The following is a 68906-nucleotide window of genomic DNA, read 5'->3' on the forward strand; positions in this document are numbered from 1 at the left end:
CAACAGAAGCTTGGTGAGAGAGGCAAGATTTGAACCCAGGTTGGCCTTTGGAAGAATAAAGGAGCTGCTTAGAGGTGAAGGGTAAATCTGTAAGGCAAGAATGCCAGGGTGGAGCAAGAATCCTGGTACTGATATTCACTACCCAAGTGACCTTGGGCAAGCGTCTCTATCAATTTCCTCAAACATTTCAAAAGAAAATGAGGATTGTCATTGTAAGGTTTGAATATGATATGACATGTGAAAAGTGTTTATCACAGAGCCTAGTAGAGTAGGTGCTCAGCCCTGGACGGTTGTGCTCAGCCCTGGACAGTTGTGCTCAGTGGTTAGAGAGTTGGCCTGAGGACCAAAGAATCTCAGGCTCAATTCCAGTCAAGGGCCTGTACCTTGGTTGCGGCTCAGTCCCGGCCCTGGTCAGGGTCCTGTGGGAAGTAACCAGTCAATGTGTCTCTCACATATATATTTCTCTCTCTTTCTTTCTCTCTCTCTCTAAAAAAAACAAATAGTGCTCAGTAAATTTTGGCAATGGGTGTTGTTGCTATCCCACCCTTCCTCCTCACATGAAACTGCCACTTCCTACCAGAAGCATCACCTGGCCTTGTTTTCGGTTGCTGAGGGCAGGAACTCCTCCCATCCCCCCCAACACCTTTGTTTGGAGGGCAGTTGAGGGGGTGGGATCATTAGAGAGAGACCCACTCAGTCGGTATTCCCTAAACTGATTGCTGGGATCCTTCCTCAACCCAGGACCCCTACTCAACATCCTGGAGTAACCCTCCTAGACCCTCAGTGGCCTCAAGATGGGCCTGTCCCCCCTGCCTGCCAGAGCAGTCAGTCACCAGTATTGAGTATCATTCATTCAATCAGTTGAGTGACCCTCCAGAAACTGGCTGTGGTTGGGACAAAGAAAAACACACCCAGGCCCTGCCCTCAGGCAGATGCTTGGACAACACAATTGCTGTTGGTTCTCTAGGAGCTCAGAGCTAATAAACAGAAGCTTCCAGAGGTGAAGTGCCTTGCCCCAGATCACACAGCTGGGAATCAAATCCAGGTCTGGCTGAGGCTAAAACAAGAGAATTTAACCATTCTGCTACCTGGCCTCACATCACCCAGAGTCCTGTGGAAGTGGATTTTGCCATCACTTCCCTGTGTGCCTGAGGCTTCATCTGAATCCTCAGGAGCCCAACTTGGTGCCAGGTATGCTTGGTGCCAAGTACTGCTTGAACAGGTAGCATCCTTCTGGAAAGCAATGATGAGGCCTGCTCTCACCTCCACATCTCCTCTTGGGCTCTGGGTCCTCCATAGCCCATTTCAGAGCCTGTCAGAGTTGTTGACTAGAAAAAGAAAAGTTCTAGTTTGCATAATATTTGCATCTGTTTTGCATGCTGTTCATATAACATCAAAATGCAGAGACCAGGTCCTTGTACCCTATTCCCTCTCTTGGCATCTCCCCTACCTGATGACCCAAAACAGGGGGTGGGAGTTTGGGGGGAGTATCCATTTAGGGTCCCCCTAAGCTTGTCTACTTCCAATGTATGGGGACAGAGATGGGAAGTTTTCTGCCTACTCGTGTTCCTCCCTCCCTTCCATTCCTTACTGGGGGAAGTGTGGTGGGTCAGAGCAGGGAAGCTAGTGGCAGGCCAATGTGCTCACATGTGTGCAGGTACACACACACACACACACACACACACACACAGCAGTGCAGCAGGAAACATCTGGGGTCTGGGTTGCCTGCCACCCCATGGCAGAGGTTGAGCAAAAGGGAAAGGAGGAGGTGATGCTATAATGTTGCTGCTGCTGCTGGTGATGATGGCTGATGGTTGGGCTGCCCCCTTCACATCCTCGTACCCCAGCCTCTCCCCATACCAGGGCAGTCTGCCTCCCCCACAGCCAACTGCACACTTACACACCCTCTGATATGGCTGCTTGGACTGGAGGGAACGGAAGGAAGGGACAGGAAGAAATAAAGACGTCAGTAATGGGATGGAAAGAAGGAAGCTATGGCTTTGTAATCCTGGAAGAAGAGGGGAGAGTCTGTACACAGCCTAGATTCAACCTGGACCTTTAACCAGGTCCAGAACCAGCTAGAGACCCTGACATGGGGATGAAGGAGGAGGGAGCTGCTGTGATTGGCTGATGAGGTGTGACCCACATAAGTTAACAGAGGCCAATAACCTATCCTAATTGGACTGAGACACCATTGTAATGAGTGTCTTGGGATCTGATTGGCCATGAGGTGTCAGCAGTTGAGGACTGATTTACAGAGGCATCTTGCAGTCTGCACATAACCCTTCCTCCACTCTAGGTTGAGATTTCAGGCTTGGAGGTACCCAGAAGCTGAAGAGAAACTAGAGACCCAGGAACTCAGAATGGTGATCTTACATAGGGTCCTTTGCTGGATGGGAGACAGCAGGATGTTTACTGAATGGCTTTGTGCCAGCCATGTGATGGGCACTGAGTGTAATATGGGGTGCTGACAGCCTGGCAGCGATCTTCAGACCTACAGACAATTGCTGCACACACACTGCCCATGGAGGAGGCCTTCCTAGAGGGGGCCTCACAGGGGCTGGTCTCCAAAGGATGGATAAAGAAAGTGACGACATTAACTGAAGGCACAGTGGGCAGGAACTGCTTCAGAGTGTCTGGGGACAGCAGGGACTAGGAGAAAGGAAAGTTAGGAGGTGTATTGTGCCAGGCCTTGAATGCCAAGCCTAGGAGCCAGCACTTTGACAGGAAGAAAGAGGCATGAAACGTAGATTCAGACTGGCAGAAGGGGCTTTGAGACTCTGGCCTGCCACCCTCGCTCACAGCTCACACCTTACCCCTTCCCTGGAGCATGGAAAGTGTCAGGCCTGTGTGCAGGTCCCTAGTTCACCATCAACTCCCTGTGCCCACCACCCTGTACAGTATGTTGGGTTCTGCCTCTTCAAAGGACTGAATATTTGTGTGTCCCCAAATTTGCATGTTGAAACCTACCCCCTAAAGTGATGGTGTTAGAAGGTTGTTTAGGTCATGAGGGTGGAGCCTTCATGAATGGGATTAGTGCCTTTATGACAGGAATCCCAGAAAGCTCCCTCATCCCTTTCATCATGCTAAATGTGAACTAGGAAACGGGTCTTCACTAGACACCAAATGTGCTAGCACCTTGATCTTGGACTTCTCAGTCTCCAGTACTGCGAGAAATAGATGTTTGTTGTTTAAGCCACACAGTCTATGGTATTTTTTTTTTTATCCTCACCCGAGGACATTTTTCCATTTTTTGTACAGTTTGAGTGGGAGGGAGAGAGAAAGAGAGAGAAACATCGACGTGAAAGGGACACATCGAGTGGCTGCCACCCGCACGACCAACCAGGGCCGAGGACAAACTGCAACCGAGGTACATGCCCTTAGCGGGAACTGAACCCGGGTCTCTCTGGACCGCAGGCCGATGCTCTAACCGCTGAGCCAAACTGGCCAGGGCTATGGCATTTTTTTTTTAATAGTTCAAATGGACAAAGCCCCCGTACCCAGGAGAGGCTCCCTAGTGTGCCCTCAGCTGAGCTCCCAGAGGAACCTTCCATCCTGGTGTAGCCACTCCTGGCCCCTTGCCTCTTCTTGTCTATGCCCCCATCACCAGCCTATGCCAGGCTGGCAGAAACCTTCACCATCATCTCAGCCCTTATACCTCTAGGGGCACAGAGTCCTGGGGAATTTCAGTTACCATAACTTACAGTCACAGAATCTCCTGAGCCTCAGTTTCCTCACCTCGGATGCAAATAACATCAACTTTCTAAGATTCTTGTAAAAATTAAGTTGGATGAAGTCCTTAACGAATGCCTGAATTTCATTTATTTAATATCTATTTATTGAGTGACTTCATTGTGCCAGGTATTGTTTTAAGCACTGGGGTTTCAGCAGTAAGTCACAGGGACAAGGTCCCCTGCTCTCCGGTGTTTTCATTCTAGAGAGAGAGAATGAATATAAACCACAAATATGTAAATGAATAAATTTTACATTATGACAATGCTGTGAAAATATAAATAGGGTAATGTAATAAGTTGATATAATAACATAACTGGAGGTAGAGGACAGATGTTTTGGGTAAGGTTGTGAAGGACCTTATTTCTGAGGTGTCATTTGAGTTGAGATCTGAATAATGAGGAGGAGTCAATAATAGTAAGAGGCAGAGGAAGGGTGTTCCAAGGAGCAGAAACAGCAAGTGCAAAGGCCCTGAGGCAGGAAGAGCTTGCCCTGTGGGGAGGGTGGTGTGACTAGAGCCTGGAGTACAGGGAGGGCAGAGGCATGGGTACTGGGGGTCTTCAAGGACCTTGGAAAGAGTTTAGTTTTAATTATTTTAATTACAAGGACCATAGAAAACCATTGGAGGTTTTCAGCAGGCATGCTGGGAACTGATTTACACAGTAATTGTTCAATAAAGGCTTGCCTGTTGTCATTATGAATAATAATAATATGAAGCCCAGAGAGGAATAGCAATATGCACAAGGTCACAGAGTCCCCATCCCACAGCCCCTTCCTCCTTTGATTGGCCTTCCCCCTCCCCTAAGGAGTCCAGTGGATCAGCCCCAAGCCTGGCGGGAAGGAGGTGAGGGCAGCCTCCCTTCCCTCATTCCCGCTCCTTCCCTCCGGCCATTTCCCGTGCTCCCGGCGCCTGCGTCCCAATTAGCCAGCGAGGCTGACGGCCTCGGCTTCGAATGACAGACACCTCCTGTCACCCCCTGACGGGCGAGGAGATTAACTCTGAGCAGCACCAGCTCCAAGGGACTACAGGGAGAAGAGGGGAAGGGGGAGGGGATGACCAGGCTACCCCCCACCAAGGGCCCCAGTGCCTTGGAAGAAAGGGGGGCAAGAGAAGGCCCTAATTCTCAGAGAAGAGCACTAGCAGGATGGGAAAGACTGCCCCCACTCTCCTGATTGGCCACTCCAGCTGGGACCACTGCCTCAAATTCCACCCTTAGCAGCTGTGAAGGGAGGGACTGTGCCTCACCTATGGGTGTTTCAGAGCTGAACCCTAGGTTCTGGGCGTTACAGAGGTATCACGGGCACAGAGTGGAGTGCCCAGTAAACATTTGTGGACTAATCTACTAAGTACTTTTTTTCATGTAGATTCTTTCAACACACACACACACACACACACACACACACACACACACACGCGCGCGCGCGCGCGCACTTTACAGAACAGGAAACTAAGGCACAGAGGTGGAGGGACTGGTTCAAAGATCACACAGATGGGCTGGACTCTGAACTGAGACTGCCTGATGCCAAAGCCAGGTGTCTAACCACTCCTCTCCCTAGGAGGAGACACAGTTCATGGTATTTAAATATTTTCAATCCACTTGGGAGCAATGAGATACAAGCCCTGGAAAATGGAATTAACATAGCAATTCTGGGCATAGACACTGAGCACCAGTCTGGGGGTCAAAAGTTTCAGGTAACACTCCCAGGTGAGTGGAGCCAGGAGGGATGGGGCACAGAATGAAAGTGAGTTTCCTAGAGAAGAGGTGAGTTGGACCTCTAAACACAGGTATGACTGGTCTGGTGTTCCAGGAAGAGAACTGCATGGGCAAAGTCTTGAAGGCAAAAATGAGAAAGACAGAACTTCAGGTTGCAAGTCATAGAAACCCAACACACATTGGCTTAAGCAAAACTGGAACATATTGGTTCATTCTGAGACTCAAAGGGAAGAGTGTTTGACTTCAAGCACAAAGATCAGTTTTCCTTTGCTGGCTTTATTCATGGATAGCTCTCCCCAAGTGATGGTGGCTTCAAATTTCCACACTACCATACCAGACAATCACCCTCCCCATAATCCAACAAAAGCCCAGGGATTCAACCTGATTGGCCAGGGCCAGGTAACATGTCCATCTCTGAACTAATCACTGTGTTCAAGGAGGAGGAGTCTGCTGATTGGCCAGGTCCTTCAACACCAGCAATCCCTCTAGAGTCTTAAGGGTGGTAGGGGAGGGGAAGGGGCAGTCAATACCAAGGCTCCCCAGTTGCAGTGCTGGATTGTGGGCCCTAGATGACTCCTCCATGGGCAGCCTGAAGACCCCTACTGTCCCCAAATCCAAGAGTTCCCACCTGTGTAAATGACATCCACCAGACTAGCTCTGGCCAGGTGACAAAGGGCTCCAAGAAGGCTCCTGACCCAGGACAGGAGGGCCTTGAGCGTTCCCCCTGCCCTAGCTTGCTCCATAGGCCTTCCTGACCCCTCTACCCATCCCTCACCCTTAGCCCAGCTATAAGTTTCCTCTAGAGGTTGTTTCATTACCAGGGTCCTTAATTGCCTTTTACAAAGTCACCAGCTCTGACTGCCAAGAAGGGCAGTCTTGCAATAGAAAAGACTGTGGCCAGGGGCCAGGAAAGACTTCTACAGAGAGAGTGTTCCATCCTGTAGCTAGGGATGGGCATGGCTGTCAGTGTTAGGAAGCAAGAGAACACCCAGGCCAGGCTCCAGGTAAGGGTGAATGTTGCAGTAGCTCCTCCTAGAGCTAATGACCCTGGAGATAATGAGCTCACTTCACTAGGAGGAGGAGGAAGGCACTGTACTTTTGACAGTCATGCTCAGAGTTTGGAGCATGGACTTGGAAGTCACACTGACAAAGATTTGAATTTTGGGTCAGCTCAGTGACCTCTCCAGCCTTGGTTTCATCATCTGTAAAATGGGGATAATACAAGGCCTGACCTCAAGATATAGCAAAGTTCAAATGAGATACTGCATCCAGGTGCTAGCATCACTCTTGACCCAGTGACTCTTCCATAAAGGGGTAGCTCTTACTACTAATATTCTTCTTCTAGGTCTGTCCAAGACTAGCCTTTAACCTGGAGCTCCCCAAAGCTCTTTCTGGACCTACCTCAGTTTCTCCATTTGTACTTCCAGCCCTCTCACTCCTAGGGTGGGTGACTTGGATGATCTCACTGAGGAGAGGACCCCTCCCATATCAGTCAATCCATGGGGGGTAGCGAAGGCAGCAGGCAATGCCCAACCAATGTTTTCACCAGGCTGGGCAGGCAGCGCCAGGCAGGCGGGAGCTGGTCAGGTTTTTAATTGAACGCGATGCAAATGAAATGTAAATACCATGCAAATAAGCTCCTGCCAGGAGGCGTTGGGCTGGGAGCAGAGGGAGCAGGGAGGAGACTGCTGAGCAGGGGCCCTCCCCTGTCCCCTTTTTTCTCCCTCCTGTGGCTGCCCACGCCCACCCCCTGGTGCTGCCCACCCAGACAGTCCGTTACATTCTGGGAACTGCAGGCACTGCATCCCCCCACAGCTCCCTTCCAGGGTTACTGTGGCTCCTGGTGGTGGTGGTGATAGGGTGCTCAAGGAGGAGCCAGGGACCCTGTGGATGAGACTAGACTGACACACTTGTAGTCACACAGAAAGACCCACTCAGGGACACAGAGGAGACACACAGATATACACATGCAGAGACCCACTTTCCCTCTCAAGCCCCACCCCAACACAGACCCACATGGACAGCTCATCACACAAATACACACACTGCACAGTGTCACACACATAGTGGGGAAAATGGACCTAGTCATAGGGGCACACACATGTACGCACACACGCACACATGCACACACACAGAGTCTGCCCTCCCATGAGAACTGCAGACTGAAGTCCCTGTGCTGGCCTGAGGTTAGGGCTTCGGGGTAGAAGGGACAGGCACCCTGTGTGGTCAGAGCCTGGTGGTCTAAGCTAGGCCAGATGGGCAGTAGGGGGTGAGAGGATCCTTCCGGGTGGCCTGGGCTCTTTGCCCACCCCACCCCCCATCCCAAGACACATCACCATACCCCAGGACTCACAGCCACTAGACAATGACAGGTGTTGGTCCATCCCCCAAGTCCTGGGGTACTGGGTCCCATCCTGGGATCTGGAATCCCCCTCTGATTCCATATCCCCCACCCCACTCCTAGGCAGCCAGACCTTTGAGTGAGGTTGGCCTCACTCAGGTGACAGGTAGGTCAGGAATCCATGCCCCACTCTGCAGAGGGGTAGTAGGGGATGAAGCACAGGGGAGTGGGGGAAGACTGAGCAGTATGGACAAACCTCCATTCCACCCAGGATCCACATCTGGGGGTGGTTCCAGCCCCCACTCTGAGGTGACTCACATCCCACATTTAACTCTCATTAGCGCCTCAGAGCCCAGCTGGGAGGGACAACCGCCAACTTCCCCCAGCAGACAGGGAGATCTGGGTGGGCCGCCCTCACAGCCTCAGTTTCCCCCCAGGGGCCTGGCCCGGTGTCAGGGGCTGCGTGGGAGAGCAGTGGCTCATAGTCCCCTCATCTGAGCTAGGGCTGTCCTCCGCCCCACGGAATGAGGGACTGGGTGTGGCCTCTTCCAGGAACCCCCGCCCCAGTCCCCCACCGGATGCCCCGCAGCCTCAGATAGTCCCCCACCCTAACCAGTGCCCAAGGGTCAGGAAGGAGGGGCGGGGGCAGATGGCGTCGGATCTGAGGCTGCCGAAATTTCGGACGACCCGCCGCCAATCCAGCCGCTGCGCCCTCCAACCACACTGCCCCCTCGGCCTTACACAGGGCGGGGGCGGATGAATGGGGGCCAGAGAAGCAGGGACGTGGCCAAGGATCCATGGCCGTTCTGGCCTCCCTCCTTCCCCAGCTCCACGGGCCGACTCTGCTCTTATTTTCACTAAAACTGCCCTGTTCCGTAGTCTCTCAGGGTGCGCAGGACGCCCTAGGCGCAGGCCCCCACCGCGCCCCAGGAGAGGCCAGTTCCGCAGCCTCCACCACACTCCCTCCCCCTTTCCCCTCTCTGTGGGAAGGAGGCAGCTGGGGCGGGGGTGGCCGCGGGAGTGTCTTGCCCGTGTGATCGTGCCGAGCCGGGAATTCGGGGCCATGTGGGAAAGACATTAGTGCCGGCCGCCCTGCCAGCCAGGAATGCGCCCCCCGCTCCGCAGCCGCCGCCTGCCTGGCCCAGAAATGGTGACTCACCCGCTCCGTGTTCCCACCCCCTCATCTTGCACCCTCCACAGCCCACCACAGGCCTGGCCACCGGCTTTCCAGCCTCCCTGCCTTTGCTCGGGCTGGTCCTGCTACCTACCTTGCCCATCCTCCAGTCTCTACCAACCTTGTATAGTACTGAACTAGATCGCTCCTCCAGGGGAGTCCTAAGAGGCCCCTCCCCAGGTCTGTCTATTCTCCGGTCTCTTGCTCTGGTTAGAACACTCCTTTGGGACTTAGCCCCTCTGGCTGTCTCCCTCACTCCAGAATGACTCACCTCTGGGTCCCCACACCCAGCACAGGGCCTGGAGTACAGGGCAGGTGCAGAAAAAAGAAAGGAGTCAATGTAACCTGTTCTGTTTGGGAAGCTGTGGGGGGTACTGTTCCTCTGGCTCCTCCTCTGTGACCTTAGAATAATAAACAATGCCACCTACTTCATAGGATGGGTGGCCTTGGATCCCTTATTCCCCTTGTCTGAGCCTTGCTTTCTTCATTTGATACAGTGGGAATAACAGTACCTGCCCCATGTGCTAACAGGGTGGCTTGATGCAGAAGCTTTTGTCTGTAAAATTCTCAGTTCAGGCAGGGCCTGCCACTGAGAGGGATTCAATCACAACAATGGTGGTGATGATATTACTAGTAATCACAACTATTTAATGAACACCTACTATGTACCAGGATTCAGGCTGGGTACTTTCTAGACATTACCTCATATCATCCCTGCCTCAGCCCTATGAAGTAAGTTCTGTTATTCTTCTACAGATGAGGAAACATTGAGGCTCGGTGAGGGGAAATCACAGACCCAGGAACCTACAAGTGGCAGAACCTCTGCCCACATCCAGGGCTCTGCTCCCAGCACCCAGAGCTCTTCAGAGTTCATGTGGAACATCCTCTTCAACTGACTCTTCCAAAGACCAAACTTGACCCTGGCTGGGTAGCTCAGTTGGTTGGAGCATTGTCCCTATTCACCAAGGTTTGAGGTTTGATCTCTGATCAGGGCACATACAAGAGTCAACCAATGAATGCATAAATAGTTGGAACAACAAATCTCTCTCTCAATAAATAAAATTAAAAAAAAAAAGACCAAACTGGGTTCCAGCAGGTGATTTCTTGCAGCTCCCACTTTCATTGGAACCCCACTACCAGCCTCCCACCTCACCCAGGTTCACCTCTCATAACTTTTAATAAAAGGTAATAGCACCAAGCAGCGGGCATCAGCTTCATTTTTAATTATCTAATTTACATTTAATTTTCCCCACCAACGTGATGCAGTTTATTAATGTTTTACCTAAGAGCATCCATTTATAGGCTGAAAATATGTTCATAGAACTAATGGGCAATGCCTCTTTGGAGGCCTTGGTTCAGAGTGGGGGACCAGCTGGGGCCTCAGGCCCTGAGACCCAGCAGCCCACATAGTTCAGGACATTGAAATAATTAATGGACAAATGTCCCAGAACTCTTTCAGAGCATGCTCCTTCTCTGCCAGCCTCCATAAAGAATGATTATTGAGTGCTTGCTTTGCCAGACACTCTATGGGAGCATCTCATTTAATTCTTGCACCAATCCTTATAGACAGGTACTATTAAGTACCTATTCTGAAGATGGACAAACAGACCTAGAAAGATAAAGTGTCTGCCCGGGGTCACATAGTAACTGAAGGGAAGAATTGGCATTGCAAACTTAGGGTGCATAACTCCAAGCCCACTCTGGGATTGGGAACCCCCTCAGAATATCTATACCCTGATCCTGCAGACACTAGTTCTAAATTTTGAGACCTTGGATCAGTGGGGAAGTATGTGCCCTGTGGTTCTCAGGATGTTAGCCAAATTGGGTGACAGGGCCAGTGGGGAGGAGTGGGACTCAATTACTTGGATCTCACAGCATTTGACCCCCTAAGGATCCCTGAGATCTGGGTCTGGTTTTCCAGGCCTCTCAGTGCCCAGTGGCTATGATTTCCATGGTGGATTCCATGGGCCCCAGGAGGGTCCTGGAAATAGCAGGGCGCCCATCTTTCCTCCCCTCATTGGCCCCCAGATGAGACAGGGCCTCCTCTAAAGCAGAACAGATGAGCAAACATTCTGGTTTCCAGGAGGGAAGAGAGAGTAAGAAACCCAAAATAAAGTCTGAGCTCAGAGCTGCTACAAAGAAGACACAGGCCCAAGGCGGTGTGGATACTCACCTTGACCTCAGCTGCTTTTTTTTTTTTTAATCCTCACCCAAGGGCATTTTTGCACGTGTCTTCAGATAGAGCGGGAGGGAGAGAGGGAGGAAGAGAGAGCGAAACATCCTTTTGAGAGAGACACATCGACTGGTTGCCACCCACAGGACCCCAACAAGGGCCGGGGACAAACTGCAACCAAGGTACCTGTCCTTAGCGGGAACCAAACTGGGTCTCTCTGGTCCACCGGCCAATGCTCTAACTGCTGAGCCAAACTGGTCAGGGCCTTGACCTCAGCTTTTGTGGACAGTGTGGACCCTCAACTCAGCCTCAGCCAGGACTGGGCAGACAGGCCACCTCAGCCTTGGTCAGGCCCAGGTGGATGAGTGGTACAAACAGTGACTCCACACCTTGGCCAGGCCTTGGGCAAATGGACACAGGGCACTCACCTGAACTTCAACCACACCCTGGGTGAGCAGGGTGGACCCTCACCTCAAGCCTCAGCCAGACCCCAGGTGGAGGCAGTGTGGACTGCCTCAAGTCTCAGTCATGATCTCAAACAGGAACTCTTTGAGATTTGAGGGTACTAACCCCTGCCCTACTGTGGGGGCACAGACTTATTTTTCAACAAATGCCTGGGGAGGTCCCAGAAACTCAACTTGCCATTGCTGGACAAGGGAGGGCCATCCTGGAACCAAAGGCCTGATTAGCCCCTTTCAAGGTATCCTTACCTCTCCAGCGTCAGTGTGCTTATCCAGAAAAGCAGGTTATGACCCAGCGCATTCTTCAGGGCGCTGCCAGGACTGCTGCAGTAGTTCACCGAGATGGGGTGACCAGCGCTTGACCATCTACTCCATTCCCGAGCCTCTTCTCTTCCTTATAGCTCCCTTATTACACAAGAATAGAAACCAAGCCATGGCTGGTTTTTCTCAGTGGTTAGAGCATTGGCCCATGGACCAGAGAGTCCCGGGTTTGATTCCAGCCAGCCACATACCTCACTTGCAGTTTGTCCCCGGCTCTCTGGTTAGGGTCATGCAAGTGGCAACAAATCGATGTGTCTCTCTCACATCAATATGTTTCTCTCTCTCTCTCTCTCTCTCTCTCTTTCTTCTTCTTCTTCTTCTTCTTCTTCTTCTTCTTCTTCTTCTTCTTCTTCTTCTTCTTCTTCTTCTTCTTCCTCTCTCTCTCCCTCCCGCTCTATCTGGAGATAAATGTAAAAATATCCTCTGGTGCGGATAAAAAAAAGAATGGAAACCAAGACCCAGAGAGGACAAATAACTACCCCAAGATCACACAGCAAATTGGGGTCAGAGGTGGAAGTAGCACCCAGATCTGGATTTCACACAGGGGTAGGACTTCAGGAGACTCCATGGACCATAGCACTGTGTGGAATAAGCTGCACCTTAGCACCTGGCCCAGGCTGTGTGTGTGTGTGTGTGTGTGTGTGTGTGTGTGTGTGTGTGTGTTGTTGGGGGGTGAAGGGGTTTGCGGTGGACAGGGTGTCAGGGGAGCTGCTGCTGCTGCCTCTCTGGTATTTTTAGCCTTGAGAATGAGCTGAGCTCAGGACTCTGAGCAACCATCCACAGTGAGGGAAACGGGAAGGTCCCCACTGCCCCTCCCTACCACCACCAGCCTGGAGCTGATTTGGGGGGGGTGGGGGCTGCCTGGAAAATGGTAGAGACCTCAGGGACTGGGAGTAGTAAGGCCCTGAGACCCTGCACCCCAGCCCACCCCCATCCAGGTCATCTTTCCAATGCCCCCTCCGGGAGGTGCATCAGCACCAAGCCAAACTGGCAGGGACAAGCACCTCCATCTCACCTTCTGCTACCCTCTGCTTCCCCTGCTAGAAGCTCCAGGCCAGCTCTCCCCTACACCACCAGGTCAAAGCTGTGAGGTTCCCATGACAACCGATGACAGCAGCAGAGGCTGCTGGCCACAGGGTCAGGGGTGAGGGAGGTGAGGGTAGCGACGCAGGAGAAGGGAAGGGTCCCAGTGCAAGGGTGGTGGAGGGAACTGGAGTGAAGGACCCCCAAATTACTGCTCCCTCTTGAGGCCTGACTGCCCAGGAAAGGCCTGGAACTTTGGCTGATTGATGCTGGAAGGGACTCCATAACAATGATTGGGAAAGCTAGGCACATGAAGGACTGGCTATGCCTTTGGTCAGGTGATCATGAAGCCAGCTAGGGTACAGGGCTTGGATGGTAACCCTTGCTCCCCAGCCCAGGACTCTGCAGCTTCTGGCCATGGTGTTGGAGAGGTAAGAGGTGGGGCCCATCTCTAGGAAGTGAATGGGTCTAGAAGCCCTTCAACAAACCGGGCCTTTTTGTAACTTGGATTCCCCATCCTGTAATGAGTGATGAAGGCCCCAAAACTGACAGGTCACTTCTTAAGCCTCGTCCCCACTTTGTAACACAGAATATAGTGTGGTTTCTCTGGAAGGGGACATGGCAGGCCTCCTGCTGACTCCCCACCCCAGTCCCAGGGGCCCAGAGTGGGACTGGGAATTTGCCCCACATACCCAGCTTGACTGAAGGCTTCACTCCAGACTTGAGTCCCTCCCAAAGCTATCCAGGTTCCAGAACCATCACTGGTTCCCACTGTCCCCAAGACAAAATATATCACTTATCCTGGAGCTTGAGGTTGACTCCACAATCCTCTGAGGTCCCTCCAGTGTGGTCTCCTCACTGTCCCAGAAGTACCAGTCTGCAGGCCTCCGAGGTAAACAGCATAGTCCTTCGAGGCTGAGCCCCACTCACATCTTCAAGAAGCCCTCTTGGTTCTTCCCGTCCACCCGGATCTCTTCCTTACCAGAGAGTACAAGGTTCAAGAGTTTACAAGGACCTTTTCATACAAGACTCCCATTTGACCCTCATAGTATCTCTGGGAAGTGATGTTACTTGCTGGTGAGTAAACGAAGGCCCAGAGAGGAGAGCCTCTTGTATAAAGTCACACAGCCTGTGAGTGTCAACTTGGTACCCAGCTGCAGTCCCCCTTTTCTCTGGGGGCCCCCTCTTGGCAGTCACTGGTCTGTGGCACTGCAGTTGGGATCCTCAAGTTCACAACCAACAATTTCTTTCTCTAGCTCCTTCTAGGTAGGGGGCCAACCCATGTCCTTTACCTTTAATTTATCCATTCATTTAACATTTCTGAGCACCTAACTTACCAGGTGGACAATCTCCTCCCCCTTGGAGCTCACTTTCTAGCTGGGAAGAACAGCAAGTGAACAGGAGAATTCGTCCAGTATGGTCCCAGCAGGGCTGTAATGGGGGCACCTGAGGCAGTGGGTGCCCTGGAGAGGGTTCTTCGACCAGATTTGCAGACTCTCTTAGGTCCTGCCTAAGTGGGGAATTTTACTCCCATGTCTAACCTCAATCCCCCTAAAAGAGTTTGTAAGTAAGAGACTGGCTGAGAAAGGTCAACACGCAAGTCTTTGACCCCAGTGCTTTATCAACCAGCAGCCTTACTCTATATCTACGCAGGATCCCCTCTCTCCACCGTCTCCACACGCTCCCTGAAGATGGTTAGAGAGGGCGGGCTGGACAGCAGACCCATCAGGCCCAGAGCCAACAGATCCACTGCATTCCTTTTTGAGAGCCCCAAGCCCAGCTCTGCTTTGGAGCACTGGGCCAGTGGGACCAGTGGGGCCAGTGGAACCAGTGGGACCAGCAGGAGGTAGGTAGGCAGACAAGAGTAGCTGCTGAGCCAACCTGGGAACAGGGGAGGGAAAGAGGACACAGGATTGCTTCTTGGTCCTCAGGGTCCCCAAGAGCCCAGGAACCAGAGAGAAAATGAAAAAGTAACTCAGTCTCAGTTCCCAAAATCTTCCCACCAGTTGGACTGGGGGCCATGGGGGCTGCAGGAGGCAGGGCAGGCTCCTTCTCAGGGCGGGGGTTAGGGGGGAGGGGTGGCAGCAAGCACCGGGCACCCTCGTGATGAGGCTGGCTGCAGGGTGATTAATCTTGTGAGGCCTGTGCGTCAGCCCCCCACTCCTCAGCCTCCCATGGTCAACCCCACCCGCACTGCCCCAGGAGTTAATCTCCGCTCGGGGACTTCTCATAGCCGCTGTCACGGCTGCATTAATTCTCAGGCAAAGGGAGGCAGGAAGGAGGAAACACAGTTTGTGGGGGTAGCCTCCTTGGGAAGGTTTTGTGGTCAGCTGCTGGATAGGCAGGGTCCCAAAGGACAGGGCCTGGGTTCCCTTCAAGGCCCAGCCCTAGATGAAGGGTATGGGGGGGTCATCCATAGTATCCCCCTCAGGCGATCAGAGCCCTTGTACCCCTGGCCTCAAGCCCTTACCACCAGCTGAGCCCCAAATGCAGTTTGCAGTTTTGACAGCAGATGTCTCTGCTATTATGATTTATCAAAATGCTTAAGGTAAATAATGTACACATATTTATACAGAAGGAGGGGATGGTAGAAGGTGGGATGAACTGAACTGGGTCAGGGAGCTTTGGGGCCTAGGACTTAGAACATCCTCGCCTCTGTCCTCGGCCCTCCCCTTTCAGACCTGAGGCTTGACCCTAGCCTGGCCCTGGGGAAAGTGAGCTGGGGTGATATCAAGCCTGCCCAAGCCTGGCAGAAGGTCAGGGAGTGGGTGGACCTGTCTTGCTGGGCCCCAGCCAGGGCTGGGAAGCAGCCACCTGGGGGAAGCAGCTGAGCCAGCCTCACACCTTGGCCGTGTTTCCATGGCTTCACTGCGTCCTGGCTCCCCAAGGCTCTGTCAAGGCTCTGTCGCCTCATCAACAGTGGGCAGTGCCCTTGCCCTCACTCTCAAAGCCACTCCCCCGGACCTCAGCAGCTGCCTGTGGATCCCGCTGGGGCAGAGCCAAAACTCAGCCACAGGCCGTGCCCACTCCTGGGCAGGCCTGAGCTGGCGAGGGGCTGGGAGCATGGTAGGAAGACCCCGGGGAGGTGGAGGGAGGAGGCCTTTGTAGAGTCAGGTTGCACCCACTTTGGGTCCCCCAAATACCCAAACCCTGTCATTTCATCCCCCACACCTTCACTCCATACAGTCAAATACTTTCTGGGCTTAAAAACATTTGGTTAACTAACTTTATTGGGTTTTCTGATTTGTAAAGCAATATATGTTTACTGCAAAAGAAAAAAAGGTAAAAACAAAGTTAGAAAGTGCAGAAAAGTTTAAGGAAGTCATTCTTGACCCTAATCCCATGTCTGGGCAGAATCACAGGCAGTATGTGGGGTGGGGGTGGGGGTTCCTTCCAGTCAAACCCTGAAGCATAAGCAGGTGTTTAAAGGCCCGCTTCTGAAATTAGAGGAACCCAGCTGTGTGAACTTGGGTATGTCTACATCTACCTCTATGAACCTCAACTTTCTCATCTAGCCCTGGCCAGTTTGGCTCAGCAGTTAGAGCCTCGGCCTGCGGTCTAGAGAGACCTGGGTTCGGTTCCCGCTAAGGGCAGCATGTACCTCGGTTGCAGTTTGTCCCCGGCCCTGGTTGGTCGTGCAGGTGGCAGCCACTCGATGTGTCCCTTTCCCATCGATGTTTCTCTCGCTCTCTCTTCCTCTCTCTCCCTCCCACTCTATCTGAGCAAAAAAATGGAAAAATGTCCTTGAGTGAGGATAAAAAACAAAAACAAAAAAAACCCTTTCTCATCTATAAAATGGGGTAACTGATCAGTGCCCCCTCCACATGGCATTGTGAGGATTAAGCGCACTAGTATGTGCAATGAACTGGCCCAGTGCCTGGCACACTGGCCTTATGCCTTGTGAGGCGGGGGAATATCCTTAGTACCTCTAACTAAGGGCAGAGATGCAAAGCATGGCCGCTCCAGGGGCTGAGGAAAGGGGCTCTTTCCTGTAGGGCTCCCTCACCAGTGAATAGCACTCCAATTAGAGTTGGATATGCATGAGGAAAAAAATGCCCAGAAAGAGGAGATAAGGGGTTTATTCGGCCCACAGAAGTATGTTTTCTGGTGCCAGTGTTGCAGCCCACTGCCCTGAAGCCAGGTAATGTCACCCAGAGTGGTCAGCTCAGTGATGGGTGTGGCACAGGGACACTAGACCTGGCCCGCAGGGGTTAAGAAGCCTCCTGAGGAGAGGTAGCACCATCAGCCAGAAGAAAGCAACAGGAAACAGACTGCATCTGAACAGGGTAGTCCACCACCAGAACCCACAGACCAAGTCCCCTGCCCCCAGCTCAGGAGCTCTACACCCAGGCCTGGAACCTGGAGGGCCCGCTCCCTCCCCTGGGCCCGCCCCATCTTCACGCCCTGCTGCCTGAAATCTGAGGCAGCCCTTGTTCTCTGGCAGGAGGGGAATTTAATGCCGCTGAGGGATGGCAGGTCGACAGGTGAAGAGATGAAAGTGTCCGCTCTGGCAGCTGGGTCGGTGGCCTCAGGGGACCCTCCCGCACTCCCTCCATCCTCCCCAGCCATCTCCACTCAGTGGCAGGAAGAGCCTTTAAGGGGCCTTCAGGGGGTTGTGGACCTCTGGGACAATACTCCTTGGAGGGCTGTGTGACCTTGGGGGGCAGATGGACCTTTCTGTGCTGATTACCTGCCTGCAGGGTACCTGGGCCAAGGTCTGTATTATTAACATGCTGGTGCCTGCCTGACCCTCCCCCACCTTGGCTGTCCTCCCCCACCTTGGCTGTTGTCAGCAGTGCCTGTCGCAAAGGGCTGCGGGTGGGCAGTCGGGGGCTGGGGCGGGCTGTGCGGTGACCTCCATCCATCCATCCATCTCTGGCACCTGGGAGGGAGTGGGAGCTGATGCTGCAATCAGGTCAGGCTGAAACGGCCTTGACTACAACAGACTCATGTGGCCATTACCACCTCCTTCTTTGTGACAGCAGAGCTAGGCTTAGTCTGGGAATAAAGGCTGGAGCCCCAAGCCAGAATCTCCCCACTGGGCCACCAACCCCATGTCTCTACTGGAGATGCTGTGCGTCTTGGCACTGTGAGGTGACCTTGTTTTTCTGCGAAGCACCCTGCCAAGTGCCCCACCCCATAACCTCTGGTTATGCTGCCCTTCTTTCTTGGGAACAGAGAAGCAAGGGCATTTGGCCAAGGTTATCCAGCAAGGCCACAGGACTGCGCGCGCACGCGCACACACACACACACACACACACTCACACAATGTGACTTTGACACATTGTGACCAAGAAGTGAAGAGAACCAATATGTCCAGACTCCCAGACCCCCTTTCCCTTCCATTGAAGCTGATTCTTCCAAGGCAGCCTGCTGCAAGGGTCTGGTAGCCAAGATCCAAGTTCTAATCAAGACTCTGCTACCCTCTTGCTCTGTGACCTGGGCATGTCACGTACTCTCTATGGGTTTGTTTCTCACCTGTAAAATAGGCAATAATCCCTATCCTGATGACTTTCTGGAGCCAAAGAAGCCAACTTACTTGACAAATTAAAACTATCCCAGACTGAAGACAGCCTCCAACTAGCCTTGAGCCAAGGAGAAGTACCCATACAGAGAGCTTAGCTCCTGGCCCATAATCACCCAGAATACTACAGGAGCTTTCCTGCTTCCTGCTTCCTATACAACATGACCGACCACAGCAAGCTCATAGCAGAGGGTCAAAGGCCCAGTCTAGAGTGTTGAGTCAGGCTCAGGGCATGAGGCAGGGGCCCCAGTCCAGGATAAGGGCAGCAAGGGACTAGGTCAGGCCGATCCCTGATCCCTGCTGCTGTGGGGAGGAGGGGGCGCCTGGCAAGCACTGGGCAGGCTGGGGTGGGGGAGGCCTTTGGCGGCCACAGAGAACAAAGAGGCTGAGGTTGCCAGGATATTCTGTGGAGCTGAAGCCCTGTGGTGGGGCTGGGAGAGGGGCCGTGGTGGCCGTGGGAACTGTGCCTGCTGCCCCCACGCCAGCTCTCCCACCCAGACTGGGCCTCAGAGCCAGGCTGGGGGTAACAGGGCTGCCAGGTTCCCCTACTCTGTCCCCAGAGTTGCATGGCTGTCAGGGAAGAGAGCCAGGAAATGCTGTAGACAAAGACACGAAAGGCACATAGTATCAGTGTCACTGAGGGTCACAGGTGCACACTGACACACAGTGTCATGAGCACACACTCAGAGCAGTATCACAGGGTCACAGGCCAACATCACACAATCACATAGACTCCCTGATGTCCCAGGGCCACATCCATGATGGTCTCTCAGACACAATGTCACAAACCATATAGAATGATCCAGTATCTGTCATAGGGTCATGCATGCCATACTTTATCAATGTTGCATATCCAATGTCACACATATAAAATCACTCAATGTCACACATTCAGTCTGTCACAGAATTGTATAATGTGACAGGATTACACATGCAATGTCACAGAATATCCCAGTGTGGCTGCTGACATCATATACTAAACCATAGCCACAAGAGGTCTCACATCATAGTCTACCACACACTGTCACAGACCCATTTTCATGTCACACACAGCCACATTGTTGCACAAGGCCTCACATGGTTGTCAGGACCTTGAAGCATCTCTCTCTCTCTCTCTCTCTCTCACACACACACACACACGCACGCGCACACACACACTTAGCTGCATGGAGGCTGGGTTTGTCTCCAGCTCCGTGTGCACCTCCAACCTCACACACATTCCCTGCCACCCAGGTGAAGGCTCCTGGGTCACCAGGAGGTCAGGCTCCCAAGTGTAGCAGAGTGGAGCTGCGGGCACCTCCCCAGGAGGGGAATTGGGCATACTTCACAGGGGAGCCGCCTCAAAGTACTTTTGTCAGACAGAACAGCAAGGGTGAGCCTGCAACAGAAAGAGAGAGGTGCAAGATACAGAGACGCAGAGACATGGACACGTAGAGACACAGAAGAGTCAGAGACTATCAGGAGTAAGCCAGAGAAATAGGCAGAGACAGAGAGGGCTGGGGCTTGCTGGGGGAAGTGGTGGCAGGTGGGAGGTGGGGGGGCTCGGTGTTTAGGGAAGCCACACACCCTGAGTGGAATGTGGGGGACACCTTGGTGAGATTTAAGTGAATAGTTTTAAAATAGTACCACCAGCCCTGGCCAATGTGGCCTAGTTGGTTGAGCATCATTCCGTGCACCAAAAGGTGGCCAGTCAGGGCACATGCCCATATTGCAGGTTCGGTCCCTGGTCGGGGTACACACAGGAGGCAACTGATAGATGTTTCTCCTTCTCCCCTCTTCTCTCTCTAAAACCATTAAAAACATATCTCTAAAAAATAAAATAAAAATAAAATAGCAACGCCAGCTGCCATTGACCAAGTGCTTAAGGTGAGCCAGGCCCTTCCCTAGAGTAATCTCATTTCATCCGCAAGCAACTTTATGGGAGAGAGACTATTACTGTCCCCGTTTCCCAGATGAGGTAGCTGAGGTTTCATCATGTGTTCAGCCTCACAGCTATTCCCACCCCCTGCCTGGGCCTCCTTCAGAGGGGCTGGCTTACCATTTTCACAAAGGAGAGCCCAAGAGGCTGAAGTTGGAAGAGGTAAGGGTCTTCAAGGTTAGGGCTTCTCTGTAGTGAGGGGTGGGGGGCTGCCCAGGAGCTATGGCTGGGCTTTAAGTTGGCACACTACAAGGTACAGACTGGCTGAGTCACGGCACACCCCCCTTGGGGCTGGCACCAGAGCCCGTCCACCCCACACCTAAGGGCTGGCCCCGGCCATCTGCGGCTTTTGTGTTGCCAGCAGCTAGGTGGGGGCAGGCAGGGGCCTCCTGCCTGGGTGCCCCCTGCTGGCCAGGCTTCCCACCCCCACAACTCCAAGGAGGATCCTCTCTACCCCCTTGAGATTCTGAGGTGCTGCAGTTTGCCTTGTGTAGGGGGTGAGGGTGCCCTGCTGCAACACCTCCTCCTTCTCTCCGCTGGACGCCCCCTTCGGCAGAGCCGCCTGGAGAGATCACAGGCAGCCACATGAAAGGGAATTTTTCCCAGGCAGAGATGGAGTTGAAAGCTGCCTCCCACCTCCCCCGCCTGCCCCCGCTGTGCCAGGCCAGGCTGCTGAGCTTCTGGTGCTGGAAAGGAGCTTGTGACACAAGGGAAGGGGTTGAGGGTCAGAACCCCCATCCGACATGGCTACTTTTCCCCCTCCCTGAAACAATGACAGAGACGTCCTATCCCCCCCACCTCTCTGACCACTCAGATTCAGAAGTTGCCGCTTCCATCATCCCAAAAGCCCTCACCCACCTGAAGCCAGGTCCAACACCTTCAAGTCCTTCCTCAAGTCTAGCCTGTCTCTGGCAGGCTCAAAGCAGTGGAGTGGGAAGAATGCCTCCTTGTCAAGTGGATGATAGGCCTTGCCCTACAGGCTAGCCTCTGATGTGCAGGGAGCTGGGGGTATGCAGCAGCTACCCCCTTCTTGTGCAGGCTGCCCTGGTCTAGACCATGTGGCTCTGTGGATGATTTCCCCAGTCATCGGGCCTCTTGAGGTCCCAAACTTGTGCCAACAAACTTTCTGGGGGTGGGGACAGTCAAGAGACAAAGCAAAGGAGCCCCTAGGCTCCAGTCCAATTGCCCTCAGGCCTAAGGAGGGGTATGTGGGGGGTCTGTGTGTGTGTGCTGGTTACAGCCAGGTCCTCATGAACCTGGGCTAAAACTGCTCCCTGGGCACTCACTTCAGTGGTTGGGGAGCACTAGATCCCTGCATGTAAGACATAAGAACCTGAACAGGCAGCTCAGGCCCCACCCCCAGGACTGCTGGCTGCTTTGCACTGATCAGGTGCTGTTGGCTGTAGGTGAACAGAGAAAGTGGCCCCAAGAGGTTCACGTTCTGGGGCAGGGGTACAATCAGGCAGCTGAGGTGCTCTAGTACCAGCCACTGCCAGATAACAGCACTTCCATCCTGTCATCTAGGCTGGCTGCTCCTGCTTATCCCCCTTGTGGATCCAGAGGGCCTCACTTCCCAAAAGACCCCCACTCCAAATGTCCCTGGGTGATTCTTCTTCCTTCCCAAGGTGGTCCCAGACAGCCCCTGCCCAGCAACAGCCCCCAAACCAGAGAGCAAGAAGCCAGCGGTGCTTCGTGACACAAACATGCATTCGTTTTATTCACAAAACAGCCTGGTTTCCTAAAACAATACAAACAGCATGTTCATCAGCAGGAAGCTGGCCATGGGCAAGGGGGCCCAGGCCAAGGGGGACCCCCTGGGCACCCACCCCCACTGGCAGGGGACCACGCGAAGAAGCCCTTTCTTCTGTCGCCATCAGCCAGGCTGGAAAAAAAGGACTTATTTTCTCTAAGGGAAGTAGCCATGATCATGATCATAACTATCGAGGCATGGGCTCCCCAGGTCTCAATGAATAAACAAACAGAACTTTCATTTTTGCAAAATCATTGTTGGGGTGGGGATCCCATTGTGGGGACTGTGGGTGTAGCACGCCTTGGCTTGGGCCCAGGGGTGGGGGAGGCTGCTCCCTCCACCTCTGTGAGCTCCTCAAGGCAGCTCTGCCCACGTGGATGGATACAGAGGGGCTTCAACACGGCGCCATCAACATTCTCTTTATAAACGTGAGTGGGTTCTCCAGGCAAACTATGCACTATTTCATGGTCAGAAAGAATCAAAGGAAGTTTAAATGAGGGTGGAGTTAAACTGTGCTAAATTACAGTAGTGCTTATTAGTAACTAGATTTCAAAAGGTTACAGAAAATTTACATTCTCTACACAAAACTGCATCTCCTGCACAGACAACATCGACATCGACACAGGAAGGAAACTGATTGTCCATTCTTTGCCCAGGAATTCTTGGTACTTTATAGATTTGTCTTTACCTCTTTTTTTTGTTGTTGTTGTTCTTCCGAAAAAGCCATTAATTTTTTTTTTCCTTTTCTTTTTCTTTTTATACTAGGGACGTGGAGATGTTAAAACGACAACAAAAAATATATATATAAAAACAGGAATGAAATCTGTGAGAGAATATTTTTGGTTCTAAAGATGGGTGCATCCGTTTGTCTTCGCCCGAATCCCTTGCCGGAGACCACGCGAGCAGTGACATTGCACGGAGAGGGCAGCTTTGGGTTCCCGCCGCCGTCACTGAAACCACCGGAAGGCGGCTCCCGTCGGAAGCATCACCTTCTGGCGGGGGCGGGAGACAAAAACAAGGAGAGAGTTCAGTCAGGGTCCAGCTGGGTCTGATGCAAAGATGTTCCCCGTGGACGGCCTCATGGTGGAGGGATGGGCATGAGTAAAGGCAGCCACCCAGTGGAGTTCCTGCCATCCTGGCCGGGCCAGAGAAGGAGCCTTGACCCACTGGGTCATTGAAGGGCCTGGAGCACCCTGAGGCCTCCTGAGCCACTGTGCCCAGGAATCCTCCTTCCAGACAGAAACACCCCTTCCCCTGGTCCAAAGGCCACAAGCGCCAGGCGGCTGTGGTACGTCTGGGAGCTGTGTGCACGTTTCTGTCGAGAGAACATGTAAGCGTGTGCACTAGGCACCTACATGGATGTACACACACCTTGAGCTCTGCTACAGCGCGTGTTTAGAGCTGTGGTGGGGAGGAAGGATACTTGCTGTGTTTATTAAGAGGCTACGTCTATGTGCACTGGGCAGGGGTGTGTGTGTGTGTACAATAGAGTGGGTGCCTTTGTGTGTATATAGGTATGTTCTCTAGGCAGGAGAGCAGATATATGAGGTTTGGGGCTCGGGGTGGGTAACCACAGCTGAGATGCCATTATTGTTCTCCAACCATTCTGGACATCTGCATCAAGCCCACTCATAGAGGGGTGGAGACGGGGCAGGGACAAAGGCAGAAAAGATGCTTTTGTACCCAGGCCTGGCACCAAAGCTAGGCTGCCACAGCTGGGAGCACAGGGACAGCCCAGCCACTAGGTGGCTAGAAAGAAATATGGGAACTGTTTGGCCTTCTTTAAGCCAATCCCATAGTGCACAGGCCTTATCCGCACCCTAATTCTAGGGCCATAGGATCCCTGGTCATTAGCTGTGCAACCAGACTGATCTTGGGGACTCAAGGCACCCCAAATCTGTCAACGAGGTGCCTAGACCCAGGGTTTTTCAACATTGACAGCAGGGCTGTCAACATTGGAGCTGCTCTGTCCTTGAGTGGCCTGGGGGGAAGACTGCGCTCTGAAGGGACAAGTGAAAGGGTGACCTTTCGAAGCCATAGGGTCCACAGGACAGAATGTCAAATGGGACAAGGGAGAGTCCCAGAATCTTAGGTCACAGACAGGAAGCTTTAGGTCACGTCTAAAATTTTGAAACTTAAGGTGTGTATGGGAATCTCAATACCTGACCCAGAACTCCAGGAGGATGTTCAGGGTGGGGGTGGGGGTGGGGGGGCGCTGGCTGGCTGGGAATGCTAGGCCCCTGCCTGGAGTGTTATGCTTGCCTTGCAAACTACAACCAAAAAGGATGTCAGGACGTGGCTCTGATTTCTGGGGCAGTGAACTAGTGTCAAAGGATGGCCTAGAACCCCAAAGCTGGGGTTCACCCAGACCCTCACCCAGGCAGGAAAGGTGGGGTTGGAGTGAGTTTGGACTGCCAAACAGACGCAAGAGCCCACACACCTCCCTCTAAGGCGCCGTTACCTCCAGAGCAGCGGAAGGCTTCTTTTTGAGTTCCTCACATTTTCTGAATTTGCAAATCTGATGGCCAGTCTTTCGGTTCCTACAACTGCTACACTGCTCGCAGTTGATGCGCCGCCGGCAGGGCGGGCACATGCCGCAGCGTTTCCGCTTCTTCTTGCCCGAGCTGATGGCTGAGGCCAGCTCGCCCTGCATGGGGTACTCAGCCAGGCCCGCCATGTGCAGTGCGCTCTCAGCTAGGAACACACCCGCTGGGGTCATGATGAAGAGGCCTGGGTTGATGGGGAAGGCGCCCAGGTAGGGGAAGTCGGACTGGCCATTGAGGGCTTCGGCGCCTGCCACTGCCTCCATGTCAGGCAGGCCCGCACCCGCCTCGCTCATCAGCGGTAGGTGCTCCTGCACCACGCGCTTCAGCATCTCCGTGGACTGCGCGAATTGCTGCAGCGTCAGCTGTCCTTCAGCTGCCAGCTCCGTGGCCCGCTCAGCCTTGCTCAGCAGGCTGGCCACAGCACCACTTTTGTGCTTTGAGGTAGGGTTGCTTTTGTCCACAGCCATGGCTGCTGCCAGGTCGTGCCCATTGGCCAACAGGGAGGCAGCGGCTGCAGCTGCAGCAGCCTTTTCAGCAGACTCCCCACCCATCATGCTGCCGCCGCCACTGCCGCCACTGCCCCCAAAGGAAGAGTAGTGGGAGAGAGGGCGGGAGCGGCGCAGGCTCTTGTTGAGGGGTTCGCTGATGATGCCGCTTTTGTTCCGACGTTCGGGGGGTGGTGCATCATCTGCCACTGAGGCTGGTGCAGCAGTGGCCACCGCTGCACTCTTGTCAGCCACTCCCGCCTTTGGGCCACTGCCACTGCTGCCATTGGTGTTGTTACTACTGCCGCTGGTGTCCTGGGAGCCACTGCTGAGGCTCGACATGGTGGGGCCGAGGCCCAGAACCCGACGCTGGGGGAGCCTGCCAACTACGGGGGTTCCTCAGACAAGTGCCGGGCCCTGCTGCCCACAACAGTGATGCCTGGTGGGCCTCGATGCTCAGGGCAGGCACATGGTCAGGTGTCCACGTGGAAGTGTCTTCACTCTGTTAGGAAAAGAGGATACGGGGTCAGGGCAGTGGTAAACATCTCCTCTACCACCAATAACTGTACTGCCATTATAACCACCACAAGCTGACTAGGTATTTAGTAAGTGCCAGCCTCCTAGCCCCTCAACCCCAGTTAGGATTTTTTTTTTAAATCCTCACTTCGAGGACATTTTTTCATTTTTTTGTTCAGATAGAGCAGGAGGGAGAGAGAGGAAGAGAGAGAGAGAGAAACATCGACATGAAAGGGACACATCGAGTGGCTGCCACCCGCACAGCCCAACAAGGGCCGGGGACAAACTGCCCAGTTAGGATTTTTTTATTTGTACTATCTCGGTTAAGACTCACAAGAACCCTACAAAGTAGTGACTAGTAATACTCTATTTTATAGATGAGGAAGAAAATGTTTAAGAGAACTGACTAGCTCATGGATATGTCAAGTGGTTCAGCCCGCTCTCCACAGCCAGAACTGCCTTGCTAGGGTCTGGGAGACCTGATGGAGGTAGGCAGTCCTTCCTGGGCTGAGAGTAGGAGAGAGCTGGAGATGTTTATTAACCTTGGGGAGGGTTATAAAGTCATCTTCTGCTTCCTAATCGTCCTTCCCTGACCCAACTATGGAGAAGAGAAGTTGGAAGAGTTCTGAAAGGTAGACCAACAGAAGGTGTAGAACAAAAAGTGTGGGAAGCCCCTGGATTCTCATTGGATATTCCTATCTCAAGGTTCTGGCAAGTCCTGCAGATAAAGGAAACAGTTTGCTATGGTTTAACAGAGTTTGCCAACTAGAGCTCAGAAACGTTATTTCAAGGAGCATGTATCCTCCCGCCACAGGGCAGGCAGGATACTATGCCAGAGGACAAGCCTTCACTTGCAAGAAAGGGGGACATACTTGTGCACACATCAGCATACAATCCCTTCTCACTCTCAAACCTCAGACCCCATTCGTCTCTACTCAGGCCTCACTGCTGTGTTCCGGCCTGGCTCCCGGATGACCTGGGCTGTGGGCAGGCGGGACCTCTGGCTGGTGCAAGTTGGAACTGAGTAGGTGTGACCCTTCCCAGGGCAGAGCCTGTTCTGCTCAGGCCCTAAGACTACGGCACATGAGCAGCCAGGCTCGTTGGCCAGGAGCTCTGGGAGGAACTGTTCCAGATGGAGTGGAGTGGCAGTTTCCTCATCAGCCCTGGCTCTCTAGCATTCTTTCCCTGTCTGCTTGCCTTGGCCCAGCAACTCCCAGGAAAGAGGCGGGAGGACAGGGCTCAGCCTGAGCAGCTGGAAGTTCAAGGGGGAGGCATACATCTGGCTGGGCTTGTCCCGCCCTGGGCTTGGGGGCGGCACACACTGCATCTTTGTCCCCAAGCAACCCCACCACCCCCCAATCATAGGACTCAGCCTGTCCCAGGAGGTCATCTAGTCCAACCCTCTGCACTTACAGGGAGGGGGGTGGAAATAGAGGCCCCAAGCAGGCAGGGCCCCTGCCCCAAGACTGCTAAGAAATAGTAACACAGAGCAAGTGTAGGAGAGGGAAACTGTCTCCAGGGTGAGGCAAATGGCAGACGTCAGCAGAAAGCCAGACACTCCTTGCCCTGCCCCAATGGGCACCAGCCCACCTAGGTTCCTTCCTAGTGAGAGTAGATGAATGGTGGGGAAGAGCTGGGCAAGCTGGCAGATTCCACGAGGACAAACCCAGGAGGGCCTGTCCAGGCTGGGCTTCAGATATCACAGACGTCAGAGTTGTAGTAAGAGGAAGAGGGTCATATATCTCCAAGGATAGCTTTGCTCCACCCTACCTCCTAAGGGCCAAGCCCAGGCTAGCTCTTCGGCCTCTCTCTTCAGAGATCAGTATCCCTCCAGGCACCCGTGATCCTGGCTAGGTGTTAGGGACTAGGGCCAGTGAGATCAAGCCCAGAGACCATCACCCCAAGTCAACTCACCCAGCCCCTGCCCATCTGAGCTCAACTACCCAGCCCTGGACTACATTCCTAGCAGCCCCAGACAGGAGAAGGCAGGCGCCCGAGGGTTGGAGAGCTGGGGAGGGGAGCAGTCTGCGCCCTAGCCCCTGTGCGCATCCCCCGCCTCTGAGGCCTGCTGGCTGGTGGCAGAAATCGATAGCGGCATTAACTCTGCTCTTGCTCTACTCCCCCCTCCCTCCTCCCAGCTCCAGGATCTGGCTCTGTGTGCGGGGCTGGCAGGTCAATTAGAAGTCAGCTCCCTCCGACACAGCCCAGCCTGCGTTCAGGGCTGGCGCTCTGGCTGAACCTCCCTGCTTTGTCTCCATTCTGAGTCTCTCGTGGTGGGGACCAAACCTCATGTTCTGTTCACTCCTGGCCCTCTCTTTGAATCTTCCATTTTTCTGTCCTTCCTTGGAGATTACCCTCTCCCAGCCCCCCAGGTCCTGGGACATGCTGAGCTCAGGACCAGAGGACGTGATATGTCACCGAACAGGTGCTGCAGGCAGAACACTGTGGTTTCTTAGCCACAGAAATTGAGGGTAGGGGGCACACAAGGGAGACTGGTATGCAGGGTAACTGTCCTCAAACCCTAGAGTGGGCAGATACCAACATTCAGTCCCCAAATCCAGGTCCCTTAGATGTTCCAAATCTGCCCCTACACCTGGCACATCTTCTCCTTCAGATTCTGGAAAAAGCTGATGCCCTGGTCCCAGTGGACCCCTGACCACAAGACCCGTTCACCCTACTCATAGAACAGGAGGACATAAGAGAAGACCATCTCCTAGGCCCCAGCCTTCTACTGCAGGGCACACAGCAACCCTTCCCAGGCCAGGAAGGGCCTGGCAGTGCCAAGGCAGCAGGGGAGGAGCTGGGGCTGCGTTGAAGCGGAGCGGGAATGAGCGGGAGGGAAAGCTGGCGGGCAGGCGGGCGGCGGCGGGCGCATCCATCATCGGCCCTGCCAGGAACGCATCCAGCCCCCAAAAAGAAATACTGCGCCTGAGGAGGGACAACAAAGGGCTCCGTTTCATCAGCAATGTGGAGCCAGCGCCCCGCCGCCCCGCCAGGCGCGGTCAGCCCACAAAGGACCCCTTTGTCCATGCAGGAGCCGGGCCGGCCGGGAGCTGGGACCAGGGGCTGCCGGGCGGGACAGAGCCCAGGGGGTGGGGGTGAGTGGGTGAGGGGGAAACTGGTCTTAGAGAGCTGGGGGGCAAAGGGGGATACGGGGGCAGAAGAACACAGACAGGTGGTGGGAACAGAGGATCATGAGACAGAGAACCAAGGGGTGAGTCAGAGAAAGGGGGACTCGGAAAGGAAAGGGAAAAGGGTCAAGGCTAGAGGACAGCATCATGGGAAGTAGAGTCTGAGGGACCAGGTTCAAAGAGACCCAGGGTACCAACTGGGTCCGAGAGACATGGAAACAGAGCCCTGGGGAGAGAATCCCAGACTCAGAGACCTGGGGACCAAGAGGAAGCAGTTGAACACACACGTAGGAGAGGAAGGCAGAGGGGGAGGTTTGGGGGAGACCAGATGAAACCCACCTCCTTAGAGCCCCAGCCCACTCCACTCTGGCCAGAGGCCCTAGGGCCCAACTTCTTATGGGTTCATATTCACTGGCTAGATTGGGAAGAGAGGGAAAGTCAAAGCTGTGGCCACTCTCCTGTCAGTGGGGCCACCCCTGTCTCTACCCAGACCCTGGTCAGCCCCAGAAGGTGTAGACCCTGCCCTTCTCTAACCAGATCTCACCACCAAGTGATGCTCAGGCTTTCTTAACTAACTAACCCTACCAGAGAGTGCTGAGCACCACTGTGTTCCACGCCCCATGCTCTTATGCTTTACATTCTTCTCTCCCTCCTTGACTCCTCCCCAGAACCTGGGAAATAGGAACTATTAACCAATTTTAGAGATGAGGAAATGAAGGCTGAGAGAGGTTGGAGCTGTCAGGACAAAGTCAAACAGTTGATGCTGTTTGGGGTAGAACTTGAACCCAGAGCTCAGGTGTTAGTTGCCACCCTAATCTGGTGACTGCCTTTACTCACCTGGGCAACTGACAGACTAGCCCAGAGCAAGGTGACCCAGCTACCCTGAGACTGCCGCCACCTCCCAGAGTTGTTACCGTGCCTGTCACCTATACATGGCTGGGTGCCAGCTGTCACAGACCCCAGGGGAGTACCCCCACCTGGGGAGCTTAGAAATACCCAGGCAGGAACCCAGAATGCTGGGCCAGTGACATCATAATGCCAGCTGACAATGAGGTCACCAGAGGTGGTAGCCATGCCTTCACTCTACCCTCAGCCCCAGAGGAGCCAGGATTCACCCCCAGTAGGGCTGTCTTGAGCCTCACCAGCGAGAGTGCAGGGGCACTGTGGGGTGAAATGGTACTGTGTGCATGTAGACATGCACACAGGTGGCCCACAGTGAGATGTTCTAGATGTTGTTACACATAACATAGCCTCACAACCCACCCAACAGCAGCCTGATGCCCTGTGCTACTGAGACAGCGCAGGATACACCTCTTGGAGGAGCGCACAGGGGCTGGGCCACCCAGTGTGAGACTAGAGCAGGAAGGGAACCGGGCAGGGCATGGAATGAAGGGCCTTCTTGGAGAAAGGGACCACTAGCCTGTGAGTTAAGGATCAGGAGAGGTTACCAGGGGTGACACAAGCCTGAAAGGGTTCCTAAGAAATGGAGAAGTGAGTGCAAGTGTGGCTCTAAGGTTGGCAATGTCTTAACAGGGCAGGGCCTTGAAACCAAGGGCAGAATTTTTTTTTACTGCTTTACTAAGATATAGTTAACATACTATAAAATTCAGTCATTTATAAGTGGCTAAATAATTCAATAATTTTTAGTAAGTTTAGAGTTGTACGATGACCACTACCAAGGGCAGAGTGTGAACAAGGGGCCAACCCTCCCAGTTGTCCCTCCTGCTGAGGCAAGGCCTCCTGGGGGAGGCTGCATTTCAGAAGGGCCTCCAGGACCCTGAGGCACTAGTGCAGGGGAGCCAGAGCTGCCATAGCCTGGGCAGGCCAGCTTTGGCTCATGGTACCCCTCCCTCACAGTTCCACGCTCACTCCTGACATCCCTGCTCCACCTCCTTACACTTCTCCACCCACCTCGGTGGGCTGGTCTCCTTGGCCTCCAAGGGAGGCAAGAGAGACAGACAGACTGATGGAAGGCTGGCCAGTGGTGGCAAGCAGTACAGACCAAAGGCTACTGTAGTTGAACTGAACTGAATGATTGGGTGTGGGGGGCAAGGGGGGTTCATCTCTAACTTCCATGATTCAACCTGGGGAGTTTCCAGAAGGAATAAAAGCACCACTCAGGCCCAAGGAGATGCACATGGGACATTGGTCTTGGAGGTTGGGAGAAGTGCAGACCTGGCCAAGAGCACAGAGCACATATACAGATATGGATGGACACACATATAAGGACACAGTGACCACTGCTAGAACCAAGCAGATGGTCTGGGGTGGAACATGTCCTCAATACCACTAGGGTCTCCCTAGGACTACTACCCCAAAATTGACTGCCAAGGACAGAATGAGGGGCGGCGATCATGTTTCCTGGACTCCATACCCCCTGACCCTCTTATACCCTTCCTCCCAGGGTCAGGCACAACCCCTTTGCCTCGGGACTAAAACATGCTGCTGAAAAAACCCCAGGAGTACATGGGGCTGTTCTCCCTCGCAGAACTCCCAGAAACAGCTAGAAAAGGGGATCAGCCCATTTCATGGATAGGAAAAATGAGGCCCAGCCAAGAGGTATGCCCTGACCTGAGGTTCTAGGGAGTGAGATAGAGCCTGAGACACCCCTGATAAAGACAAGGCCTTCCTTGCCCCGGCCGGTTTAGCTCAGCGGTTGGAGCGTCGGCCTGTGGTCCAGAGAGACCTGGGTTCGGTTCCCGTTAAGGGCACGTACCTTGGTTGCAGTTTGTCCCCGGCCCTGGTTGGTCGTGTGGGTGGCAGCCACTCGATGTGTCCCTTTCACATCGATGTTTCTCTCTCTCTCTCTGTTCCTCTCTCTCCCTCCCACTCTACCTGAATAAAAAATGGAAAAGTGTCCTCGGGTGAGGATAAAAAAAAAGAAGACAAGGCCTTCCTCAACAGCCAGGTTCCTTCTCTGGAAGAATCAAAGAACAAGGAGGGCCCTTCCTTGCAGTATGACCTTGGCATTTGGCCTCTGGGCCAATTTCCCCTTCTGTAACATGGGACTGTGAAGATAAGAGCTAACATGTATGAAGGCCTCCCTGTGTGCCAAACACTGTTTATGCTTTGTCTCACTAGATCCTTATACACACTTTCTCGGGTATTATTACTGCCCCTTTTATAGCAGATGATTTGATAATTAGTTGTGATATAGAGAAAATGATGCCCTCCCCATTAAAAACCTCCTGGGCCCTGGCCAGTTTGGCTCAGCGGTTATAGAGCATCTGCTCGCAGTTCAGAGAGTCCCGGGTTCGGTTCCTGCTAACAGAACGTACCTCGGTTGTGGTTTGTCCCTGGCCCCGGTTGGGGTCATGTGGGTGGCAACCATTTGATGTGTCTCTCTCACATCAATGTTTCTCTCTCTCTCTCTTCTCCCTTCTCTCTCTCCTGCTCTATCTGAAGATAAATGCAAAATAAATAAACAAACAAATAAACAAACTTCCTGGACCTTAGCTAACGTTCTGCAGAGTGGTGATATCTGAGCTGACACCAACCTGGGATCAGAGCCCACACACTTACTTAGGACCTCCCTCCTGGTGGGCCCACCACTGGGCAAGCTCAGACACTTGGACCAAAGAATTGGAGGGGGGTTGTCTGTCCTTCTGGGGCTTGGGGGTGTGTGTCATGACTGGCTAAGGGACCAGAGTCCTGAGGTCTAAGTTTGTGCCTCCATCCTTTCCCTTCCTGTTGACTTTGATCAAGCCTTTCCCCTATACCGAACCTCAGTTTCCCATCCTAAAATGAAGAATGGTTCTGATTCCTCACCTGAAACTGCGGAAGTCATGATACCAGAGGGACCCATGGGGAAGAAGGTAGAGAGATATAGAAAAAGACTCCATATAGTGATCTTGCCACTCTCCAAATCCTAGGAGGGCCCCAGAGGACCTATATTGGCCCTTGATGCGATCCGCAGCTAGGGAAACTGAGAGAGAAGGGTTTTGGACAGGTCATAAGGGTTGGACCAAGCCCCAGATGATGTGACGCGTATTGAGGTGAGCAACATCCTGGTCCCTCCTACCTCCATCTTCCCAGATGACATGATGATGGCAGGCCCTAATAATGAGTGCTTACTCTCTGCCAGGTGCTAAGCATTTTTTTTTAACCTCACTTGAGGATGTTTTTCTATTTACCTTCAGATAAAGCGGGAGGGAGGAAGACAGAGAGAGAGAGAGAGAAACATCAATGTGAGAAAGACACATCAATTGGTTGCCTCCACATGATCCCAACTGGGACCAGGGACGAACCGCAACCAAGGTATGTGCCCTTGGCTGGGATCAAACCCAGGCTGACAATCTAACCGCTGAGCCAAACTGGCCAGGGCAGGTGCTAAGCATTTTATATTCATTTTTCTCACTGAATTCTCTCTATAACTCTAGTATTAACTCCATTTACAGATGAGGCAATTGAGGCTCAGGAGAGTAAAGTCACCTGCCCAAGGTCATAAGGTATGTCTAAGATCACAAGGTCAATTAGTGGCAGAGCCAGGATTTGAAACCAGGTCTGTGTGACGATAGGGCCTGGCTTTCCAACACTAGCCCAAAGCTTTGAGGCACACAGAGGGAAGGATCTTGGCTGTTCAGTTTTTAGTCTATGGGAACCCTCTAAGTTTCCTATGGGTCCTAGCTCTCAGGCTCTGGTCAAAACACATCAGGGCCCTATTGTAGAAAAGTCTGCAAGCTGTACCTTAAGGCCCAGGAAAAGACAGGGGACAGGGCTGCGGGTGGGCCGGACGGGCCAGGCTGGGCCAGAGCTCCGGGCATTCCGGCGGCCTCCGCAGGAAGCAGAATGGGACGGAAACCGGCTCCTGCCTCCTCCCCCAGAATCCTGTGGGCAGCCCAGCCAGGCCGCACAGAGGCCCTCTTTGTGCCTGCCCCAACCCGCCACTCGCGGCTGGCCCAGGGTTTTGAGTTTCCTGGGGGGTGGGAGCCCTGCCCCTGCTAAACCTCCAGCTACCTCCCCCTCTCAGGAGCGGTCACAGCAGTCCACAGCTGGAGGAGGAAGTGAGAGGATGGCCAGGGATACTCCGGAGACCCTCCGGGCTTGGAGGCTGCCCACAGCTCATCCTTCCAACATTTACATATCCTAATCAGGAGCTGGAGGTAGGCAGAAGGAGCCAGAGACAGTGCCTGAGAGGCCACCCCCGAGCCTGCCCTCTCTGCCAACAGCACCAAGTCCATCATGACCCACTTGAAACCTCCATCCTGAGCCATCTCGGTGCCCTTGGGCTCAGGGTGGTGTACAAAAAGAGGCTGGCCAGGTGGGTGGGACAACCACCTGTCAATTGCCATTTCCTACTGTCCAGGGTCTTCCTGGAAACACAGAGCACATAAAGGGGGAGGTCTCAAGCTCATTTCAGCATTTTAGGAGACAAAGCCCCTTGGGGGGTGTAACTGTGCTCAAGGAACACTAGGCCCAAAGGGAGTGAGCTCAGGTTGGAGTGTGTATCAGGAGGAACAGCACTATGGAGAAGTATAGCTATGTGTGTCCACATGGGAGGTGTCAGACACCAGTGTATGCTGTGTGCGTGTGTGTCTGGGGTGTTATGGATGTGCCAGGGGCTGTGGGTGTGCCCTGATGCATGTATACAGTCTCAGATGTCACTCTATGCAGGTTTGAGCACTGATGCATACATGGAGGTTATATATACCAGTGTAGGTAGAGGTCTTTGTGTGACCGTCCTGTGTAAAAGTGAAATGTGCACTACCTACATCAGTGATGTACCTGGACGCCCAACAGTGTAGTAGTATATGTACTAATGGTTTACATCGTGGCTGGATGTTTTGGGGTTCTTCTGGCCTGTGAGTATCAACACATCTCTGCCACATGTACACCAGCATATGGACTGTGAGTAATATCAGGACCTCTGAGGGGTCTGGGATGTGAGTGTGAGGCCCAGCTGGGCTGGGGATGGTGCAGGCAGGAACTGATGCCAGGTGCTGGGGCCCCTATGGAAACAGGAAGCTGCCCACAGGTGCACTGAGGCTGTGGTGAGGCTGGGCTCCGCCCAGGTTCAGTTTGTCCCTCTGAGAAACCAATCTAGGGTTCCACTAGCCTGTCCCAGCCATAAGGGAGGCACCTGCCTTGTCTGTGTTCAAAGCCCAACAGCTCTGGCCAGTCATCTACCCGCCTGCCTGGCCTGATCGTGAAAATAACTGGAAAACAAAAGCCCCCAGACCAAAGGCCCTCCCTGCAGAGGCATGGGGGAGGCAGGCCAGAGGGGGGAAGCAGGCCAGAGGCGGGAGGCTGAGGAGGAGGGAGGGAGGTGTCACTGCCCGCCACAGCCCCGGAACACAAAAATAATGAGGCGAGAAGGGCCATGGGGCCGAGCTGGCTGGTTCCGGAGTCGCTATCTGACCTTGACAGATGCCACAGCTGGGCGCCTGGAGAGGAGCGGCAGCCACAGTGCTGCAGAATCCCCCTACCCCCCTGCCACCTCCCCCAGGCCAGGTCGATGGAGGTTCAGACAGGCCCCAGCCACAGGAAGCCACCCCACCAGGTGGGAGCGGGGAGACCTGAGTGGATCCCAGTCAGGGGTGGGGGTGGGGAGGGTATGGAGACAGGGGAGTGGGGGCAGGGCCACCACTAGGCAGGGAAGGCTGCAATAGGGTCTCCCAAGGGCACCCTGGGCCTCAGGTGTGGCTCTATGAGAAATACACAGAGCGTGATGTTGTGCTTGTGTAACTGTGAGGCTGAGTGTGTGTGAGGAAGGGAAGCAACTTGTGAGTGTATGACAGAGACAAAGATAATACTTCCATGTGTGTGTCTTTGGGGTTCACACAAGGCTGAGGAAATGGGCTGATGTCCCTGAAATTGGTGTGGCTACATCACTCAGGGGTGGGCATTGATAATTCCCCAGACCCCCTCCAGAGCCATAGCTGTCCTAGAGGTGCAAGCCATGCTGAAGCCAGGGTTGGGGGCAGGGGGGACAAAGAGAGACACAGGCCCCATCACCACCAAGTTCTCTCACTTGCAGTCAGAGAGGTGCCCTTTCAGCCCTTCCTGGTTTACTCTCCCCTGTGGTGGTAGTCCCTGTCACGGGCATCAGTGATGGGCGTGGGACTGGGCACCACCACTCTAGGGGCACCAGTGAGGGGTTGGGGTGTGAGCTGCAGGAGGGGATGCTGCGCTGAAGGTGGATTAGCAATTCCGAGCACTGGCTGCATAATTAAAAAATCATTACGGGCGGGCGGGCAGAGCCCAGCTCAGGCTCAGAGCGGGCGGGGACACTGCCATGAAGCTCCCCCTCCCACCGCTTCCCCGAGGAAAAATCCCACCTGCTAATATAATTATGGAAAAACACAAGCACAGAAATTCGGTTTCAGCAAACAACGTGCCTGAGTGCCCAGGGCCTGCCTGGCCTTCGGCACAGCAAGCGGGCTGGTCATTGGTTCCCAGGGCTCTTGGCAGTGAGACAGGCCCTGCGAGGTCCATACTCCAGCCCCTTGACCTCCACCCCCTCAGCAGCCCCCAAGAGAGAGGAGTAGGGGACCAATAAAGCCTAGCCCCTCAAATCCCAAATACAGACGGAAACTAATCAATCCTAATGGTTTACAAACAGGGAAACTGAGGCTAAGGAATCTGTAAGATCATTGTGTTTGTGGCAAAGCTGAGAGGAAGGGTTGGATCCCGCTGCACCAAGGCACCACCTCAGGAGCTCACCCCACCTCATACAACCCCTTCCTCTGTATCCCACCAGCTTCTATCTCATCAGTCATTCTCGCAGCCCCCTCCATCTTCCTGGGATAAGCATCTCTCCCTGGATGGGACTGTCCAAGCCATGCATCCCAGAGCCTACACAAGCCTGTACCCCATGGTGGGGACGCAGGGAGCTCCAGCTTCCCAGTTCAGGGACAGGGCGTCCTGGGCTTGTCTGGGTTAAGTCAGGCTAGCAGAGCTGGCTCCCGCCCCCAAGAAACTGCGGCCAGCTCTGGGTCACAGGCCCCAGAACGGCAGGAACAGCCGCCATCACCTCGGGCCTGCAGCGGGCGGCTCGGGGAAGGGAGGGGAGGGGAGACGGCCCTAATTAGTCGGCCTGGGACCGGGCGGCGGGCGCCGGGGCGGCAGACGCAGCAGCAGCCGGAGCCGCGCAGGCACATCCGCGGCCGGCCGGGAGGCGGCGGGGAGCTGTGGCGCCCCGCGACGCGGTGGGACAGGAGGCCTGGGAAGGCCCGGGCCAAGGAGATTCCGCAGCGGGCAGGCCTGCCTCCCCTCATTCCTGGGTGCCACCAGGCACAGCAATTAGAGGCTTTCAAAGTTTGTCCTTAATTGGTTTCATTTTTGCCTCATAAATGATTCATGGCCCTGGAGGTCTGGGAGGCAAAGGGAGTGGCAGGGGAAATTTGGGAGGCTTTTGCCTGGAGCCAGGCCCCCTACCTGAGGCTGGAGGGGACGGGGCACAGTCCTAGCCCAGTGGATGACCAGCTGGGGAAGCCTTGGGCAGGCGGGATCCTCCAGCAAAAATAAAAACCCAGGCCTTGTCCTTGGGGCACTGACTAATTAGAAACTGCAACTTCTCTGCAGACCAGAGCTCTGCCCAGGCCCAGAGCCACTGCAGCTGCTGGGGCCCTGGAAGCATGAATAATAACAATATGATGGTAGAAAAAAAATAAATAAATAAATAAATAAATAAAAGTGTTAGTAATAATAAGGATGGGGAACACTTAAGGAGTTCTTACTAAGTTCCAGGCATCCATTATTTATTATTTCTTTTAATCATCTCTCCATCAAGAACTACCAGGTACAGGTACCAGGATCCCCATTTTACAGATACAGAAACCCAGGCTGGGAGAAATCAAGGCCTGTCCTCTGATGTCAGAACTCCTCACTCCCTGAGCTCTCAGGAGCCCAGGGCTCAAGGCTGGACACCCAGAACACTGTCTGCCAGTTGGATCAGGAGCTGCAGGCCCCAAAGAAGTCTGAGAAGGTCCTAAGGTCTGCTGGAAGACCCCAGAGGGCACCAGCAACCCAACATCCACCTGGGCCAGGTTAGCTCTAGCCCTCAAAAAGCTGTGACCTTAGCTGAGCAACATTCTCACAGGGCAATCTGTAAAATAGGAAAACAGGTGCCCTATAACCCAAGTCCAGCACTAACTCTGTGCTGAGAGCATGGGACAGAGATATGCCATGGACCCCACCCTCAGGGAGCTCCCAGTCTAGGGGGGAAAATGGACAGACCACACAGAGAACGGTTTAATAGTCTATGCAGAAAACCCTAAGTGCTCAGCTCAACCGATGGCCTAACATACTGGGGAAAGGGTGCCAGGGAGGGCTTTTGGAGGAGGTAAGGTGGGCAGAGAAAGCTTCTTCCCTCTGACCCTATACCCGACCTACACAGGATGCTGAGGGTGTAGGTGTGGGCCACTTAAACCCGAGACTAGGGGTCAGTCCCTGAAGAAACCCAGAACTACAGATCACATCAGAGTGATATGGAATGCAAAGTGCCAGCTCAGCCTGCCCATGATGGTCATTTTTACTCTGAACCACTATGAGAGGTAAGGCCTACACAAATAACTGCAGGGCTCACTTGGAGCCTGGAGGTAAGGGGGAGTGCACCAAACAAATCCATGCATGGATGCTATATAGACTGACTCCCCCTAGAGGCCCCAGGACTCTGGGCTGCTAGCTGTTGGCTCTTGGGTGCCTCACAAATACTACCTCCTCTTGTGTCCTCCAGCTCCTGTCCCAACCACATGCACCAGGTTCCCCTCCCAAACCTGCTGACCTTCTCAGGCCCTGGAGCCAGCACAATCCCATCAGCTCCTTGCTATCCCACCCAGCCTGGTGCCAAAGTCAGACACTTTAAGCAGTTATACCTCCCTGCACCTCACCACAGCCCTCCGAGAGGTATATACAACCATTCGTTTCTCAGATGATGAAAATGAAGCTCAGAGAAGCTAAGGGACCTGCCCAAGGCCACACAACCTCTTAAAAGCCCATGTTCCTCACCTTGCTGGCATCCTGGGGTCAGTATCTCAGACCTGTCCCTCGCCTAGCCACCCCTTGTCCCAACCTTGACCCACCTTCTACCTGGATAGGATTCTACCAAACCCACACTCCTCCAGACCCTGGAACTTAGTTGGGCTGTTGTAATCAGGGTACCTAGTAGTGGGGCCCCTACATACCCTGGGATGTGGGGCCTCCTGCCTCAGCCTAGCTGGGTCATCCTGAAGATTGGGTGAGGTGGTGGGGGAAGCCCCTATATGTACACACAAATGTCCGAGAGTAGCCCTGGCCAGTTTGGCTCAGCGTTTGAGCGTCAGCCTGCGGACCAGAGAGTCCTAGGTTCGGTTCCCACTAGGGGCACGTACCATGAAAAAAAAAATGTCTGAGCGTGGGGTAAGCAGGGAGAGGGGGAGCACACACAATGGTTCCAGGAGTGCCAGGGTGAAGGGGGTTGGCCATATTCTCTGGCCTTCTCTTTGAGAAACAGAGTCCATTTCAAGGCTCCTGTCATCCACACAGGAGCAGCTGCCTCTGAGAGCATTCAGCCCTTGGGAAGAAGCCTAAGCATTGCAGGACTCAGGGCAAGTCATATCCTCTGAGCCTCAGTTGCTTCATCTGCACAATGAGCCCAATAATGTCTTTGAGCCCTTTGGAAAAGCCTTTGGGTATAGGTTTAGAGGTTTTCCTTGAGAAAAGGAATTCGAAAGACCTGGACAAAATATTCAGTTGTCTATGTTGGCTGGGGGCACTTGAGACAACGGGGTCGGGATTGTGTAGTAGAAACTTGACAATGGCTTGTTGAATATACAAATAAGTGGCTGAGTTCTAGAGTGCCAAGTTTGTCTCAGCAGATTCAGTTGACAAACCCTTTCCAGGTGCCCACTCTGGGCCATGAAACTGGTCTGCACTTTCCTCTTCACTGTGCACCTGCTGCCAGGGCTGCCCAGCCAGGTCACTGGGGTCCCTCTCCCCAGCCTGCCCAGGAAGCTGCACGTCTCAACTGGTCAGCACTAACGTCAGTAGGACTGGCTGGGCGTGGAGCCTGCCACCTCTGGAACTGCCAATTAATTAACTTTTTTGAATTAATTTCCTAAGCAAAATTCCATAATTACATTTGTCTCCATCAGTCCAAGCTGGGCAGGCAAGAGGACCCCACAATGAGAAAGAATATGGGATGAGGGAGTGACTATACCAGCCCCAGGACCAGGTCAGAGAGGTGCTGGAGGTTGGGTTTCACTCCAGCAGAAATATTGCTGTGTCCTTATGGATGCTGTCTGGGAGGGGAAGGGAGCTAGAAGCCAGAGTTGGGCAAGTCACTCAGGAGGTTGGGGGATCAGGGAGACCCGTGCCTATGCAGATCCTCTTGCTGCCCCCCATCCCCAACCCCATGCCCCCAAACCACAGTGGGTCTTGGCAGGGCCCAGGAACAGCACAGGCACTGTGAGGCTGAAGAGGCCAAGGCTGCAGCGCTCTAATTTCCCAAAGGGGCTGAGATTAATTAGCTCACACACAGGCACAGAGAGTGTGGGGGGGGGGAGATAGAGAAGAGGAGAGGAAAGTGGAAGCAGGGGAGGGTAGCGTCAGGCGAGGAGCTGGCTGACGCTCACCCCTGCCACCCGCCAGCCCAGGAGGCAGTCAGGTGGCCTTGACAGCCTGGGTGCTCTGAAGGTCAGTGGCCAAGCGGGCTGAGCCAGCAGACTGGCACTGTCTCCTTCCCAGAATCCCTGAGACCAAGGCTGGGGGGACCAAAACCAGGACAGCCCAGGGGCGGGGGGGGGGGGGGGGGGCAGGTGGCCGCTACACTGTCATCACCATCAATCAACTCTGTGCCAGGTGTTCTGTCCACATCATCCCAAAGAGGTAGGCACCATGGTCTATCCATTTTACAGATGAGGACACTGAGCTTCAGAGCTGAGTGGGGCTGTGACTGGTCAAAGTCACCTAAGTTGTGGATGGTGGAAAGGAGACTAAAATCCAGGTTGGCACAACTCTGGAGCCCATCCAGCTCCCCCTTGGATCCTGTACTATTGAGAGGAAGCTGCAGGAGCCTAGGGGACCTGGGGACACCAGTGGAAGGGCACGTAGGTGTGTCTGTGACTTACCCCTGCCTCAGAGAATGTGCAGAGCAGATTCTCAGTCATTTCACAGATCTGGAAGCTGAGACCAGAAAGGGGAAGTGACTTGCTGCCACACAGCATAAGACCCCAAACCCAGAGTCTGCTCCTCCTTTTAAGGCCAGCACCAACTTCCAGCAACATAAACTTGACTCAGTGACCTTTAATGAGCCCAACCCAGGGCCACATTGTGCCTGGCTGTCTTTGGCTAATCAGCACACTGACCAGGGGTGGGCATGGGGGTCACTGTGACTGTCCCTGTGCATAAAAAGGAAGGTATTTTTAGTTCAAGGGCACTCGCTCAATGACTCCCTGCAGGGCTCCCCAGAGGAGAAAGGAGCCCCCAGGAAGGTGGGAGGTTGGGGGATAGGGATGGGAATGGTGTGTGACCCTGATCAGGCCCGTAGTTGGCTCTCACAATTTAGTTTCCCAGAATCTGTTTACAAGGAAATCCCTCAGGGCAGCAAGCTGCTCCCCAGGACCTCCCTAGCCTCCTACCCTACTCTTATTGAACCACTTCCCCTGCAGAAGCCAAGACCAACAGGGCTCACCCTCCCCAGGCCTAAGGGGTCAACAGCCCCAAGATCCTTATATTCAAACCTGGGGAGTGCCAAAGCAGAGGTCCCTAAGAGGCATGGGCCTGAGCATAGGTGAGGAGGGGGCTGGCCCAACTGGGAACAGTACTCATTGTGTATGACCATGGGAGATGCGTGGGAGCCTCCCGAGGCAGATGCAGGCCATGACGGGGTACACAGGGGCTCTGGAGTCAAGGTTCCACTTCCACTCTGCAGGCTCCATGCAGGGTGTCATCATCAGCCAGCTAAGAGTGCGTGGCAAGGACAGCTCAAGTCAGGAGTGTTGGGAACCTAGGTTGTGGTCCCAGTTCTGCTACTGTTTGCCTTTGAGTCTCAGCCAATCCCTTGTGCCTCAGTTTCCTCAGCCCCAAACAGAGAGTACCCCCCCACACCCTCTTACCTGCAGGAACATGGGGAGATGAGCATATAGTAGAGGTCTGAAGGCTATGAGGAGGGCAGCAGTCAGCTGTCTAGGCTTACACTTCCTTTTCTGGCCATAGCAAGAAGCCACCTATACTTCCTACAAACCTGTTCTTGTCCCTCCCTGGCCTTCCAGCCCTGCCTGCTTCATGTCAGCATTTCTTCAACCACCCAGATTCCCAACAGCTCTTCTACTTCTACACAGGCATGTGCCAAGCTCTTCACCACCCTGCAAAGGCTTCATTTGACACCTGGAAGTCCCCATTTAGGACTAAAATGTGGCCTCACTATGTGTTGGGGGTGGGGGACAGAAAAAGCCTTGTCTCTTTCTGTTTTCCCGTACTTTGAAGCCCCTAGGAATGTCTAGACACACAAGAAGCCCAGGTCCCTCTGTCCTGAGTCCAACCCATTCCTATCCTTCCTCCTCCCTGTGGCCCAAAGGTCAGCCTCTTCACTCCCACACTTCCACATTCCCATCTGAGACCAGCTCTAGAGAAGGCTAAATCCAAGACATTCTAATTAAAGAGTCCATGTTGTGGGGATACCACTCCCAGGAAAATGCCAGCTTTGGTGGAGCAGACAGGTGGGTGGGAGAAGGCTGGACTCACCTGGATACCCAGGTGTGACATGATGAGAACCACACCCCACCATCTACTTCAGGTCCTGCAGCTTTGAGACAGAGATAAGGCTCGTCATACCCATTTTATAGGTGGCAAAAGTGAAGTCAGAGAGCTTGCCAGACTGGCCCATGATTACACAGCAGGCAGTAACCAGGCCTATACAACTCCAGTCCATGGCTCAGGGGACATCCAGTCTTCCTGACTGGCCACAATCATTTGTTTTCCTCAGGATGCATGGGCCCCTCTTCCCTCCCTGACCACTGTCCAGACCTTTATGAGACAGAATGTGTGGCTAGGAAGTGGAAGCGAGCCTGGGCTGAGGCCTTACAGCCTTCTGCCCTTGACCCCTGTTGGGCTATCTCAATCCCATGGACCCAGAATGATCTGTAGTCTGGATGTTAGATGACCATGAAGCCATCCCATCAGACTCAATTCTCTCATCTGAAAAATGGCATTATTTCCCTGTAAATGGAAAATGGGTATGTTCCCAGTTCTGCCTAGTTCAGGGAAGGGAGGTGCCAGCCCCAACAGACAGCAGAAGCTTAGAGGCATCCCTCCAACCCAGCACCCCAGACCCTCCTTGTACTCAGGCCAACTCTGCACCCATTTTGCAGGCCAGTAGATTAAGAACCAGGGGGAGATAATGAGGAGCTTGAAAACCGAGGGAACAGAGGAAAGTAGGTGCCAGGGTGAGCAGGGAGAGTGGGAAGACAGACTCCTGGGGCACAACCCATTAGATCAAGGGGGTCTCAACCCTCCCGCAATTACTGGCATCTCCAATCTCCCAAGTACCCTACCCCAAGTGGAAGGAGCAGCTGACCACGTGGCACTCCTGGAAAAATCAACTTTCCATGGCTTTCCTTCTTCAGCCTGTCCTCTCCCTAGCTCCTCTGCATCTTTCCCCATCTACCCCCAACCAGCTCTGCCAGGGCCAGCGTGCCCCATCCTGGAGAGAGGGTTGGGTTTAACAGTTCCATGCCTGATACCTGCACCTCCTCCTCAGAGAGGACCAGCCAGTCTGGAAGATTGGGGAAAACGTCTTTCTTCTCACACCCACCTGACAAACTCAGCTGCCTTTACATGGCCAAGGGTTGAGCCTCCTTTGTGTGAGCATTTGGGTGAGAGAAGCCCCAACCAATTCATGCCTGTGCGCCAGGCTTGACTGTGTCAGGGCTCCTGACTCAACTGTGGCACCATCTGCCTGTGAGCTATGGCCTGAGGATGACTGCCTGAGCCTGTGACAGGATGGGACACACATACTACTGCCTTATGGAGCAGTGTGTGGGGTCCTCCCAGGGGCATGTCATGCACATGTATGACTATATGTCCATTTGCTGATATACATGCCAGTGTGTGTGTGCACCAGAGGCTGGGCTATGAGTGTAACAGCGAGTGTGCTTCTGGAGTGTCCAGGGCGTAGGTGACCAAAACCATACTACGCGTGTCAGTTGTGTATGCAGGTCATGTGGAACTGTGTGAGCTAAGTGACTGTGTTTGTCCAAAGTGTGTGCCCCTGGGTGTGCTACACGGGGAGTGCGTGAGTGTGCTCTGCCTGCCAGGCCGCAGGGCCTCGTGGGGCTGCTGGGGATGGGGTGACTCATGTCTCCTGAGCTCATCACGCTGCCCGCCTGCCTGCCCAGCTCACCCTGCTCTGCTGGGCTCATGGCCGCCAGCGCAAGACACGGCAGGGAGGCTGGCTTGATAAATAACCTGCTGCTTCCCCAGGCCTCTGAGAAGGGAGGCTACATCACAGGGAAGAAGGGGGAGGAGTGGGGGCAGACAGCCCTGGCCCCCCAGGCTCCGGCTGCCCTGGCCCCCACAGCCCAGGCTGAGGCTCCGGTTCCTGTTTCATCGAAACCTGAGCTGGGAAAAGCCTATCGGGTCATCTTGCCTGTCCCGCCGGCCGCCAGGCCCAGGCAAGCTGCCCCTCAGGGGACAAGCCCGCAGCCTGGCCAGCAGCCTGGCCACCAAGCCAGTGGGTGGGTGGGGGTAAGATATTTCTGTCCAGACTAAATGCAGCTCCAGGCCTCTGTCTTACCCCCCCCCCCCCCACCAACAGCTGCTCCCAGGGGCCCTCTATAGCTTTACAGGACTGACTAAATATAGCCCCCCCCACCCCCAGTGTTCACCTCTTCCCATTGGCTCCACCCACATGAAGGTAGGGAAGAAGGCTGGGAGCCCACTGTGTGACCTTGGGTCAGTGTTTCGCCTCTCTGAGTTCTCAGCTACAAAACACCAGGTATTACTCATCTCTAGATCCTGATCTGCCTAACAGGCACTATTGGAAAGAAGACCACAAAGGTAACTAAATTGGGGTCTTTGTCCAGGAAGATAAGGGCTGTAGGTCTCCTCCTACAAAGTGACTCCAATCTGCTTCAGGAAAATAATAACTAAGGAAGCCCCTACCTAGCAGCCCAAGTACCTTTAGGCTTATAAACATGGCCCCCTCCACCCTGCCTGTTCCTTACCCAGGCTGGGCAATACCAGGCTCCTCCAATCTGCCCCAGCCGGACCCTGGCCAGGAAACAAGTTGTGCCAGGTTGGGGGGGGGGGGGGGGCTTGGGAGCATGACAGCTGCTATTTCCTGGAGGCCACAGTCCGGCACAACCCGGATTCCTGCCTGGCTCCACACTCTACCAGACAACCTCTCCCAGGATCAGGCCGTCAACAGGGTACTCCCTTCTCCAGTGTCAGCTCTGTCATCAGACCCCAGCCAGGGTCACAGTCCCACTCCCCTCACTGTACTGGTACAGGCAGAAAGAAGGGGCTGGATATACCTTCTGATCTGGGCTTGGAGAATGGTGGTCTTTGCAGGGTTCAACAGGCAGGGGAGGCAGACCCAGCTCCCCAGCTTCCCACCTCCTGCCTGCCTGCCTGCCCACCCGGCTGCTTCCCCCAGCCCCACACGCACCAAATTCCCCACATGCCTGTCTGTCTCTGACAGCTCGTGCAAATACTTGGCTTCACGGGCACCCGCTGTTCTGAGCACGCTGCGCCTCCTCCCCTCCCGGGGGGTTGGGGGGGCTCCTCTGCAGACGCAGCCAGGGATGGGAGGGGGCCAGAGCTAAGAAGCTTGGTGGGCAGTGGGGGACTGAAGGCAGGAGGGACCAGTCTAAATTCTGAGGCGCCACCCCCCATCCCCAGGTCTGGGGGACTGAGAGACCTGGGAGGCCACTTGAGCCAGCCCTGGCTGAGAGGCAGCTGCCAACGCCCCCGCTGCCCCCCGGAAACTCCCAGGAGGACCTTCCGGAGGCCTCCCACTTGCCTCAGCCGATGAAACAGCATCTGCCACCCCCGCTGCAGCAGCTCAGGACAGGGCAGGACAGGGCGGGGGGTGGGGGGCACAGAGAGGCCCCTGGGGAAAGCTTTAAAATCTGGATTATGGCCCAAACCCCTCCTGGCAGCTCTGGACCCCCACCAAAAACCTAGCCTTGGAGTACGGGGGAAAGGGGATGCGTTCTAGCACTCTGTCAGCATGAGGGGCACACCCGCCCAGCTGCCAGGCCTGAGATGTCTCCACTCGGACTGGCTGGGGGGCCTTATTTGCCCCCAGCTACTCTCCTTCCTGCTTGCCTTGCCTCCCTCCCAGGGGACCAGTGAAGGAAACACTTCCTGAGATCGGCTGGGATTTTCCGCTGGACGTTGCCTGACTGGCCAGCTCCTTATATCCCCCACCTCATTCCCTCTCCCAGAGTCACCCCTTCAGCCAAATCATACTCCCAGCCCACCACTCTGCTGCTTGCCTAGACATTCCCCAGTATCCACAGCACCCAGCACATATCTAGGAACAGAGAAGACCATGAATGAATGACCTCATGGAATAACACCCTCCATTTTACAGACCAGTATACTAAGGTCAGGAGATAGCCTGATGAGTTAGCCCTCCCATTCACTGCTGTCTTCCTGAAGGAGAGAGACTCTAACTGCAGGCCCCTTCTCTATCCATTTACACCACATCAACACTTTCTGCCCCAGGGACCAATTCAGCCCTTCCCAAGCTACTGGAGGCATTAGGGTGACTCCAAGATAGATTTCTTAGTGCTTTGGGTCAAAATGTCCAGCTGGCTAGTTTGGACTACTCTCCCACAAAAGAATCCTAACTGTATGGTCTTTGTGACACAAGACTGTGGGATAGAGCCTCCTCTCCCATTGCACAGATGGGGCTGCTGAGGCCCCCAGGAGAGGGGGGAGCTGCAGACCTGCAGACGGCCATGAATCAGAGGGGGAGCTGGGAAGCCGCCCGGCCCTGCCGGCTGTCGCTGGAAGCAACAGTCTACATTTCCTCCTCACACTGGTGCCTTGGGAAGCGTGGGCAGCAGGCGGGCGGGCACCATCAAGAGGACCCCTACTGTGCCTGCAGGCCAGCCACATGCCCTTGCTGCCTCACTAGGCCCACTCCCCACACTGACTAGATCTCCAAAGAGCAGTAGGCCAATGACAGAACTGGGTTTCTGCCTCAGGTATGTACTCATGTCACCTGAGGGCACCACAGGGAAGCGCCTCCCTTCAGATCCTCAATGTCCCCTAGCATCAAACAAGATTGAAACATGACCATTCACGTTTCCCTATATCAGTAAAACCCATGGTTCTGTGATTCTAGAATCCCAACAGGATAGTAATCCTGATTCAAAAATTCCTCTGCTCCAAGCATTCTGATTCTAGACTCCTGTGACTAAAAATTCTAGGCCATCAAGATCTGACACTGCAGGAATAAAGGTGGCCAAGCCTATCCTCATTTCCTGCTATGGGTCCAGCTAACCAATTTCCCATCTAGCTTTGGGGGAGGAGAGAGGCTGGGAAAATGGGGAGCTATGGGCCCGTGGATATAGCTGGTCTAGTCCTGGAGAACAGAGCAGCTCCTCGGGGCACACTGATGTTGCAGGTGTCAGGAAGCCCAGCCCTCGCTAGAGGTTTGTGAGCTTGCACCCCCATCCTGCAGCTCAGAGGGAGGACGGGCGTCAGGTCAGGGCTGGTCTCTCTGCTTCTCAGGTTCCAAGCCAAGCTCCACAATTCATCTTCCTGTCTTCACCACCCACTGCTTCCTCCTTCCCACCAGTCCTCTCACCTCTCAGGCTCCCGGGCCAGTCCCAGCTCAGGCCAGCAGGGAGCCAGCCAGGGCAAAGGCTCCCAAGCCCATTTGATAGATGGAAAAACTGAGGTCCAGAGAGATGTGACCTGCCCCAAGGGCTAGCCCCAGCAACCTACTAGTCTCTGGCCACATCTCTCAGCCCTATCCCCCACCTTACTTCCCAGGATTCTCTACAGGGCCAGTGGATCTCTACATACCAGTTTGATCACAAGCACAGCTCTTATCCCAGTATCCCTTGGGAACATTCATTCCCATAACTGGTCATTCATTAATTCATTCTTTCATTCACCTAAATGGTCAATCAGCCCATCTTCCCACCACATGCCAGGACCCTTGACAGGGATATAGGGATCTCAAGAGGAAAGAGAATAAAGCCTGTAGTCAATAAGCATTTAGAGAATCCCTGCTGTGTGCCAGGCAGTGTGGAAGGTATAAGAAAAGCCACATGCAGACAAACCCTGGCTGTCCTCATGGTGTTCAGAACCAGACAAAGGCTCTGCTAGGACCTAGTTCCACTTGTCAATGGCATGTCCTGGGGCAAGGCACAAACTCTCCAGCCTCGGTTTCCTCATCTGAATATGGGGATGCTAACAGCACCCAATTCAATGGGCTACTGTGAGGATCAAAGGAAGTGAAGACTAGAAACACAGTGTCAGCTAGCCCTTGTCATTACCATTATTACAACTTATTATTGTAATAATTGGGGGACAGCAATTGATTGGAGCAATAGCTAGAGCTCTTCAAACACTTAGCTGATGCCAGGCATAGGGGAACAGGAAGGAATCACTGCCACATCCCACTGTAAGGCTGGCAAGGAGCAGGCTCAAAGAATCCCACAAGCATCTGATAAACGAGGGGGTCAGTGGCAGAAGGCATGGCCTTGTCTCTAAACATTGCTCATGCATGTTGCACATATATGTGCAAATACTTAGGTGTACACCCATATGTTCATGTGAGGGACCTGGGAGTTCCAGCAGAGGGCAAATTATGTGGGACACAGCTGCTCACGCCAGGTAAGGTTCCCCCCAACCCCACCCCGTTACCAGTGATCAGGGGAAGTGGCAAGAGCAAGGACCAGACCCAGTGGGGAGAGGCCCAGAAAGATGCTTTACATAGTTCTGGCCACCAGATTACAGGCCTAGGCTAGGCCCTGGGGTAGGGGTAGGGGGTGGGCCACCAACAGGTGCTGGCCCACAAAATTCAGGCCCTAGAGCCCACACTTTATACCTGTACTGACACCAAGTAAGAGTGTTCCTGCTGGCAGTCCAGGCAAGTCCTAAGAGGTCAGAGGAGGTCAGAGAAAAAGGAGGGCACAGTGAGCCCAACGGCCATGTGGGGTCTGCTAGGCAGTGAAGGGTGGGTACCGGGCTCCCCCTGGGGCCACCAGGCAGGCCTGGCTCTGCCCTGCTGGGGCCGGCAGCTGGAAGGGAGTAAATATAGCGCGGGGCGTCCCGGCCACATTCCTGGGAGGCCAGCACGGCCGGCCGGCCTGCCCGCTGCTCTAGGCAGAACATAGCAGCCAGGGCCCAGAACTGCCACTGCCCTCTTCCCAAACAAACAGAAAAATAAATAAAACCAGCTCTCATGGCCAGCAGGGCTGGGGGGCGGTGTGTGTGTGCAGGAAGGGGTGGACCCAGGAGAGGGCAGGCAGGCAGGCGGACCAGTTGCTGAGGTTTCTGTTCCACTGGGAAGGAGGAGGCCAACAAAAGAGGAAAATGAAGAAAAAGGGCAAAGAGATGGTCAGAGACATGAGAGAAGGGGAGAGGATGAGTATGAGAGATGGAGGGTGTGACAAGTAGAGGTGTCAGGGAGGCAGGTCAGGAGGGACAGGGAAGGTGTCAGGGCCAGTGGGGGAAGGCGGAGGCAGCCTCGGGTCAGTAATTCAGCAATTCAGCGACAGGCAGACAAAGGGGGCCTGTGGGCTGGGGCAGGGGGCTGGCTCCAAGGGCCATGAAATATTAAAGAGCCTAGGCCAATGAGTGACAGAGGTCATAGAAATAAGGAGACTTGCCAGGGAGCTACAGGGACACCCCCACACACACACACACACAGCTTGTGCCTCTCCACCACCTCCAGCAGAGCCAGTCTCCCCAGTTTTCCTCCTGCTGTGGCTCCTTTCAGTCTTTCCACCCATAGAGGACAGGCTGAGGATGGGAGGGGCCATGGGGATTAGTGATGGCAGGGGACCTTTGCCATTCCCTCTTCCCTCTGGCTGATCTGTGCTCAGACGGCCATCCAGAGCTGCCAGCCACCCTAGCAAGAAGGCCAGGAGGCCTGTCAGCACAGCTGCTGCCACAGTGCCTCCTGGGGAAGGTGGGGGTAGACTTCCAGCTTCTCCTTTATGGAAAAAATCAGCCAAGCTACCACTTTCCGCAGAGACCAGTGGGGAGGGAAGGCCATGCCTCAAAGCTCAGCTGAGCCAGCGAGTAAAGCCAGCAGGTCATCCCTTAGCCCTCCCACCCAACGCAGGCCCCATTACCAGCCTCATGACCTTGGTCAGTCCCCTGGTCTATGAGCCTGTGTCTTCACCAGCTCCACCCCACCCAGGCTTGATGTGAGGAAAGAAAGAAGGGAAGTAATATGTTGAAAACCTGCTGGGGCAGCTGGGACCAAGCACCTGCCTGCAGATAACCCTCCCAAGCCCCTGTGAGGTCAAGCCTATTATCAATCCCATTTTACAGATGGGGAAGAGAAACTCAGAGAGGCAGAGCGATGTGCCCAAGGTTACACACCTGATGATTAGCATAATGGAGACCAAAATGCTAAGTGTGAGCCAGGTGTTTTTTTCTTCCTCCTCACTGGGGGATATGAAGTCCTCTTCACCATAAAAGCCAACTTTAATTGAATGCTGACTGTGGGTTAGCCACTGGTACTGAGCACTGTACAACCACCTTTGTGTCCATCTAAAAATGGTCTTGTGGACCAGGCTCTCTTATCCCATTTCAGGGATAAGGAATCAGAGGATCATAGAACACAAAGGTCATACATCCACCTAGACAGTGACATGGCCATGATTTGGAGCTAGATCTGACTCTAGAGCCAACACTCAAACACACTTGTCTGTATTAGGTCAAGGGAGGGGATCATAAGGGCGCAGTAGAGGGAAGCTCAGTGGTGCCGTTGGCGCCTGGAATGGACCATGAAAGGTCAAAAACAAGGTCACAACCCCTGTGCCAGGGGAATGGCCAGCAACTGCCGAGGCTGGGATAAGGGCACTGCCTAGGGGCCTGGCCAGAGTGATCTGCCTGGTCTACCCAGAGCCTGTGTACCAGATAACACAAGCTCCTTCCCCAAGCACGGGGATACTGAGGCTAGTCCAAAAAGGGCCAGCAGAACCCTGTCCTATTGACTCTGTCCCAAGGTTCCAACCTGCACCCCAGGGCCAGTGTGCCAGGAACTAATCTCACCACCACCCCAGGAGCGGAAGGGAGGCAGGATCCCCTCCCTCCCTTCTAGGCCCTTCAAGCCCAGAGGGAGGCCAGCATCAGAGGCAGGAAATGAAGAAGAATTTGCGATCTAATTGAGCTGGTGGGGGATTAGGCAGCAGAATGCAATTACAGGGGCTGGAGCAGGGCCAGGGGCACTGACACCCTGAGATGTGGCCTGGCCCAGGTGACTGGGCCTAGCCCAGTCTCTGGCCAGAGACACCCTACTGGGAGGGTTGCAGAAGATGGGTAGGAAAGGATTTGGGGCCAGAAGGCTCTTCAGCACACAGACAACTGCAGGGTTCCAGCCCCATTCAACACCCAGAAGCAATAAGTTTTCCTGGGAATTCTCCCCCAGGGAACAGCCCTGTGGACTCTCACATGGGAAGCAGGCGGACAGGAATACATGCTCGCACAGGCTCTGCTCATGCATGTACACACATGTGTTCATATTCTTAGGAAAGCCCCCACATATCCATGTTCACTTGCATGGAGACAGACTCACAACCAGCAGACACAGAGCTCTGGCCCTTTGCTGCCACCAAGGGGGGGGGGGGGGACTAAAAAAAAATACACCCATGACCTTAAAATCCTTTTATTCCTGTAATCACAGGCTGCCATAGATGTGGATACGCGCTGTCACCCCGGCCCCAGCCTGTCTCCCTCCAGGGCTTCCAAAACTCCCAACAGGCAGGCCGACAGGAAGCTGCCCAGTTACTGCCAGGGAAGGCAAGAGAGGGAAAGGAGCGGGTGAGAGAGACTCAGAAAGACAGACTGGCAGAGATACAGAAAGAGAAAGGAACACAGACACCAGCCACCAAAGACAGACATAGATTAATGCCCGCACAGCTCAGATATGTCCAGGTTCACACACACTTTCCCAATTCAGATACACCACTTTGGGAGTGTCAGACACTCCCAGATTTACAAGCATATACAAACACACAGATATACACAAATCATAAACATCCACTCTTCAAAATTCTAAGCATACATAACTCAGAATATACACATTCCCAGATTCACAGGGACAAATGCAATGCAGACACACACAACTCCTGGATTCACAGATACATATGCTCAGACTCCCACACCCCAAGAAAGACACACATTCAACATACAGATTCACAGATATACATGTCCTGAGTCATAAGCACACACTGTCGCCTAGATTCCCACACCCCAGACCAACAGACTATACCCACACCACCTCACCTAGCAGCTGACACTGGCTTTGACTTTAGGGGGCAGGTGGAATGGTAGATGATTCCTGGGTCTTTGAGAGGCCCAGTCCTTTCACATTGCCTGCAGCCTGGGAGGTGGGCTCAGAGTTGGGGGGAATTAAGGGGAAAGTAAGAGAAAGAAAAAAAAAAACTTGAGTGGGATATTCTTGTTGGGCAGTAGCGCGTGAGTAACAGGGGAGGCTTTTTGTGGTCTGGTGAGTTCCAGCTATGAGTGAGAGTTTAACTATTAATACACTTAATCAAGGACACTTCACACACACACACACACACAGAGGCTAGAGGCTAGAATGGGACCAGGTGATGAGAAGAGAGGGAGAGCCCCAAAAGCAAAAAAAAAAAAAAAAAAAAGGAAAAGCCCCAATCAGAGCCTCAGGAGGTGGGGAAAGAGGGTGGAGCTTCCACCCTGGGCCTGCCTCCAGAGCAGGGGTGAAGTCAGTGATTCTTTTCTGCACCCCCAGAAAGGTACGGCTTGACACATAGTAGGTGCTGGATAAACACACACTGGACCAATGAGTGAATATCTTAATTACATATAAAGAGGAGGCAATAATAACAGTAATAACAATTAAGTGAGCTCTGCCCATCCTTGGCCAATTAAGACATGTTCCAGAGCACCATGCTTGGGGAGTTCTGATGTCATGGTCACCCCTCCTGAAGCAGGCCTGGGTAGCTCATCAGTATCCCCCTATTTTTCCACTCTATCTGGAAAGTCAGCTGACTTCAGCCAAACCCACATTCCTCTTTCCCAAAGAGAACCCCATCTCTATTCTCCCCTCCCATAAATAACTAGGTGGGATCTTAAAGAAGGTGGGATATTTAATTCCCAGAGATTTGGTTCTTTATCCAGATGCAACAATGCCACCCCACCCCACACTCCTATGAGCCTCAGTTTCACACTTGCCAAATGGGTAGAAGAAAGCAAACAAAAAGCTGTGAAGAGGCAGCAAGAGTTGGGGGTCACAGTGGGAGCCCACAGAACACAGGCCTGCGCAGGCCTGGGCCCTGGATGTGGAATCCTCCCCTCCCCTTCCCTTCCCCCACCCAACCCAGCCCAGCCCAGCCCAGCCGGGTGGACATTCCAGGCCTCACGTGATAAAGACGAGGCCGCTGGCCCACGGGTAAGTCAACAGGCTCTGTCGGGGGAGAGATAGGAGGCCCAGGCCAGGGTCACCTGCTGAGCCGAGAAAACAGCCGGGCCCAAATACACACACATAAATAAGGCGCCAACGGACAGCCAGCCAGCCAGCCAGTCAAGGGTCTGTGTTCTGCAGAGGAACCTTGGAAAAGGAGGTGGCATGGGGGAGGGAGGTGCAAGGCTGGCTAGGGGCTTCCCTGGGAGAGCTTCAGCATTTGCCAGGATTGGGGAGTTGGGGGGGGCTTCTACCAAGATCTCCAGAGACTAACCTCTCTCAGCAGTTCCCACCCCTTCCCAGAGCAAAAATCATCCCCTCTCCCTCCTCCCCAAGGAGAGAGAACAATTTCCGTTCTGGGAGGGGGGTGACAGCTGCAGAGCGGGCCACTACCCCCCCCCAACACCAGCTCTTGCTTGAGTCTCATCCAGGGAAACTGCTAAATCAACACTACGCAGTAGTAGGTAACGCCGGCCTCAGTCTCTCCGCAGCGCTCTCAAAAAGGGGTTTGGGAGGAGGTTTCGTTTCTGGGTTTCCCATGTCGGTTGAAACCCAGGGTACGGGGTCTTTCGAGAGCGTATCAGGGCAAGCTGAGGCCAATACACTCCCTTAAAACATCTAATTTAAATGCTCCTCAGTTGCATGGTGGACGCCCCCCCCCCCCCGCCGCCCCCGCCGGCCAGGGCAGCTGAGGTGGCGCCGGGCGTTCAAACAGCGCTCCAAACAAGCCCGCAACGACCGCGCACGCAGCCCCCGCCAGGCGGCCCCAGCGGAAAACTTGAAAGGGACTCTGCCGGCCGCCCTGGGGCAGCTCGGGCGGGGGCGAGGGCTGAACCATCACACACGCCCCCCTCCCCAGCACTTCCTGCGCAAATGCGGGGGTGGGGGGGCAGGGCGCGCCACAAAACCAAACAGCACCCGCGGCGCGGGGAAAGGTGGAGGTCAAGAGGCTGGACCGGACCCCCCTGCGGCCCCCCCATCCCAAGACGCGACTCTCAGACCACCCAGCGTCCAGGGGGCAAAGAGGGCGCGGCTACCAACCCTACAGACCCCCGTAGCAGGAAATAGAGAGAGAGGATCTTTATGGAAGAGTCTCTACAGAACCCTCGCCCACCGCCACCCCCAAATCTGCCGGTGCCTCCTTGAAGTCCATGGCACGAGCCCAACTCCGCGCACCCCTTCCGATTCCTGCGAGGGGAAAAAAAAATGCGATCTTGCTCCCTCATCGGGCGCTTCAGCTCTTCTGACAGGTCCCGGAGGCGGCCCCCATTTAAAAACTGGGGTCACTCACTTTCTGTCGATCCTACAAATAAACAAAGCCAGGCGCACCCCGCGCTCCCCGCCGGAAAGCAGCCCATTCCGGGCGAGGACAACTTCCCCCAGCAAGAAAATTAACACATTCTTTACGCGGTGGTTCAGCCCCTCGCTCTGGGGAACCCAAGGGGAGGGGGTGATCGGGGCTGAACTTCTTGAGTAAATGTGGGGCCAGAACCTCGAGGCGGGCGCCTGGGACACCCGCCTCCCACAGCTCCGCAGCGAGAGAAACACCCCCATTTTCCTTCCCTGGCTTTGCGCGCTGCTTCGCCACGCGGGGCTCGGGAGACAGCCTGAAAGACCCCCAAGGCTGGGGAGGAAGGGAGAGAGAGGCCGCGGGGTGCGGTGAAGGGGCGGGGGGGGGGCGCGATACTTTGACGGAAAAAAAAGGTCAAACTTGATCAGCCCGCCAGGCACCCTGAGGGCAGCGGGGTAGAGGAGAGAGGAGCCGGAGGGGAAAATGTGGCCGCCGCCCGCTCCAAGTGGAGGGGGAGACTCAGCCACGCGTGGTCCAAAGCACTCAGAGCAGTTACCGTCGCCCCCAAAACACAGGGTTGCGAGTGGGGTCAGATGGGGGGAGTGCGCGCCGGGGATCTCCAATCAGCCGCCCCCGCAGGCGGAGTGCCCGCCCAACAGCGGGAGATGAGGACCCGGGCTCCCGCCACCCCATCGCCCTCCAGCTCGAGTACTTGGGGAGAGAACGATACCCCACAGGGAGAGCCCCAGCCCCAATCCACGGCGCCCAACCCGCAGTCCCCGACCCTAAAACCCCTCTTTTTGTCTGAACTCAGTGATCTGCGACCGCGCCGACTGCGGCTTGGGGAGGCTTGGGTACAGCAGCGGCCACCGAGCGATCACAGGCACTATGGCTCCTAGCCTCTGGGGCTCCGGGGCTCATGCTGTGGGATCCCTCACCACTCCCAAACACGGACCCTTCCTTCCCTGTCCCTGGCTCTCCGCACCTGAACTTCGGGGGAGCCCGCGCCGCCAAACTTTCCGCCGACTTGCAGCGAACTCCGGCCCCGGCCGCGCACCGGGCCCCGGGGGAGGAGAGGGAGGTAGGCGGGGAAGGGGAGGGGGCCGGCCTCCGGGGGGGTCGGGGGAGGGCCGTGGCTCGACACCTACCGGCTCTCTGAGTCGTCCAAGCCGCCACCGCCGCCGCCGCCGCGAGGACGAGGGGGAGGGGCGGGGCGGGGAGCACCGCTCCGCTCTGGGCACCGCCGCCGCGGTGCGCTCCGCTCCAGCCCCGCCGCCCTCCGTGCCCGGGTCGGGAGCCGGAGTCACGCCGCCTTGGTTGGCCCGAGACGGGGAGGGGGGGGGAGCCTGCAGCACCTGCCCCTCCTCCCCCTCCCCGCGGCCCAAATTAAAAAACAACAAAAAGCAACTAATCACCCCCGAACAGAGCGCGGCGCGGCGGGCGGAGGGCGAAGCGTGAGGCGCCCGGACTCAGCAGGCGGCGCGCATGGCTGGGCGCGGGCTGGCCAGGGTTGGGACGCGGGGCCCGGCTTCGGGGGGCAAGGTTCGGCCGCTCTTCTCGCTAGGCTCGGACGTCTGCTCTCGCTGCCGCCGCCGCCTCTGCTGCCGCCAGTGCCGCCGCCTCTACATCCCCGCTCAGGCTCCGCCGCCTCTGCCGCCGCCACCGCCGCCGCGCGCCCGCCCGGGCTGGAGCTCTGAACGCTGCCCGGGGGCTGCCGGCAAAACCCGGACCGGACTCACCGCTCCCTACCCCCCCCCCCCCACCTCGGCTCCCCTCCCTCCTCTCTCCGCCTCCCTCCCAGCGCAGCACCGGCCACTTTGACGCCTCAGGCTCGGAGGCCGGAGCCGCAGCTACGGCGCCTCGAGCTCCCTGCGCTCTGCCGACGTCGGCCCAGGCTCAGCTCCTCAGCGCTCCTCGTCTTCGCCTCCTTTCCCACAACTTTAAAAAAAATAAGAGGATCTCTCCCGTTTTGTGAGGGGTGCATAGGCTTGGACACCCACCATACATTGAAATTTGCCGTCCTTCTGCCCCCTCTTTTCTGCGGGCGACGAAGCTACGAGGACCAATAGGGAGGGTTTGGCCGCGCCCCTCAGCTCAGATGTTTGTAGGTCCTGTACCTCCTAGCCAAGAGCTCTAGGAGCTAGACGCAGCTTCAAAGACCCCACCTTCCCAGAGCGCTTTCCGGGACTGGGTGGGCTCTGGTTCCCCTGGAGAAAAAGAGCGGAGGTTCCTGTCCCCATTTCACAGATGAAGAAACTGATCCAAGAAAGGACATTTGCGTCCCACGCTGGCGGCAGCCCAAGCCCAGAGTTCTGGGGCTACGCACTCACATCGTGTTGCCCTGGGACCATGGCCTACCAACTCCAAATCTGAAATGGTGCCAGTCTTAAAACAGCATTCAACTGACACTGGTTGAAAGAGATAACTAAAGTCCAGTGGGTACAGATTTTAGGCGCTCTTGGTGCCCTCTCCATCTGCCCAGCTTGGGCTGATGTTATGACAGAAGTCCTTTTTTCGCCATCTCAGGGACCTATAGAGTAAACCCCTGGGCTCCATTTATCCCAAACTGCAGATTATCCCAAAGACAAAAGTTTCTGCAATTCTGTGGAATTCATGGGGGGTAGGTGGGGGGGGGGGAGCAGAGCAGTTGGGGAAGTCTGCCTAGAGTTAATAGAGTTAAAACAGTTGTAGCCCTAGATCCACTGGGGCCCAGATAACAGGGAGTTAACTGTGGCTACTCTGGTGCCTCCAGCCACAGGTCTGGCCTGGTCTTGGTGGGAGAAGCGAAACCAGCTCCCACCTCTATACTTCCTCTCCTCCTCTGTGCAGCCAGCCTGTCTTCCAGGAAGCAGTGGAGGGCCTTGGGGCCCCCGGTTTCTAAGGGAGCAGACGCCTGCCCACCCTCCAAATCTAAATTTGGCCTTGGGATTTTGACTTAGCCAGAGAGTAGGGGAGTGAGGGAGGTGTCAAAGGGCAGAGTTCACCTGGAATGGGTTTGTTGCCTTTCTACCCTTCCTGACCTCCCAGGCCTTAAGGAGTGGTCCCGCCCCAAACATAGTGGACACCTCCTCCCTTCCTTCCACAAATGAGGATTAGTGTCCTCCCTTAACTATATTCAAGGAATGGCTCCCTAGGGGAGGTATTTTAGCCTTTCCTCTCCTCTCCAGCACCCTTCCTCAAAGTCAACCCAAGCAAACATACTATGTGAGTGAAAGCAAAGTACTTCCTCTGGGAACAGTTTTAAGACAAGCGAACACCTCTAGGTTATCTCCCCTAAACTGCTTAAAGACAGACATTCTAGGCCCCACCCTGAGTGTCAGGTTCCATGTTGGCACTGACCATACAAAGAAAAAGGAGGGAGGGTCTCAGGTCTAGATGCTCCAGGATCTCCACTTAGCCCATCTCCATCTATCTTTTCTGGGGAAGCTGAGGCACAGACTGTGAGGAAACACCTTTCCCCAGGAGTTAGCAGCAGGCCTCAGAAGAGTAGGACCCAAGAAATGAAGCTCAATCCTGCGGAGCTTCTGAAGCTGAGGATCAGTATCAGTGCAGAATCAGGTCTGCACACCTAAAAGAAGCTTCATGCTGGCATCCACAGGGAAGGATGGGTAGTAGCTTCCACCTTAGGGAATTACTATTAATTATCCACTTTTGTGGGGGAGACTTCTGCCCCTAACTCAGAAGAGCAAAGCCAAGGGGCTGCAGGCAGCAATGGAGCCAGGTGATCCCAAAAGTGACGTTCTCAGAGAAGGATTTTAGTGTATGCCTGGCCCAGTTTAGAGGATGGATCTAGGAATCTTCCCCTGATCCTGGAAATTAAGAACTTGAGAGAGAGCCAGACCCTCCCCTACCCAACCCAGGTAGGAACCAGAGAAGAGAGGGGCAGAATTTTCAACATGGAAAATGCAATATGAATAGGAAGTATCATGTGCAAACCATCCACACAGAACTCTTCACTTTAACAAATGAGACAAGTGGAGGACACCCAGGAAGGTTTGGGTGTGAGGTCTGGTCTTGGGGGAGACCATCACCATCCCAGCCCCCTTCCATAAGAAGTGAAGCCATCCTGGTTCAGAATTTCTGTCCTTTCTCCCTGCATCCAAAGAGGAATATTCGTTTCACATTGTTATTCAGTCAGTCAGCTTAGATTCAGAAAGCAAGTTCCTATGTGTTCAGCACCTTTGGAGGAGAGAAGGGCCTGTCTTCTAGGTAGGAGTATGTCAGCCCAGTACCCTGCATCCAGCTCTCCAAGGCTGGCATTTGTGAAGCTATAACCCTGGACAGGGCATTGTGTGAAACAGCTAAGGTACATTATCTCATTTAATCCTTACATCAGTCCCAGCAGTAGTATCATCCCCATTTTTCAGATGAGGAAACTGAAGTGAGACTGGAACCAAAGTTGTTCTAACCTCTGAGATTTGCTAGCCAGTGAAGTTTCTCACAGATCGCCCTGGGGTTCACCTGCTTCACATCCTGTAGTGATTCCTCAAAGCCCAGAGGGCTCAGCCCAAGCCCCTTTCCCAGCTGGGCCTGGCTGGCTTCCATAACCAGCCTCCCTGAAATCCCTGGGCGCTGCTGACTAACACTACCCAACACCAGTGATTCCCTCAGACACCCCAAAACTCCTCCTTCAAGTTCCCATGACTGTGCATGCCCCCTCTGCACAGAAGGGCCTTAATCAGGCTCACCTCACAAACTCTAACTCCTCACTAAAGACCAACAGCATGGGTCACCTCCACTGGGAACCTCTGATTTCCAGCCTCAGTTTGGCCCATATCTACAGGGCCACCACTAGCCTTGCGCAAATTAGAAAAAAGTACTCCCTTGGGGCACATATGCATACCCCCTTTTGGCAGCAGGTCATGGATTGTCTTTCAGTCTTCCTGCTTCCTTTGTCAGGGCCTTTTTGCAGTGCTTGCACTGAACAACTACTCTGTGGCCAGGCTATGGGGCCCCTCATCTGTTCCCTCCTATGGCCACAGTGACCACACTGCACAAAAATAGCTTTTATTTGCTCATTTGTCTCCCCGCCCCCTCACTACCACCACCCGTAAAAATTCTTTGAGGGTAAGAGAAAATCTCCTACCTGTCCTGGGCCTGAAGCCCGGGCACTAAGTAGGTGCCACTAATAACAATTGTAGCCAACATCTTTCTGAGCACTAACTATATGTCAGGCATCACATTAATTGCTTTATGTGCATATGCTTATTTAATCATTGGGCTTAGACACCTGCTCAAGGTTATCAACTAGCAAAACCAGGATTTAAATCCATGCCTTGTCTGAGGGATCTACCTTCTCCACGACTGCCATTTATCAGCTAATGTCGGTCATTGATTAAACATCCAATGACTGGGAAATGGTTGCATGGAGAGAAGTGTAGGAGTTACGTCTCCAATAAAGATGGCCAATCCAGAGCCTGGCCTAATGTCTACCCCAACGTATCACAAAGGATGGGAGCAGGGACATTTGGAGCACTGACTCAGAACAGTCAGTCTTCAGTGGGGTCACATTGGACTGTTACCTGAACCAAAATCCCAGGGCAGGCCTGGGGGTGCAAATATGGGCAGGAAAAAAGACTCAGGCCCAGGCCTTTGGGGTCTCACCCTTCACATACAAGTCATTGGTCCTTAAATCTCCCTACCCCTGCCTCCATGACCTTTGAAGGGACAAGAGAGCCTTAAAACTAGAGGGGACAACCAGAAAAGCCAGGTCTATCTCATAGGAGGCCAAGGCCTATCCATCCCTGAGAAGTCAGTTTGGTGGCCCAAGCCTGGTCCTGAGCTGTGTAAACGGGAGAAGGGAGGAGGGCTGAGGGGCACGCTAGTTCCAGAAGTTCCAGAACGAATTGACTGAATGAGGCTGGAAGAGAATAGAGACCAGGCCAACACATACTCACACTTCATATTTCCCCTTGCCCAGGCACAGCTACACACATGCCATAACCAGACATAGCCCCATTCTCTGCCAGGCACAGGGAACTCAGCCTGTTTGAGAGAGAAGAGTAGGGGCAGTTTGGGAGGCATCTTGTCCCTGACAGTAACTCTTGACTTTTCTAGGCACGATAAAAGGTTCAACTGTCTCTCCTATAGGAGTAGGACTGCCCTTCCCAGAGGCCAAAGCTGTGGCTCCAGGGGAGGGGCCTAGAGGTAAATGAATGGGGCCTGGTGGGGAGAGGGAGGGCACAGTGTCCCAAACCTGGAGGCCCCAGACCAGGCCTAAAGGAAGGGGTGCCTTGGGCATCCAGAAGCCAGACTGGCCTGAAAGTGCCCTACCCAAGACCTGCAAGCTAGGGTGGGGTGGTATGGGGAAGGCTTGCTGAAGGTGGAGGGGTGGGGCTCAGCCTCCCCTCACAGATCAGGCCCCAGAAGGCAGGGAAGGGTGGTAAATGCCCCTCACACTGGGACTTTTGAAAACAGGACTGAGCCTCTCTCCACAGACCAGGGGACCACATGCACCAGTCCCTACTATGCCTTTCTTCAGATTCCTGAGAATGGGGTGCTCAGACAGTGCCTGGGGGTGGGCCCAGAATGAACTGCTCTTTGAACTGGCGGGACTGGTTCTGTGTCTAGCCGCCTGGGAAGTCACGGGTTGCCTGCCAGGCCTGGGAGGAGGGAGGCCTCAGGAAGGGGCCCCTCGTAAATCGTTAACTCCCACAGCTGCCACCTCCACTGCCACCGCCACATACTGATGCCTGTCCCCTCAGGCCCCACCCCCAGTCGTGACTCTAGCTCTCACAGAGCCCACCCCCAGGCCAGAAGTCAGAGGTTAGAGGTAAGAGCCAGAGATCCCAGCACCTGAGCTAGTCCCTCCCCCAACTGTGAGGAGGGAGGTTGGGGGGGGGGGGTCAGGGAGGGTGTCACTAGGGAAGGCACTTCTAAGTTGAGCTTCTCACCCTAGTTTGCCCTCTAGCCTTCCTGCTGCAGCCCTAACCTTTGCTTCTTAGGGGACAGGGTCAGGAGGTCTGGGGTGTCCTCCAGGGGTAGCCCCTGGGCAAGTTCCAACACCATCAGACCTTTATTCTCCTCAGGGAGATAATTATGCCAGTCCCACCCACTCTACCTCAAGGAGTGTCACCAGGACTGGATAATGAATGGGTTGAGCAAAAGAACTAAACACTGGTCAGAACTGGGATAGGACCCCTCAGAATTGTTCCAACCCTGCGTCCTGATGCTGGGGTCCCCCAGCATAATAAAGGCTGCCTTTCTGGAGGCATTGTGCTAAGTAAACCCTTTACCTGCTTGGTAATATGTTTAGCAATCGTATTCCCATTTGGAAACAAACAAACTGAGGCTCTGTGAGAAGTGACTTACCCAGGCTGTGGCAGCTACACAGGAACAAGGACAGGATTTGAACCAGTTTTGTGCTCTCAAGCTAAATCCTTGAAAGGTTCTCGTCTCTTTCTGAAATTATTAAACTACTGGTGAGGAGAAACCCTATTGCACAATGGGCTTGAACATCCCCTCCAGTAGGGTGTGTGTGTGGGGGGGTGGGGGGTGCTGATATGGGGCAGGTAGGGGTGTATACGTGGGTAGGAGACTGGCAATGCCCCCCCCCACATCTCTGTGAGCCCCTACTCCAAGCCATCTCCCCCACAGGTCACATACCCCCAGGTGCTACCCCAGGGGGAGGCTTGGCTGCTGCTCCCCAGACTCCCAATAAGAATTCTCCTGCCCCAGACAAGCTAATGAGGGAGGATTGATGGAGGTACTACCACCCTTTTCACTAGGGAGGCATCTCAGAATCAAGGAGATGGAGACAAAAAAAAAGAAAGAAAAGAAAAGAAATTCAACTTTTAATCAAGATTGCAGATTCAGAAAAGATTCATAAGTGAAATGATTCCCTGAGGAAATATAAAAAGTTACTTATGGCACAGCTAAATTGGGCATGCTTCAATCAGGGGCTGTTGAGAAATCATTAAGATATACAAGATGCTTTTTTAGATATATGTGAGCTGTCAGGAGGGCTAGCCACTCCTGTTAGAGGAGATCTGGCCCTGAGCTGGCTTGGGCTCCAGTGTCACCTCCTCCCACTCAGTCCCACAGCTGGGGAAGGAGAGGAAAGTGGGGAAGAACCCTACCTGCCAGGCCCCAGGAGCTACTACTGCCCAGTGGTTGCCACTGTCCCCAGGAGCCAAGACTCTTTAGCAAGGTAGCGTGGAGTAGAAGGGATTAGGGCTAGATGGAACTTTTTTTGTTGTTAATCCTCACCAGAGGATACTTTTCCACTGATGTTTAGATAGAGTGGAGGGGGTGGTGGGTGAGAGAGAGAGAGAGAGAGAGAGAATGCCATCGATGGGAGACACATTGATTACTTGTGGGGGGTGGGGGGTTTGAACCTGTAATTGTGCCCTTGACCAGGAACTGAACCTGAGAACCTTCAGTCCAAGGGCCAAACTCTAACTGCTGAGCCAAACCAGCCAGGGCCACAACTTTTTATTTATATACATATTTGTTGCTGTTTTTCATCCTCACCTGATGGTATTTTTTCCATTGAGTTTAGAGAGAGTGGAAGGGAGAGTGGGAGGGGGAGAGACATCAATGTGATCCATCGATTGGATGCCTCCCACAGGTACCCCTGCCAGGCTGGGGATCAAACCTGCAATCCTTCGGTGTACTTCAGTGTGTGGGCTGATGCTCTAACCCCTGGGCAATACTGGCCAGGGTGAGCTTTTTTTTTTTTGGTACATGCCCCTAGCAGTAACCGAACCCAGGACTCTCTGGTCCGCAGGCTGACGCTCCAACCACTGAGCCAAACCGGTCAGGGCCAGGGTGAACTTTTTAAAGTAGCTTGCCCTGGCCGGTTTGGCCCTCAGACCAAAGAGTCTTGAGTTCAATTTCAGTCAAGGGCACATAACCTTGGTTGCGGTTCGGTTCCTAGTCCTGGTCGGGGTTGTGTGGGAGGCAACCAATCGATGTGTCTCTCTTACATTGATGTTTCTCTCTCTCTCTCCCTCCCTCCCACTCTGTCTGAAAATAAATGGAAAAATATCCTTAGATGAGGATTTAAAAATAAATAAATAAATAAAGTAGCTTTTCCCCTTTCCAACAGCATAATGGGGTACAGCAGGGCAAGAACTACATACTTGCCCTGAAAATTGCCCCCCTTCATTTCCCCTGACCCCTTTTCCTAATTCTTGGGTCAGCCTGAGGAAGTGGGTACCCTACTTGGAAACAAAAGGACCAGAATGCACTCTCAAACTTGTGTCTGAGGGCTTTGCCTTGGGGAAGGGGGCAGGCCGCTCTCCAGGGAAAACTGGGGAAAGTGACTCCCCCCCAGGGGAAAGTTTTCAAGGATGGTCACTAGCTTTTGAGAGAACATTCTCCCCTCCCCATTGTAGTCACCTTTATTTCTCTGGTGGCAGGCTTATTATCTGAGGTCTAACCCTCCTAGCCTGTAGCCTGCAAGTCTTTCTGCTCCTTTCTTTCTCCATGCCTAGGGCTTTCATGATGAGACTAGGACATTAGTGAAACATGGAGGGTCTCTGCTGAATACTGATCACCCTCCCAATTCTGTACAATCTTGGAGGCTAGGACTCGTGGGGCATGGGACAGGGTCAAGGTCTTACTCATCTCCATGCTTGGTTAAGGCCTGGTCCCCAGGTGGTGTTAAATGTTTATTGAAGAGGAGGGAGAGAATCAGGAGCGGCTGGGCAATCTGTCCCATGCGAGTGAGTGTGGAGAAGAGGGACTGGCCAGAGCCTGGTCAGGGGACTGTAGTGGCAGTGCCTAGACCCCCTTTTTTAGGTGCATCTGCCTGCATAGCCCCCACCTCCATCAAATCATCAAGGAAGGCAAGAAACTTGAGCTGGATGGTGGTGGCCACACTGCCTTGTGAGTGACCTGAACCCGATCCTGGCCAGGCCGAGGCGCTATTTTAAACCCCAGCCCCAAGCTGCAGCCTCAGCCAGCCTAGCCCATCTCTAGTTACAAAGCCACTGCCCACCTCCCAGCCACTTCCTCCTCCCCACCCTGGGACCCCCTAGGCTTGTGTTGGGTTCAATCTGTCTTGGGGTAACCCTGCTCTCTTAGTCTATCAACTGGCACCAATTGTCCACTCCATTCCTTCATTCTTGCCCATTCAGGCACCCTCATCCCTCTACCTACAGAGGGACCCACTGGCCTGTATGCTGATTGAATCTTCTATGGATGAGGGTTCTCTTCCACCCGAGTAAGGGCTCAGAACCTGAAATGTTGGGCCCTGACTCTGTGAGGACCAGAGCATGCAGGCCAGGATAGGGTGAATACTATAGGAGGAAAGAAAGTAGGTTAGACATAAGTAGGGACTTCCCAGTAGTGAGATTGTACACTAGAGAACTTTCCCTCACCTCAATGCCTGCCTGCCTGCTTGGGCAGGAAGATGAAGGAGATGACTCCAGAGAGGGTCTAGCTCAAGGGCTTATGGGGTAGGGAACTCGGGCACCATTCAGCCAGCCCACAGTGCCTTTCTCCCTCCCCTTCTTGGAAGGGACAGACTGACACTCAGGTGGCTCAGCTGTCAGCTGGCTGAGCCTGTTGGACTTGTGTCCACAATCCTTCTCCTACTTTGGGCAGTAGCCCCCACTGGCTCTGAGGCCCAACACCAGCATAGAGGGAGGCAGCAGACATGTTAGGGCACCAAGGAAAGTAAGGAATCCATTCTGGTTCCCCCACCTCAGGCTGGCTGGACAGAAGGCCATCCAGGCAGCCTGAGTACACCTCATGACTGTACCCACTCCCTCACGCTCATGCTGTGTAGTCCAGCAGTGAGTTGTTGGCAACAAGCCTGGCACAGCTGAGCAGTGACACCAACAGTCCTGCCATCACAGGCAAGCACAATTCCCTCCAACCTGGCAGTCAGGGGCATGGGGCTGAGGGGAAAGGGTGTCTCCCACCCTCCTGGGCCTGAGATAGCTGGGAACAAGGCCATTTTGGAAACTTTCCCCTACATTGCAGAGGATCTTTGGTATTCCCCTGCCCCTTCCAACCCAGAGGGCTGGTCCTCAGGTTAGATCAGTGGTTCTCAATTATGGCTGATTTTGCTTCCCAGGGGATATTGGGCCATGTCTGGAGACATTTTTAGTTGTCACAACTGCTGCTACTAGCATCTAATGGGTAGAGACCAAGGATGCTGCTAAACTTTCTATAATGCAGGACAAAAAATTAAATGGCCCAAATGTCAATAGTGCTGAGGTTGAAAAACCTTGGGATGAACTTCCCTGACTAATCTGGGAGCCTGGTAGTAGGTAGAAGGTATTCTACACACATACACAGGGGCCAAGGCGCATCATCTCCCACCCCACAGGCAGAGAGGGTCCTTCTTCCATTGTGCCTTTCAAAGGAACCTTGTGGACTGAGGAATGTGGTACACAGCCTGTCTGCTCACTTACCCACCCACCAGCCTCTGGGCTTGTTAGAAAAAGTGTGCCCACGATGGGGAGGAATGTGGGGGGGGGGGGCTGTCAAAACTCTTCACCTGCACACAGAGGGGAACTCAGACATATCCTACCTACCAGGCAAGCTCTACAGAGACCTCTCCCCAAGATGATTCTGGGCCTATGGAAAAGCATAAGGGTTGTGCTCTCCTGCCCCTCCAGACCCAATCCCAGAGGGCTGGCCCAGCCTGTGGCTGGTTGGAAGTTCTGGCCTCCTCCTCATTTCCCACCACCTCCCGTTTCTATTTAGGAGGCAGCCATGGTGGCTCAGCTCCTGTCTCTGGTTTCCTAGGGAGCTTTGCTGAAGCAGCCCAGCCTCCGTGGGTCCATCTGTCAGGGAGGCTGTTCCGCCCCATCGATTGCTGTTCCCAGGGGGCTGTGCTGCTTGAGGGACCCAATGTGTCGGCCAGATAGGAGGGAACCACACTGATAAGAGGGAGTGGGGGCAGCTTGGCAACAGGCAGAGCTGAGGGGGGCTGACACTTCAATGAGAAGGAACAAAGCTAGACAAGCATGAGAAATGCAGAGGGCCAGGGGCAGCAAGGCAAGAGGCTGGCTGGAATGACCTCTGAAGCCAGCTGGTACCCAGTTTTGCCTTTGGACACACCAAATTCCCACTTGCAAAGACAACAAAAATGATTGCTGACATTTATTGAGCAGGAACCAAGTGCCCAGCATGGGATTGGGGGCTTTGCACACCTCTGCCTTCATTTAAGGCTCACACCCATCCAAAGCAGGTGCTGTTATTCTCCTCTAACATGGGAGGAAGTCCAGAGAGGTTGCAACACTTGTCAGCAGCCACACAGAGAAGCTGTAGCCATATCTGGAAGCAGGTCAGCCTGGCCCATGGCTGTGCCCCAGCCCCAGCCAGCCAGGCAGGCCTGGAGGGGGAGGAAGCTTGTCTAGCCAGGCAAGAAGCCCTGCCCACCCTCCTCATGGAGCCACCTCCTCCCCTGGGCACTGTGACATCTGCCCTGCTTCCTGGCCCCAGACAGCTGCTCAGGAGCCACGTCAGCACTTCCACCTGGGAGCCTGGAAACTGATTCTGGTCCCTGGACAATAAGGGACCAGGGAGGGCTCTAAGAGGGTGACCTACTCAGCCCAGCAGGTGAAGGGTCTTGTGACCTTGGGCCACGCTTCTCTGAGCCTCAGTTTCCCCTGCTCGCCTGGGTGGGTAGTGACAACTTTGGAAATGGGCTCAAAAGACAATACAGTAGTGTACTAGGTGGACAGAGAGCAAACATTCCCATGCAGCCAGAGTGGTGGGATGAACTGGTTGTGTGATAGTGTGACCAACTGTATGGTTGTATGGGACTGCCCTGGGCAGCCTGTGACCCCCACTGTCCACTGGGGCCAGGTGGTCATGGGGGTAAGAGGGAGGGTGGGGAGGTGTCTGTGCTGGCCCAGGCCTGCACACTGGCTGGCTGAGGCCAGAGATAACCGGAGCCTCCCGGAAAATCATTAGCATCTGTTTGGGCCACAGCAAAGTTGGCTGGCCCAAGCCTCCACCCCCTGAAAAGGCCTGCTGTGCCCACACCCAGGCAGGCGCAAGGACTAGGCACCCCTGACCCCAAGCCAGCTCAAACTGGTGGGGCGACAACACACACACACCCAGGGAAGGGAAGGGGCCTGGGTGCAGGGCCGCAGACCGGGCAGTGTGCCCGTCGGGGTTGTCCTGGCACCGGTGTGGGCGCTCCGGTCCGTGCTCTGGGCAATCCAGGCCGGCTCTTGGCGGTGTCTGTGCTGGCAGCAGCCCAGGGAGTGTGTGGAAATGACACCGCCAGGGCGGCGGAGATCCCCCCTCCTGACATTGGCTGGAAAGTGGAGCAGCTCGTCAGGGACAATCAATGGCAATCGATTGCTGCGCGGCTGTGGCGGACGGTGCGGGGGAGGGGCAGCGGGGGCTGAGGTCAAACAACACACAGACTAGCAAACGGGAACAGCAGCACAGAGGGGTCACAGGGACACACAATCTGTACAAGGAAACACCACTATGGGCCACCACCACCACAAAGGAGGCACAGTCACCACACGGAGTTACACCATACCACAACAGTCTGATACAAGTCATGACACAACGAGGTCAAACAATGGTTCACATGGATACATACAATAGGGTCATATACAATGATACAGATGGTCCCACTATCACACAACCAGTTCACCCACCACAACAGGGCCTCATACCCACAACAGATGACCCTACACTAGACATCCACATGACCAGGACACAAAATGAGTCAGACGTTCCACTAACTGGTCTCAACCACACAACAGTAAGGAGTTATATACTCTGACTACACAACAAAGTCACACAACAAAACAAAAAAGTCACACAGCCAAATTATACATCACCACCATCTCAAAACATTGTCAAATGGGTATCACACTACGCAACAATACAATGGTGCCCCATATTGGCAACACAATGAGATCAAAAGCCCAAGTACACAACAGAGCCACACAGCATAAGTTGTACCCCAGCAACTAAGACACAGATGAAGCTGTATCACACCCTCCAACACAAATATAACATGGCACAATAACCTCTGTAGCACAGGCAAACCAGCATTAACTCACAGGGCCAGGTACCTGGTAAATGCTCAAAAAACAGAGGGTCTTATGACTACCATTATTACATACATCATAATAATCTACCATTACACACACCTTGAAAACACAACTCAAGTGTCACAAAAACTCACACTGCTGCATTCACTCATATAGTGGCTACATATTATCACTTCCCCTAGTAAACAGCCACAACAGCCACACACACTTTGGGACTTTGGTAGGGAAACCACTTCCAATCTCTCACCAGGTGCATAGCTA

General features: G+C 54.2%; 1 protein-coding gene across 3 annotated transcripts; it reads right to left on the reverse strand.

Annotated features, from left to right (window-relative positions):
* Positions 1-22071: 22071 nt before the first annotated feature.
* On the reverse strand, positions 22072-56387 carry CXXC5 (CXXC finger protein 5). Of its 3 annotated transcripts, none has more exons than XM_036241398.1 (3): positions 55812-56387; positions 24594-25665; positions 22072-23124 (listed from the first exon to the last, which is right to left on the reverse strand). In XM_036241398.1, the coding sequence occupies exons 2-3, from the start codon at positions 25503-25505 to the stop codon at positions 23080-23082; spliced, it is 957 nt and encodes a 318-aa protein (XP_036097291.1). In that variant the 5' UTR covers positions 25506-25665; positions 55812-56387; the 3' UTR covers positions 22072-23079. The 3 variants fall into 3 exon arrangements, with proteins under 3 accessions (XP_036097291.1, XP_036097293.1, XP_036097292.1); XM_036241400.1 differs by having other exon boundaries at positions 56079-56120; XM_036241399.1 differs by lacking the exon at positions 55812-56387 and adding an exon at positions 55649-55722.
* Between the last annotated feature and the right edge of the window lie 12519 nt (positions 56388-68906).

This window comes from Molossus molossus, unplaced genomic scaffold (genome assembly GCF_014108415.1).
Source record: "Molossus molossus isolate mMolMol1 unplaced genomic scaffold, mMolMol1.p scaffold_m16_p_4, whole genome shotgun sequence".
Lineage (NCBI taxonomy): Eukaryota > Metazoa > Chordata > Mammalia > Chiroptera > Molossidae > Molossus > Molossus molossus.

What these genes read in the sequence shown, in the direction of transcription:
- CXXC5 (XM_036241398.1), bottom strand. Translation starts at nt 25,505, where the DNA reads ATGTCGAGCCTCAGCAGTGGCTCCCAGGACACCAGCGGCAGTAGTAAC. An exon ending in AGCCTTCCGCTGCTCTGGAG is followed by an intron (nt 23,125 to 24,593) that starts GTAACGGCGCCT and finishes CGCCCCCGCCAG; the next exon opens with AAGGTGATGCTTCCGACGGG.